Below are 72,089 nucleotides of genomic sequence, written 5' to 3' on the forward strand. Positions count from 1 at the left end.
TGCAGAGGTACTTGCAGCCTGTGAGCAATGTGCAGTATGTTCCAAGGAACACCCTCGGAGACCATTGGTGTCACCTGGACAGATCCAGAGGGGTCATGTCCCACTGACACGATGGCAGATAGACATCATTGGACCCTTATCAAAGTCAGAAGGGTATCAGTATGCAGTCACTTGTGTAGATACTGCCACCGGGCTGCTTGCTGCTTACCCCGCTTGTAACCCTGACCAGAGGGCAGTCATACAGGCTCTGGACCGCCTGAGTGCTGCATACGGGCGACCGCTGGTCCTTGAAAGTGACAATGGTACCCACTTCACTGGTTCAACGGTGAGGCAATGGGCTCAAAAGCTGGGGGTGGACTGGAAGTACCATGTTCCCTACCACCCCCAGGCTGCTGGCATCATTGAGCGTTATAATGGACTCTTAAAGCAGGGACTGCGACAGGAGGGGGGCACCGGCTCTCTTACTGGATGGACACGCCGCTTATGGACAGTACTTCGGTTTTTTTTTTTGTTTGTTTGTTTTTTTTTTTTTTTTTTTTCCTGAAGCTGGAAACGGGGAGAGACAGTCAGACTCCCGCATGCGCCCAACCAGGATCCACCCGGCACGCCCACCAGGGGCGGTGCTCTGCCCACGGCGGGGGGGGGGGGGTGCTCTGCCCCTCCGGGGCGTCGCTCTGCCGCGACCAGAACCACTCTAGCGCCTGGGACAGAGGCCAAGGAACCATCCCCAGCGCCTGGCCATCTTTGCTCCAATGGAGCCTTGGCTGCGGGAGGGGAAGAGAGAGACAGAGAGGAAGGAGGGGGTGGGGGTGGAAAAGCAAATGGGCGCTTCTCCCGTGCGCCCTGGCCGGGAATCGAACCCGGGTCCCCCGCACGCCAGGCCGACGCTCTACCGCTGAGCCAACCGGCCAGGGCCAGTACTTCGGATCTTGAATGAGCGACCTCGACGGGGAAGCCCAGCTCCAGTAGAGGCCCTCCTGCATCAGACAGCTGCCCCTATTCAGTTGCAGATACGCACCAAGGACATTTTACTCAAGCCAGGTTTCGGACAGCAGGGCAACGTGCTCTTGCCTGCTCCAACAGCCCTTCTTAAAGGACAATGGCTTCAATGGACTTGGCCCTGGACTGTACAGGCCCCCCATCTGAGATGGGTGGCCTTGTTGGCACCATGGGGAAAGGGGTTAGAGGTGGACCTCCAGTTAACTCCTTGGGCAACCAGCACCTGGCCACCTAAGGTAAAAGTGTATTATCCCTTGAGTGCTCAAGGGGACAGCATTTTGAAGGGCACCTTTGTAATTTCTTTATGGCCAATAATGAGTTCCCCTATTTTACTACACATAGAACCAGCAGATGCTGGTGTATTGGCCAATAAGGTTTGGTATGCCCGCTCAGGGCGGCCTCTGGTGCCAGCTACGGTGCTGTCTGCAGACAAAACTCTGGCCTGTATTCTGCCAGAGGGAAAGGATTTGCCTCTCTTGGTGCCACTGACAGCTCTCTCATTTCGCCCATAGTTTTTGATCTGTTAATCCTATTGCTGTAGTTGGTACTATTTCTGTTTATGCAATGTATCCTACTCCTTGCACAGTGACCATCATGAAAGATGCCTGTGGTTTAGATTGTAAAGCGAGCAAAAGGGGTGGAATGTTGGTCAAATAAGTTTGTAAACATGATATATATGTTTGCTCGCTTGTGACTTATAATGGGTGTGGGGGACAGGCTATAAGCAGGCCAGGTTGTTGTAGCCTGAGGTTTGGTTTTGGGACTAAGCTTTTCCCCACACCCTTGACTGATTGTATGATCTGGGTGGTGCACTCTCATGAGGAATCCAATTATGCCTTGGATAAGTGGCTTTGTATCGGAGACTTCCTTGTTTGTATATTGGATTAAGGGATTTTGGTTTTCTACACTATAAAGTGGGACAGACCAGGAGCTAGGACACACAGTTCCTGCTATCACAATTGCAGGGGCTCCCCTGATCCCTTGCCCTTCATGGGAAGAGCTGGTTTTCTGCTTTTCCCTTGTCTTCTTTTGTGGTTTGCCTGTCTTGGTGAGACACCAATAAATAGGATGGCCCCCATCCTCTGACTCCGCCATTTCTTTATCGTCTGCCCAAATCCAATGGGAACCTGCATGTGAACGGCCACGATGGCGGCTCCTGGCCTTACACAGGGCCAGGACTTGCTGTGTGCAGAACAGTGGGGAAAGGGCGCTAGAGTAAATTGGCAGGGACAAGTAAGGGGGAAGTGACTAGAGAAAGGATAGAATAGAAACTAGTCTCAGTTTTACCTATTTTGAAAATACAGGGTAGGAATAGCTTTAAAGATTAGAACCTTGCTTTAGAAAAATCTTAGAAAAGGAAAAGAACAAGATTAGGTAAAAGGACTTAGAAATTAACAAATCATGGGTGTGGACCTTGCTGGTTATCAGTTCTTTGAAATGAATTGCAAGTGATGGGATCATAAGTAATAGGATTATAAAATAGAATTATCACAACAGTCTAGACTGAGTGATGGGATCATAAGTAACAGGATTATAGGGGATGGGATTATTAGAGACAGGCCCTCCAGCTGCTTCTCCCCTTCCCTTCTCTAGGATGTAGGGGTCCTATGAGGCCTCCATAGATTAGGATTAATGGCTTATTGCCCTCCACTGATGTGTAGGAAGTTATAGAAGGGAAATGCAAGAAATTAGAAACCTCATATAGGTTAAAACAGCTCACTGTTAGGAAGGTAAATTTGTAAAATTTATATTTTTTAATTTGCTGCTTTTGTTGTAAGAAGTAAAGATAAACAGCTGCTGGGAGGGGGCTGAAAGTCGGCTAAATTCTTGGAAATGCTGGGCTGTGCAAGAAGGGACAGGCCCGCCGGATGCCTCTGCCTCTTCCCCCTTCCCTAAAACCCTGGTCGGCAAACTGCCACTCGCAAACAGCTTGTGGACCACATGGGGCCTTTTTGGGTGTAGCTCCCCAATGAAGTGCCATATGTGGGCGCTGCCTTGGTAGGAAATGTGCCTACTTGTATAGTTTAGGTTTAGAATTTGGCTCTCAAAACAAACTTCAGTTATTGTACTGTTAATAATTGGCTATATTGACTAATAAGTTTTCTGACCACTGGGTTAGGAGTAGTGACTTATTGTTCCCACTGATGTGTAAAAAATATTTTCCATGTTAAAAATGTATATGTCATTTCAAAGGTCTTTTGTTAATTCTTCTATTTGCTGTTTTATAGCCCTGTAATACTGAAATCTTGGTTTAAACATTAGGAATTGTTAATAATGTCTTTTTATATAATGCTTAGTTTATTATCATTTTGAAACAATATTGTTCAATGCTAAGTAATATAAGAAAAGGAGTTGTGGCCTGACCTGTGGTGGCGCAGTGGATAAAGCATCGACCTGGAAATGCTGAGGTTGCCGGTTCAAAACCCTGGGCTTGCATGGTGAAGGCACATATGGGAGTTGATGCTTCCAGCTCCTCTTCCCTTCTCTCTCTCTGTCTCTCCTCTCTCTCTCTCTCTCTCTCTCTCTGTCTCTCCCTCTCCACTCTAAAATGAATAAATAAAAAATAAATAAAAATTTAAAAAAAAAAAGGAGTCGTATCCTGGAACTCCTACAAATCTATCTTTTTCATGCTCTTTGTTTAAAATTTTTTTGAATGCTAATATACTGAATTATCCAGCAGGGAAGAGACTCTGGAATCCTAAAGGGGACACCAAAAACCTGTTTTTCTTGATTTGATCAAGGTTATAATGCTGCTTTTGTCTTTCTATAAACAAATAAGGATCCTCAAGCCCCTCAGCGAGATCTTCTGAGCATGGCTTTTAAGGTCTATAATGACCAAAATAGTAACAGAAAAGGCAAATAGGCCCAAAAGAGATCAGGAAAATACCAGCTTTTGGCATATACCCTTAAAGGCTCCAGCACCCCAAAGGGGCTTCATAGGATTCCATCAGGCCCTGCTTCAAGAGTGGAAAGAATGGTCATTAAGCGGAGGCCTGCCAGGTTTCTCAGCCCCACCAGGGGACATATCTCTGCTGTAAGAAAAAGGGACATGAGAAGGTAAGCTGTCCCCTTGCTCCATGGAGGGAGGAGGACTCAGTCTCTTCCAACCCTTTCCAGCTACCTGAGACCTGACCTTGCCCAGTCTCCTGGGACTTGCCGCCACTGAAGGATAAAAGGTGCCCAAGGTTGATGGCCTCATCTCACAACATTGTTTATGAGCCTAAGGCAGCATTTCTCAACCTGTGCGTCGCGACCCTGGTGGGGGTTGAATGACCAAAACACAGGGGTCGCCTAAAGCCATCGGAAATACATATTTATTATACAATACATTTTAAAATAAAATATGTATTTCTGATGGCTTTAGGCGACCCCTGTGTTTTGGTCGTTCGACCCCTGCCAGGGTTGCGACCCACAGGTTGAGAACCGCTGGCCTAAGGTATTTCTTCCAAGTAGCAGGTAAACTGATCTCATTTCTTGTAAACACGAGGGCCATTTACTATGCCTTGCTTGAATATTTAAGTTTTATTTATCCCTTGAAGATCTCTACTGGGGGTAATAACAGTCTGATTTTTGTTGCTTTATTTAATGTATAGTGTCTTCTTTATTCTTCTTGTCTCAATGCCCCATGCTTATTGTAGGCTGGGACCTGCTCCTTATTCCAGCTAGAAACACTAATCATTAGAACTTAGACTCTAGCTGCAAAGTGTAGAAATGTGACCACAATTCCACTGCCTTGTGGACTTTCCCTGAATATATAGGATGCATACTTTTTAGGACATTTCTCAGACTGAAATAGAAATTAGGTTACATTTGTAAATAATATAAAGCAGCAATGGTGTCAACATAGACTTAGTGAAATTACGTTAACATGTTAAGAACATTTGTGACTATAAGAATTTTACTTTGGATCCTGTCATATATATATATATATATTGTATTTTTCTGAAGTTGGAAACAAGGAGACAGTCAGACAGACTCCTACATGCGCCCAAATGGGATCCACCCAGCATGCCCACCAGAGGGCGATGCTCTGCCCATCTGGGGCATTGCGACCAGAGCCATTCTAGTGCCTGAGGCGAGGCCATGTAGCCATCCTCAGCTCCCAGGCCAACTTTTGTTCCAATGGAGCCTCAACTGTGGGAGGGGAAGAGAGAGACAGAGAGGAAGGAGAGGGGGAGAGGTGGAGAAGCAGATGGGCGCTTTTCCTGTGTGCCCTGGCCGCGAATCGAACCCAGGACTCCTGCATGCAGGGCCAATGCTCTACCACTGAGCCAACCGGCCAGGGCTATATTAGTTAGAATTTTATTTTGTTTAATAATCTAGTAGGCTTTAGTCACTTTATTGTATTAAGACGCTTGTTATGTTTGTTAACATTAGCTATTTGAATTTTATTGTTAATTGTATATTTTTCCAGTATGGCTCAAAATCGGAACATAGTAATTCAAATGAATAGATGCCACCCAAAACCAGTGGGATCTTGGGACCCTTATGCCCAAAGGTTTATTCGAAACCAATTAGAAAAAGATTTTGCAAACAGGAAAGAAATAATTTAAAAAGCCAAACTTAGAATCTATTATAGAGGGTATAATATCTGAGTATTTAGTTTATGTCCAAATGAATACTAAGCAAAATAAGGAAATTATAAAAGGAAATGTAAGCACCCCTTCCCTAAGTACTTGCAGGATCTACAGGTTACTCAGCAAACTGTTCAAAAGACTGTCTGAGAGGCGCTTCCAACATTACCAGGAAATCCAGTACATCACCCCAGGACTGACTCTCACATGGATGGGTCCACACACCCTGATCCTGACAACTCCCACTGCTGCTAAGGTAGAAAAATGGCGTGCCCTACTCCAACCACAAACCAGAAGCTGGTTGGTCTATGTTGGTCTTTATTCTATGTATGGAATGTATAAAGAAACTCACTAAGGACTCTTTTTATTTATTTTATTTTATTTATTTTTTACAGAGACAGAGAGTGAGTCAGAGAGAGGGATAGACAGGGACAGACAGAGAGGAACGGAGAGATGAGAAGCATCAATCATTAGTTTTTCATTGCACATTGCAACACCCTAGTTGTTCATTGATTGCTTTCTCATATGTGGGTTGACCATGGGCCTTCAGCAGACAGAGTAACCCCTTGCTGGAGCCAGCGACCTTGGGCCCAAGCTGGTGGAATTTTTGTTCAAACCAGATGAGCCCGCACTCAAGCTGGCGACCTCGGGGTCTCGAACCTGGGTCCTCTGCATCCCAGTCTGACGCTCTATCCACTGCGCCACCGCCTGGTCAGGCTAAGGACTCTTTTTAATCAGACTTTGGGAAAAGGGAAACTAGGGTAAAAAACAAAAGCCAGCTTAATTGTCACTAAAAGTTAAAAGTTTTAAAATTAAGAGTTCTGACTAAAGGTAAATTGTTATAAAAGCCAATTAGTTTTATACAAGTTGCAAAAGGAAATTGTACAGTCTATAGAAAATTATTCAGTAACATTTGTTTCTTTAGTGAACTGTATTGCTATTAATGCTATCTATTAAATATCTGTTACATTATAAGTTAATATCCCTACACAACAGCCTCATGCTTTTCAGTAAATTAAGTCAAAGATTTGACTTAGGACATAAAGCCAGTGGGAAATGTTGTAAGGTACCAAAAAGTTGCAAATTAATATTGATATTCTAGGAAGAAAAGGTCAGGCTTTCCTGTCCTTTCCTTGGAAAATGGAGGAAAAGGAATGTAGAAGTCTCCTGGCTTACAAGAACGATTAGGGTCATTTCCTCTTAAATTCTCTCAAAGGATTAAGGTTAACTGAGAAACTTCTTTCCTTTCAATAGGAGGCAGAATTTACATACCACCTTGCATTGATTGTAGTTCCTCCCTTCTGGAATCTTGAGAGTAAAATACCACTAGGCTAGTGAGGAAAGAGGAACCCTGAAAGATTTGTAAATATCTTTGATTGTGTTACCTTGAAAGTCTTAATGTTTCTGTGTATCCCCTAGAAAAATGTTATACTCTTGTTAATGATTGTGCCATAATGTCATGCTCTCCCCCGCCCACATGTGATCAAGGGTATATAAGTGATAGATATATGAAATTCCAACTGCCTTTTTTTTTTTTACAGAGACAGAGAGAGAGTCAGAGAGAGGGATAGACAGAGACAGACAGACAGAAACGGAGAGATGAAAAGCATCAATAATTAGTTTTTCATTGCACATTGCGACACATTAGTTGTTCATTGATTGCTTTCTCTTAAGTGCCTTGACTATGGGCCTTCAGCAGACCGAGTAATCCCTTGCTTGAGCCAACGACCTTGGGTCCAAGCTGGTGAGCTTTTGCTCAAACCAGATAAGCCCACGCTCAAGCTGGTGACCTCAGGGTCTCAAACCTGGGTCTTCCACATCCCAGTCCGACGCTCTATCCACTGCACCACCGCCTGATCAGGTCATATCAGAACTTTTGACTCAGTACCCTCTCAGGCTCTCCCAAACACTATAAAATTCGCTTCATAACCTGTAACCAGTGCCCTTCTCCCCCGGAGAAGTGCCTTTCAGGGTTCCTTTATTCCTTTCAATAAAGCCTGTTACTCTGGTCTTTTCGGATTCCCATGGATTCCAACAATAAGCAGCCCCTGAACTATTTTGGGGGCTGCAAGATTTGGGCCTGCAGATGCCCCGTGTCAGCCATATGCAGCCGGCATATTAAAATTTCCTCCTTTAATAAAACTCTTCAAAATTTATCTGGACTGGATGTCTCTACATGGACTCAATGAAGTAAGGTACGGTGCCTTTCAGAATCTGGGGTGCAGTACTTTATAACACAAGCATAAAGCCCTAAAGAGTGAGGTCTTTTTCCCAGAGACCCCACACATTGCAGCTTCACTATAACAACCTCCCCCATTACGCTCTGCTCCCCCACACACACACACACACACAACTCTATAATAAACTATTACTATATTTCTGAAATGTCGTATTGTCAGCTTTTTTCCTTTTTTATTTTATCTGGATTGAGGTCCCATTATTAAAAATTTGGTTGGGGATCTGTCTGAGTCAGGTTGGGCTGCTATAACAAGACACCAGAGACCAGGTGGCTTAAACCCCAGAAATTTATTTCTCACAGTTCTACAAGGTAAGAAGTCCAAGATCAGGGTGCCAGTTAATTCAGTGCATCATGAGAGTATATAGTGAAAGCCCTTGTCCTAGTCTGCAATGGCTGTCCTCTATCTGTCTCCACACAGGCAGAGAACAAGAAGAAAGCTCTCTCCTGTCTAATCTTATAAAGATACTAATCCTATCATGAGGACTCTATCTTCATGAACTAATTACTTCTCAAAAGCCCTACCTCCAGATGAGAATTCCAACATATGAATTTGGGGTGGGGAAGTACACACAAACATGCAGTCCATAAAAGAATCTATATCAATTTCTGACAACACCCAACTTCTACTATATTTCTTCAAAATTAACAGTGTTCAATTCCTCAGTCAGGGCACATCCAGGAGCAGCTCGATGTTCCTGTCTCTCTTTCCCTCCCTCTCTAAAAAATAAAAAAATTAAAAATTAAAAAAAAATCAACTGAACAAGATTGGACATGAATCTATTGACAGCACCACATTCAACCACTCTAGCTTTGTTTTTCAAAGCATGTAGGGAGTCCCCGCATAATCGCCACCAATCGTGCCAGAGAACGTGGGATGAATTCCACATGGTCATTCAGCTTGAGTTAAGAAACAGGCATTTATGGGGAAGCGTACAAGCAGGAGAAGAAGGCTTGGTCTTGGATCTTCCCACCATCCCAGAGACAGGGATGCTATGGCTAGGTGTTGTGTGTGTTCCAGTGGAAGGATATGTCCTCCAAAGTTGATACCTTCTTAGAATAAAATTGTAAGAAAGGAGCCTTTTCAAAATGTAAATGAAAAGAGTACTTAGAGCCAGGGTGACTGAATTTAGGTACCAGCTGCCAAACATCTGAGGAATCCCAGGAGCCCTTAGGAAGTTGCAGCCCCTTTTGCAAAGGGTGGAAAGCTAAATTTGGGCACAACTTCTCCTGACTGCAGAAGGGGAGACTCTAATTCCTCCTAGCACAATATGTTGACAACCCCAGCATTAGCTCCCAAAGTCATTTTTGGATGATTCTTCCTGAGGCACCATAGTCTTCTAATCATTCTTTAAAAAGTGTTAGTCATTACCTGCTAATGACCAGTGTGAATAATACTGTGTTACAACAATCTGCCAAGTAAACAAAATGTTTTGAATTAATAAAATGTTCAGAAATGAGTTTCAATGAAGTATCGGTATAACATTCAGACACATCAGAATATTAAGTTAGAGGAAAAAGGCATCATGGAGATAGCCAATCAGTTGAGGGAAAAGACGGAGAGATAATGAGATGAAGAAATACATGAGAATAGTATTTGAAATAAACTCATTCAACAAATATTTATTGAACACATGAGCTAAGTTCTGAGGATGAGCTGGTGAACAAGATAGATATGGTATCTCCTTTCCTACAGACAAGTAAACAGCCTATTAAATCTTAAAAATCTAAAATGATAATTTTTTTTTAAAGATTTCATTTATCAATTTTAGAGAAGAGAGAGAGAGAAAGAGAGAAGGGAGGAGGAACAAGTAGCATCAACTTGTAGTAGTTGCTTCTGGTATGTGCCTTAACCAGGCAAGCCTGGGGTTCCAAACCAGCGACCTCAATATCCCCATCCACTATGACTATACCACCGCAGGGCACGAAATAATAATTTTTAAAGATGGCTTTTTCCTTAATTACTTGCACTAACATTTTAACACTCTCCCAAATTGCAATTCTGTTTACCTAAACAAACTAAAAACAAAAAACAAAACAAAAACAAAATGCTGACTGATGGAACAAAAGCAATAAAAAATTTTAGGTAGATATATATAAAGGATTTACCAAATATTTTTTTAAAATACTCAGAAAAATGAAAATGTTTATTTTGTTCTAGACACATTTTAGAAAAAGACCATCACAAAAAAGCCTGTTTGGGGAAAATTTTTGAACTTCAAAAATAAGAATCTTAGGAACGTCTAAGACTCTTAGAGTAACAATAAACTAACGTCTACCAAGCTTTGAAAAAAATGTTACAATTTAGTAGAACTGCATTTTCAAAGATACCAGAACTAAGAAAATCTACTCCCTTTTTGTTTTGGGGGGTTTTAAAAAAATATTTTATTTATTGATTTTTAGAGAGGAGGACGGGGTATGAGGACCTGGAAGCATCAATTCATAGTTGCTTCCATATGTGCCTTGACCAGGCAAGGCCAGGGTTTCCAACCAGTGACCTCAACATTCCAGGTCGACGCTCCACTGTATCACCATAAGTCAGGCATGCAATTCTCTGATTTTTAATACAGTGGTACCTTGAAATACGAAAAGACCAACATACAAATTTTTTTTTAAGATACGAGCTGCAACTTGGTCCGTGTTTTTGTTTGAGATCTGAGCGAAATTCCGAGATACGAGTCGTGATTCGGGAAACTGCTACTAGTTGGCGCATTGGTGCACGGGTCCAGTATCGGCAGTTTGATATACGAGTTGACTGACTTACAAGCTCAGTTACAGAATGAATTAAATTTGTATCTCAAGGTACCACTGTATATATTTTTTATTTATTCATTTTATTTATTCATTTTAGAGAGGAGAGGAAGAGGGAGGGAGGGAGAGAGAGAGAGAGAGAAGGGGGAGGAGCTGGAAGAATCAACTCCTATATGTGCCTTGACCAGGCAAGCCCATGGTTTCGAACTGGCTATCTCAGCATTCCAGGTCGACGCTTTATCCACTGCACCACCACAGGTCAGGCCTTATTTATTCATTTTAGAAAGGAGAGAGAAAGAGAGAGAGAGAGAGAGAGAGAGAGAAGGAGGGAGGAGCAGGAAGCATCAACTCCCATATATGCCTTGACCAGGTAAGACCAGGGTTTCAAACTGGCAACCTCAGCATTCCAGGTTGAAGGTCTGTCCACTGAGCAACCACAGGTCAGGCTACCCCCTTTTTGAATAAGTTATTTCAAGACATATTCCAGGGTAGGAGATTAAAAGAAAAATTTCAAGATGAGGAATCAGCCTTAGCCGGATAGATCAATTGTTTAGAGAATCATTCTAAAGTACAGAGGTTGCCAGTTCGATCCCTGGTCAAGGTACACACAAGAGCAAGTCAATGTTCCTGTCTCTCTCTCTCTCTCTTTCTCTCTCTCTCTATCTCTATTTCCCCCTTCCTATCTTGCTAAAATCAATAAATAAACATTAAAAAATTTTTTAACGAATTTGCCTCTGGAAGAGACTGGCAGAAAGCACTGAAACATTTCATTTGTAGAGATGAATTTTGATACTTGGGGTAAATGCAGTTATGCCAAAAATAAAAATGAACATGAAGAGGCAATCTAATTTACAGGGTAAGAAATATAAATTGCTGGTAAAATATGAAAGATAATCACTTTACCACTAATTAGAGATATGCAAATTAAAACCACAAAGAAATATCACTTTCCAACCTATCATACTGATTAAAAACATCCTTTTTTTTTTTTTTTTGCCTGACCTGTGATGGTGCAGTGGATAAAGCAGTGACCTGGAATGCTGAAGTCACCAATTTGAAATTCTGGGCTTGCCTGGTTAAGGTACATATGAGAAGCAACTACTATGAGATGATGCTTCCTGTTCCTTCCCTTTCTTTCTCTCTCTCTCTCTCTCTCTCTCTTCTTTCTAAAATCAATCAATAAAATCTTTTAAAAAATAAAAATAAATTTTTAACAGAGGAATCAGCCTGACAGAGGAACCCACCCACTAGCCAAAGTTGGGACAATTTAAGCATCAAAAGAACAAGGACTGTAATTGATTGAAACATGCTAACTATATAAAACACATGAGTCCTTTATTTTATTTTATTTTATGTTTTTTGTGGCAGAGAGAGTCAGAGAGAGGCACAGACAGACAGGAAGGGAGAGAGATGAGAAACAATTCTTCGTTGTGGCTCCTTAGTTGTTCATTGATTGGTTTCTCAAATGTGCCTTGACCGGGGGGCTACAGCAGACCAAGTGACCCCTTGCTCGAGCCAGCGACCTTGGGTCCAAGCTGGTGAGCCTTGCTCAAACCAGATGAGCCCGCACTCAAGCTGGCAACCTCGGGGTCTTGAACCTGGGTCCTCCACATCCCAGTCTGACACTCTATCCACTGCGCCACCGCCTGGTCAGGCGAGTCCATATATTTTAAAAAGAGGATAAAACGAGCAAGCAAATAAAGAAAAACTTCTTTGCAAGTGGCTATTATGCCAGTTCTTATTCTGAAAAGGAAAGGAATATTTTCCCTTTGCAGTAGGAATTGCATCACAGAGTAAACTAACAGTCCTAGTCAATGTGGAAGAGCCCTTCTTTCCAGAAAAATGCCAGCTATAAATGTGACAATTTGCCACCCCTAAGGAAATGATTAAGTAAGCCAAGAATTATCAACAAATGCTGAAATCATTAGGTGAAAGGTTAGTGGAGAACTAGATATTCACCTGGTGCCAAAGTTATCAGCCTGCAGGTTACTAGCTAGTTCCAAGTGATTGTCACCACATAAACCCAGCAGTCAGTCTTTATATCAGCAATAATAGCATTACCAGAGCTTCATTATGTGACTTCTGGTTTGATGCAATGGTTAGCCTGAATCTAATCAAGCCTTTAGATCCAATATCCAATAACAGAAAATACAGTGGTTATTGTTAAATGATACCACAAGGAAGCAATCAGAAAAATCCAGAAATTGGGACATTCTAGGGAACAACTGTCCTGGTCTTTGCAAGTCAATGTCACAGGAAAAATAAAAAGCTGAGGTGGGTGTGAGAAGGAGATGAGGAGGGACAAGAAAGCAAGTGTCTGTTCTAGATTAAAATATACTTCAGAGACCAACAACCAAATGCAATCATCATTCTTGACTGGATCCTAATACTAAACAAACTCACTGCAAAAGACATTTTGGGGACAAGTGAGGGAGACTTGGGTGTGTTGATATTATTGTGGTTATGTAGGAAAGTGTTTTTATTTAGACATGAATATTAAAATATTCCGGAGTAAAATGTCATAATATCTCTATTTACTTTTAAAAGACTTCAAAAAATAGGTGAAACATGACAAATGCTACAGTAATTATTAAATCTAAGTGATAGATATATGTTTTTTATACTATTCTCTACTTTTTTGTACATTTATAATTTTCATAATATTTTTAAAAGTACTTTTAATACCTAGTATTTGTGAGGGTTTGAGGAAACAGATTATTCCATACATGTTTTTGGTTGAACTATAAATTGGTATAACATTCATAGCAAACAATTTGGTATATATAAATTTTTTTTTTTTCCTGAAGTTGGAAACAGGGAGGCAGTCAGACAGACTCCTGCATGCGCCCGACCAGGATCCACCGGGCATGCCCACCAGGGGGCGATGCTCTGCCCATCTGGGGCGTTGCTCTGTTGCAAACAGAGCCATTCTAGTGCCTGAGGCAGAGGCCATAGAGCCACCCTCAGCGCCCGGGGCCAACTTTGCTCCTTGGCTGCGGGAGGGGAAGAGAGAGACAGAGAGGAAGGAGAGGGGGAGGGGTGGAGAAGCAGATGGGCACTTCTCCTGTGTGCCTGGCCGGGAATTGAACCCAGGACTCCTGCATGCCAGGCCAATGCTCTACCACTGAGCCAAGCGGCCAGAGCTAAATTTTTTTTTTAAATATTTTTATTTAAAAAAATATGGAACGCTTCATGAATTTGCATGTCATCCTTGTGCAGGGGCCATGCTAATCTTCTCTGTATCATTCCAATTTTAGTATATGTGCTGCAGAAGTGAGCACGGTATATATAAATTTTTTAAAAAATATACATACCCTCCCTGGCCAGTTGGCTCAGTGGTAGAGCGTCGGCCTGGCGTGCAGGGGTCCCTGGTTCGATTCCCGGCCAGGGCACACAGGAGAAGCGCCCATTTGCTTCTCCACCCCTCCCCCTCTCCTTCCTCTCTGTCTCTCTCTTCCCCTCCCGCAGCAAGGCTCCATTGGAGCAAAGATGGCCTGGGCACTGAGGATGGCTCTGTGGCCTCTGCCTCAGGCGCTGGAATGGCTCTGGATGCAACAGAGCAACGCCCCGGATGGGCAGAGCATCGCCCCTGGTGGGCGTGCCGGGTGGATCCCGGTCGGGCGCATGCGGGAGTCTGTCTGACTGCCTCTCTGTTTACAGCTTCGGAAAAATGCAAAAAAAAAAAAAAAGGATACCAGTCTTATTGGAATAGGAGACACAATAATGGCCTCATTTAAACTAAATTATCCCTTCAAAGATCCTATCTCCAAATATAGTCACATTTTAAGGTATTGGGAATTAGGACTTGAACATGTGAAATTTAGGGGGACACAATTCAGTCTATAACATTGACAGCCATGGGGAGATATTCATGATTTTTAGGTTAAAAAAAATTAAGGAGAACAACACATACAGTATGATTCCCCCCCCCCTTTTTTTTTTTTTTTTCTTTTCATTTTTCTGAAGCTGGAAACAGGGAGAGACAGTCAGACAGACTTCCGCATGCGCCCGACCAGGATCCACCCGGTACACCCACCATGGGGCAACGCTCTGCCCACCAGGGGGCGATGCTCTGCCCATCCTGGGCGTCGCCATGTTGCGACCAGAGCCACTCTAGCGCCTGAGGCAGAGGCCACAGAGCCATCCCCAGCGCCCAGGCCATCTTTGCTCCAATGGAACCTTGGCTGCAGGAGGGGAAGAGAGAGACAGAGAGGAAAGCGTGGCGGAGGGGTGGAGAAGCAAATGGGCGCTTCTCCTGTGTGCCCTGGCCGGGGAATCGAACCTGGGTCCTCCGCACGCTAGGCCGACGCTCTACCGCTGAGCCAACCGGCCAGGGCTTGATCCCCCCCCCTTTTTAATTAATAAAAGCAAACCCTTTGGTACATGTTTACATGCAGTTTGGGGTATACTAAAAACATTCTGGAAGGATAGATACCCAACAGTTAATAAGAGTTCCCTGAGGAATAAAATGATGAAGGGAGGAGGAACAGATTTCCACTCTTCTTTTACAAGCATGGGTTACTTTTGTAATTGGAAAATTTCAGCTTAAACAAATATAGCTACAGTGTCAACACCCCTCAACCTTCCAAAAAGGAAAGTATGTTCTTCCTTGAAGAAAGTGTCCTTACTGAAATGGGGGTTGGGTCTGGCATTCAACCCCAGGTGGATTCACAAAGAGAAGAGAATAAGGAAAAAAAAAACTAAAAACACTATCTTGGCAATATTGAATATTGGGGAGGGAGAAAAACAGGACATCTAAAAGTGTCTGTCTTTGCCAGCTCAGAAGAAGGGGCTCAGAATAAAAAATGAAGAGTTAGAAAATAAAGTGATATTTCTTCCATATCGGAATTTTGAGATTCTAATGGTTATGTAAATGCTTATTTAATTCTCTTGCAATCCTGCTACAATAAGTTCCCAAGTTACAAACATATATATATACTGACTTATATATAACTCGTACTCATGAACAAGTGCCATAAGGGCTATTGATGAGCAACTGCAGTTGGACATCAGTGAAAATGATATTATAGAGTTACTCAACTCCATGGTAAAGAACTAACCAATGAAGACCATATGCAATTAGAATAGCAGGTGATAGCATTTAGTGAAGAAACCAGGGATGTAGAAACACCTGAATTAAAAATGTTTTCTACACAAGTTAGCTGATGCTTTTCATCTCATTGAAGCAGGAATGGCAAAGTTAGAGGAGCAAGATTCTAGTACAGAGAAGTTCATCAAAGTTTACCGTACAGTTACTCAAGACATGAGATTTATGATGAGAAAAGAAAGCTCTCTACAAACCTCCCTTGATGCCTACTTCAAGAAACCATCCCCAGCAACAGAATCAAACCCTGACTCTCTTAACATCAGTCCCATCCTAACAAGTCCCTCATCTTCTGCATCATGCAAGGTTGTTTACGGTGGTATTTGAAAATGTTTAAATATTTATATGCAGAGAAAATAAGGAAAAAAAACAACTAAAAACACTATCTTGGCAATATTGAACATTGGGGAGGGAGAAAAACAGGACATCTAAAAGTGTCTGTCTTTGCCAGCTCAGAAGAAGGGGCTCTGAAAATAAATACTACATTAAGACAAACACCTAAGTTGCATTTAATAGGTAAATGTATCTGTTCCAACTTATATACAAATTCAACTTAAAAACAAACCTACAGAACCTATCTCCTTTGGAACCCTGGTACCACCTGTATCTTCATTTTACAGACGAAGGAAAAGGCTTTTTAAGATTAATTTTCCTGAGGTCACATAACTAGTATGTAGCAAAACTAGAACTCAAATTTGGGTCTCCTTTGCCTTGAAGCCCATGCTAACTACAACTCTTTGCTGCCTGGAATAGGTTTTGCTTTCTTCCTACCACCTGCACACAATCCCTACTCTCAAATCTTGCTAATTTAGGCAGCAACCCCTTCTCTAGAAAGGCACTATTGAGCAGCCCCTCCCCTAAGTTTAAGTGGCCCTCTTTAGGCCTTCTAAACCTCCTGACCCTATCTGTATCATAGACCATAATGTAGTTTAATGATCTCAGTATAAGATTTTTTTTTTCAGTATAAGATTTTTATCCTCCACTAGACTGTAAACTCTTGAGGGCAGAAATAAGTTTCGCCCATACTTGACACATAGTAGGTGCTTTAGTCCTGCAACAAAAGAATATCACGTTTTTTTAGAGGAGGGGACAGACAGGGACAGACAGGCAAGAAGGGAGAAAGATGAGACGCATCAGTTCTTCGTTGTGGCACCTTAGTTGTTTATTGATTGCTTTCTCATATGTGCCTTGACTGTGGGGCTCCAGCAGAGCCAGTGACCCCTTGCTCAAGCCAGCGACCTTTATGCTCAAGCCAGCGACTGTAGTGTCATGTCTATGATCCCATGCTCAAGCTGGGTGAGCCCACACTCAAGCCTGAGACTTCGGAGTTTCAAACAGTCCTCAGCATCCCAGGCTGACACTCTATCCACTGTGCCACTGCCTAATCAGGTGACAAATATCACTTATATTTAATTGTTTCCTCACTAAACTTCACGAGGCTAAAGAATACATCTGGTTTTGTGCACCATTAAATCACTGCCACCTAACACATGCTTCGCACAGACTAGGCTTTCAATAAATATTCTGAATAAATGAATAATTCTATATGTAATCTTCTTTACGTACTGTGACTCTTGAGCCACATTCCGAGAAAGAGCAGCTTCTTGACGTCCTTTTCCTGGTAATGATCTAGTATTTCACATTATTTCTACACTTCAACATTTTGAAATTCGTCATTATTTTCCCGTCTCCATCCTCACACTCTGGTAGAACATGATCTCTACTCTCTGGAAGTGCTTGACTTTGATTTTGCCTGACGTTTATCCTATTGCAAACTGCTAGCGATTCCTTTCTGCCTCCCTCACTTAACTACCAGGATGTCATGAATGAAGGGCGCCGGGCAAGTACTGAGAGGTGAACAATTAACTTCCCATTTACAAACTTGCTTTTCCTTGGGAAAACTGCAAAGTTACACGTTCGTGGTTGTGACCCGCTCACGACCGAATCTCCTCAACGAGTGGACTAATGAGGTAGGACTATGACTAAAGGTGTGGAATAACAGAAGAGTTAAAACAGTATTTGCTAGGTAAGATCTTTTAAAAAATATGATATAGGCTCTCATTAGAGAAACAAAAAAAATACGTTTCAAATTACCTTCCAAGCAGTTTGCCTGGATTAACAGTCCCACAGACAAAGAAGCAGACCAAAAGCTCTTGCCACGGACATTCTCAGCCAGCTCCCGCGCTCCTGTGAGCGGGGCCAGCAGAGCCTCCCGCGACCCGAAGGAGGAGGGGGCGGGATCGAGGGCGTGGCCAGGCTTTCGGGGGGCGGGGCCACGAGACGAGGGGCAGGCTGGGAAGCGGCGCCATATTGGCGTGGGCCGCGCTGTATTGTCATAAATAGAGCCGGTTATGTAGTGTTTTCACTACCCGGTTGGGTACCTCGGCCGTAGTGAGTGAGAAAGTGAGCGAGCAGGCGAGCTGCAAGCGACAGAAGAAAGTGGACAGGGGGAGAAGGGAAGGGCAAGAACGGGACTCCAGAGCGAGAGACCCTCGCGGGTGAGGGAGACGCAGGAAGCGATGAAAGAAACGTCTGCGTAAGTGGTGGGGGTCGGCGGTCGGGGGATGAGGCGGTGAGAGGTGGGCTGAGGTGGTCGGCCCGGAACTCGGTTGCCGTGCTCTGGCTGGAGCTAGCCCGGGTGGTCTCCTTCCCCGCTCCGGTCGGTCGGCCGGCAGGGGTACCACCCCTACAGCCGGCGGCTCACCTGGCCACAGTCCTGCGCATTGCACGGACTCGGGGACTCCGGGAGTCCCCATCTGCCCCCAGCTGTCCCGCCTCCGAGGACGACCCCAGACGAAGAAGCGGCGGGAGAGAGACGAGTGTGTCCGTGAAGAGAAATTGTCGGTCACTCTCCTGCCCCCAGTACTGTCTGAACCGGTCTCTTCTGTCTGCATTGGCGCAGACACCATCCCCCTACCTCCCCCTCCTCTCTTCCCGACCCGCTGTCTCCAGTTCTTCAGGAGTGAATGATCTACTCCTTTCTCTTTAATAAAGGCCGTGGTCTTCTCGCCCTCCCCACCTGCCCATAACACACCTACCGGACTGTACCGCCTGCTCACACACACTTCGATAAGTCACAAATCGTTTCCGTGCTTGGCGGAAGATTTTGTTGTACCTTCTCATATTTTGGGTCATTAGGAAAAATGAGAAAATGCAGAGAATAACATAAACATTCATCTCTCCCAAAAAGCAAAATAGTGTGTGTGTGCTGACATATCTTTATTTAAAAGAAATCGTTCCAAATACATCTGAAGGATTCTCGTACCGCCTAATCTGGTCCCATTCGCCTCTCTCTTCCGAGTTCCCCACAGTCCTGACTTTGATGGTTATTGCTGCATGTTTTTTTGATGCCATTACTACATACTACCTAAATGTACATAATAACTGGCTTTGTTTTTAAGCTTTATATGACCATTATCACACTTGTCATTCTACAACTCGCTTCTTTAGTGTAGCATAGCTTCTTTGAGCTTTGTCTACGTTAATATTTTTAGCTCTAGATAATTCATATTAACTGGTGTGTTGTATTTCATTGTAGGGCTATGCCCTAATTTAGTTCTTTTCCTGCTAGTGACTATTTTGGGTTGTTTCTATTAATAGTTTTTAATGTTACATACAGTGTGGCAGTGAACATTCTTGTATGCATCTTCTTGTACATATGTACAGAAATTTCTCTTACATGTTTACCTGTAAGTGAAATTCATGAGTTGAAGTGAATGTGGGATTCTGTTGCTTGATGTTTTGCTCTTTTGGTTTTTTGGTTGTCCACCCCCCACCCCCCCCATCTAGAGGATGGAAGTTCAAAACCACAGATTTGTAATTTCCGTGCTTGTGGGGCCTTAGACAGCCAACTTTTTTAGCATACATATAAGTGGAACCAAAATGATAATTAGTGTCAAAACTGAAGTAGTTATGGAAGGGAGAATGGAATGGTGGAAAGATCATGGGTTTTGGAGTTCAAATTCTGACTCTTCTATATTTTTGGATCTTAGGTACTTACCTGTAAAGTGGCACTTATTCAATACCTTCCTCTCAGGTTTATTGTTGAGATTAATTGAATAATCATATATAATTAATTGGTTCCCACCCATTTACCGTGTACTTATAAACACACACAAACAATACCAAAACACCTCTCTAGCTCTGTTAGAGGTAAAAGAGCTAAATCTTTAAAGAAGGTACAACTTGAAATAACTAATTGAAATTTTGTTCTATGGCACAATAAATACTAGAAAGAAACTAAAATTACCAGTAATGATGTTTCCCTTTTGTTTCTTTGAGTCATTTCAGGTATGTAGACTATTTTATCTTCCATTTGATTCTCTCTAAAGAAATTTTTAACCAAAGAGCATATGATAAGCTAATGTATTGACCAGTTAAAATTCAGAAACAGTCACTATTGTATTTTTGTGTGTTATTGTTTACAGCACTAGTTTATTCATTTAAAAGACTGCTCTTTAAGTTTACATTCTTACTATAGGTGTTAATGGTCCTCCATGAAAGGATGGCTAAGATGGATGATAGGTTTAGTTAGTTGTATATGTTTGTTTTTACTTTTATTTTGTAGCATTGTTAAAAGTTTAGCATAGCAACCCATATTAGTCCCAAATTTTATTTTGAAATTATTAATATGTGTAAATCCAAAAATCTCAAATTCTGTTGTGCTAACTTCAAGACTATAATTTCCTGATGGCTAGGATGTTTTTAAGGGTAACTTATATTCTATAAAATGTTACCATTTAATGTAAAGCATTTGATAATTATTCAGTGTGAAAATGGTCCGAGTACCAGTCTAAATGAAGGAATAATTAACTAGAGTCACGAAATGTTAGGACTCTTAACTGATTTCTTTTTAAAAGCCATAATATTTCACAAGGACCCTCTAATGTGATATTTTTATTTCTTGGGAGAGGGGCATTCTTTTTATTTAGAGCTTTCTTTCAAGTGGCTGACTGCTTTTCAGAGATTGAATCTAGATGGTACTTGACTAAGTCTATGGGGTATAGTGGAGGTGGCCCTGGCCCAACTCCCATTCAGGCCTTTTGTGTTTGAGCTGAGTGGTGTTGGCACAGTTGTCCTAATGCCAACACATGCTGCTTTTGGCTTAAAAAGACATCATAATTATGAAGGCTGGAGACAGTATGAATAGCCTTTCATCAATATAAACACAAAATACCCGTTTTTCCTTTTAAAATAAAGGTCCCTGCTGTGACTGTTAGTATTAATAAGTAAACCTTTAAGGTAGCTAAATTAATGAGTGGATTGAGAAATTCAGTGTATCAGTATGATATGCTTTAACTTTTTTCTGCTGTTTTGTTTTTCTTGAACAGAAACACTGTGCTGGACAGTCAGCGTCAACAAAAGCATTATGGAATCACCTCTCCAATTAGCTTGGCATGTCCTAAAGAAATTGATCACATTTACACACAGAAACTAATTGATGCCATGAAACCATTTGGAGTGTTTGAAGATGAGGAAGAACTGAACCACAGGTATGTCACTTAAAAATGCAAAATATTTTATAGTATGCTTTTTAGTCATTAATTTTACATACATATATCAGGGTACCTCCTATGTCCCTGCCAAGGGATTTAAATAAAGGAAAAAATGAAGAGAAATCTTGGTTCTTCTGGAACTTACATTTTAGGGTGGAGGTTAGGGAAGGAGACTAACAATTAGCAAATAAGTAAAAAATAAATAAAAATACATGTTACATGTGACAAATGCTACTGAGAAAAATAAAGCTGGGAGTGGAGGTTGTCAGTGAAGTTCCTTGACATTTCAGGGAAAATTTGGAGATGAGGGAGCTATGTGGACTGTTAAGGGAAGAGCATTCTAGGTAGATGACTGGAGGTGAGAGTGTACCTGCTTTGTTTAAGGAATATATAGCAAGGTGGCCTCAGTGTTTGAAGCAAAATGAATAAACAGGAGAATATGGGCTTAAAGAAAGGTGGAAAGGAGTCTGTAGGGGACGGTCACTTAGGACAATGTAAGCCGTTATAAAAGTTTTGGCTTTTACTCAAGTGAAATAGGAAGCTATTAGGGTTTTGACCAGAAGGTTCGTATGATTTACTCATGTTTTAACAGTCTCTGGCTGCCTATGTTGAGAATAGACTGAAGGGGGATCAAGTTTTTTGACCTGGGGAAACTAGTTAGAAGGCTGTTATAATCCAGGGAGGAAATGATGGTGGCCTGAACTGAGGGGGTGGGGAGGCAGTGATGGTGATAAGTAGTAGAATTTTGGATATGTTTTAAAGTTAGGGTTGTCTGATGGCTGTGGAATGTGTGAGAGAAAAAGGAGAGAGGGGATTGAGGATGATGCCAAGATTTTTGATCTCAGCATTTGAAGGATAGAATTTCATTACCTGGGTTAGACTGAAGGAGTTGCAAGTTTGGACAGAACTAGGAATTCAGTTTTCATGTTATCTTTGAGATGCCTAAAATCTATTTCTCTCTTTTTTAAGATATATGGATTTGGATGTGCCATTGGTTGCAAGTTTGTTTTAATATCAAACTTTTTTTTTCAAGTTGCTTTTATTAAGAATATTATTTCATAAAAATTAGCCAATAATTATTTTACCCATTTTAATTATCTAAAAACCTATGATTTTCAATAATCGAATGCTAATCTCTTATCACATTGAGTTGATTTTATTCTATAGTAAAACAAAAAAAGTTGACAACTCATTTGGTCTTTGCAGCCTTATTGAAAGTAACTTTGACTTTATTAGGCTTTCTGAATTTTTAAAATAGCTCAAAGAACAAAAACTATTATCATTTATCATCTCTTTAGAACTCTTAGGGACCTAAGAATGCTAAAGAGATGTGCCATGTATCAACAGATGTTATAGTATTAACATGTATATAATATGTTTTTACCCTAACACCAACACAGAGGTACTGACTATATGTTTAATTTTTAAAATACTGTTTGTGTTTTTGTTTTCATCTAAAGCATGTTATTTTTTATTGTAGGCTGGTTGTTCTTGGTAAATTGAACAATTTAGTAAAAGAATGGATTTCCGATGTTAGTGAGAGTAAGGTAAGACTTTTAAACTACAGTGAATTCATAGTTTCATTACTTCCTAGTCTTTTAGTCATGGTATTAAGATACAGGATTTGAGAATACTGTTTCCCCACATGTAAGATGCCTGCATATATAAGACGCACCTTAATTTTGGGTCCTGAAATTTGAAAAATAAATGTATTACATCAAGTTATTGAACTCAACTTTTATTTATCATAAAATTCATTTAATTCCTCATCACTGTCAAAACTTCCATCCATTAGCTTGTCCTCATCTGTGTCAGATGACGAATCACTGTCTTCAGCAATAAGTGTAAAAAAGTGGGAAATGCAAGTAAAAAAAATATCTACAACCACTGTATAGGACGCACCCAGTTTTTAGATCCCAAATATTTTGGAAAGGAGTGCATCTTATACATGGGGAAATATGATAATTTGAAATACATTTAAACTGGCTCTATGATATACTTGGTAATGAATTGGTCTAGACAGTTGAGTATCTTAAAAAAATAATAATAAAGGAGGATTTACCCCAGAGATAGCCAATGTCTAGGTAAAATTCCACATAAATGTTTTGCGTGACCACAACTTAAATATCAAGGGATTGTACTTAAAAAGCCAGATATCAGCCTGACCAGGTGGTGGTGCAGTGGATAGAGCGTCGACTGAGATGCGGAGGACCCAGGTTCGAGACCCCAATGTTGCCAGCTTGAGCACGGGCTCATCTGGTTTGAGCAGAGCTCACCAGCCTGGACCCAAGGTTGCTGGCTTGAGCAAGGGGTTACTCAGTCTGCTGTAGCCTCCTGGCCAAGGCACATATGAGAAATCAATCAATGAACAACAAAGGTGTCACAACAAAAAACTAATGATTGATGCTTCTCATCTCTCTCCGTTCCTGTCTGTCTCTATCTATTCCTCTCTCTGACTCTATCTCTGTCTCTGTGTAAAAAAAAAAACACCAGATATCAGACTTCTTGGGAAATACCAGATCTAGCAATACTGGGCCCGCCTTCGTGGAAGGTGGAAGAGGCTAGAATGGAATTGGGCTCCTGCCCTCCAGGGATGGCTCACAGCTTCTACCACCCCTGCCCGCTCTGAAGCAGCAGCTGTCATTTATCAGTCAGTTTCTGTGTTTCTTATGGGTACTTCCCTTATTTGCATACCTGCCTTGCCCCTGAGACATTGGAGTTTGCAAATCCTAATTTATAATTATACAAATTTTTCTTCTAAAACCAATAGCATTTTTCTTGCTCTCTTGAAGTATTTTTAATATAATTGAATTTTTGTTTGAGAATTATCACTATGAATATTATTTTACTGGCTGTACAAAAATAAGGTAGGGCATGTTCAACTGAATGATACTATTAGCTCTTTGATTAAAGTGGCTCAAACTGTTGCGTTTAAGATTTTTGCTTGTTTTTTAATAGTTTTCCCATTTTACCCTTAACAGCAGTCAGCTGAAAGTTAATGTGTCTCTCTGCAAAGTCCCTTTCTACTCTTTAATCTGCATGGGTTCAGAAATTACCTAAACATCTGTTAGACTTCTTTCCTTTACAACTTTTATTATTTCTTTCTGTACCTATGATACATATTTAAAATTGGTTCTTTTAAACAAAACTATGACTAAGGTTATGAGGAACTCTGCTAAATCTATAGTCATTGAGTTTAAATAAATGGTCTTTATGCTGTTTATGTTTTGCTGCCAAATGGCTGTTGGCTCATTTCTGAGCTCTCAGCAGGGTTATCAAAGTGTTCAGATAAGTTGAATTCTGAGCAGGTTAAATGGTAGTCATGAGTAATAAAAAAAATTTGTTCCTGACCAGGTGGTGATGCAGTGGATAGAGCGTTGGACTGGGACGTGGAGGACCCAGATTCCAAACCCCAAGGTCACCAGCTTGAGTGTGGGCTCATCTGGTTTGAGCAAGGCTCACCAGTTTGAGCCCAAGGTCGCTGGCTTGAGCAAGGAGTTACTCGGTCTGCTGTAGCCCCCCTCCCCCTTCCCAGTCAAGGCACATATGAGAAAGCAATCAGTGAATAACTAATGTGCCGCAACAAAGAATTGATGCTTCTCATCTCTCTCCCTTCTTGTCTGTCTGTCCCTATCTGTCCCTCTCTCTGTCTCTCTCTGTTTCTGTCACACAAAAAATTTATTTCTCTGCTACTAGGTAATTAGCTCCTTAAGAAAAAGAACTGTCTCATTTACCTGCACAGGCCCAGGGCAGGGCTCAGGCATTATAAATAAATGTTTGGGGAACCTGTTGTCCCCCTCTAATCAGTCCATAATTGCAATGGGTATGCAAACCAAATGTTCAACTTGTGAGAATTACATTAAAATTAGAGTAACAAGCTTCATAATTTGTGTATGGTCTTTTTTATTTAATTAATGAATTTATTAATTTGTATTTTTCTCAAGTGAGATGTAAGGAGGCAGAGAGACCCCGGCATGCACCCGACTGGGATCCACTGGGCAAGCCCACTAACGGGCGATGCTCTGCCCATCTGGGGCGTTGTTCTATTGCAACCAGAGCCATTCCAGCGCCTGAGGCGGAGGCCACAGAGCCATCCTCAGCACCCGGGCCAACTTTGCTCCAGTGGAGCCTTGGCTGCAGGAGGGGAAGAGAGAGACAGACAGGAAGAAGAGGGGGAAGGGAGGAGAAGCAGATAGGCACTTCTCCTGTGTGCCCTGGCCAGGAATCTAACCCGGGACTTCCACATGCCAGGCCAACACTCTACCACTGAGCCAACTGGCAAGGCTGTTGTGTTTGGTCTTTATGTCAACCATTGCAGCTGTGCTGAGTCTTTGCTTCCAGCCCTATTCAAAGATGCATTCAAGATAAGTCATGTGTTATTATTTGCAAAAAGAGCTAGATTAGTTTGTTGAGAACTGCACCTTAATTTTCTACTACATGGTTTCTTTGCATTTAAAAGAAAAATCTAGTAGAATTCTGTTCCAAGGTCAAAGGTTTTTTTATGTGTTTTTTTTTAATTAATGGGATTGCTTTTTATTTTACTTTAATCATATTAGTGCTTTAATCTGCAAAAACTGGTAGCTGGTTTTCACTTAAAATTTTTTTTAATTTAAATTTGTTTTAACATTTTCCATTGTGTGGATAAGGTGATTATAATTCCCTTTCATTTATGCATGTTTTAGTTTGGGAAACCTGAAGGATTTGAATTAGATCAAAGATTATTTGAATATTCTTTCCACATTTGGGATAAACAGTCTGTAACTCCAGATCAAAGCTTTTTTTTTTTTTTACAAATCTAAAATTTTAGTTACTAGGTTTATGGCAAAAATATTTTATTCTGAGATACAGTATGTTACTTTCTCAAAATCATACAAGAATCATGTTTTATGGCCTTGGCCGGTGGTTCAGTAGATAGAGCATTGGCCTTGCATATGGACATCCTGGGTTCAATTCCTGGTCAGGGCACACAGGAGAGGCGGCCATCTGCTTCTCCCCTAACCCCCTCCCTTCTCTGTCTCTTCCCCTCCCACAGCCGGTGGCTGGATTGGTTCCAGTGTTGGCCCTGGGTGCTGAGGATAGCTCTGTTGATTTGAGCATTGGCCCCAGACGGGGTGCAGAGTTGATCCCAGTCAGGGCTCATGCAGGAGACTGCCTCACTATCTCCTCTCCTCTCACCTTAAAAAAAAAAATCATGTTTTTCAAAGTAGGAAGGTATGAAGGAGTAAGGTAAATTAAAAAGTCCTGGCTTCTCTGTTCTATTGGTTCACATTAATCATCAGTAAATTTACTGACTCCTTTATAGCTATAAAATTATTTGTAATACTCTTGAAACATTAATATCCATTAAGCAGAGGAAGTAGCAAACAATATCCTATTATACAGATAATTTTATCCAAGTTAATCAGATATTCTTTGGAACTTGCACTAGGCACTGTGGGGAAATAAGTCAGAGACAAAGTTCTCAACCTTCCAAGGAATTTAAATATAGTTGAAGAGATGGGACGTCCATGCAGAAAAAAAGAAAGGTCATTAAATACAGTGTAAAAGGGGTTAAAGATAATAGAAGAACAGTGGGAGGTAATAAAGAGCTCATTATGGAGGGAAAGATAATAGAGAAGTCTTCATGAAAGAGGTGAAACTTGAAGTGAACTTTGAAAACTACTGCTCACAAAAATTAGGGGATATTTCAAAAACAAATATGAAACAATAAAATATCCCCTAATTTTTGTGAGCAGTGTAGATGGTGTTAAGAGACCCAAGAAAGATGGGCAAGCATTCAAGGCAGGGGAAAATGGCAAATGCAGTGAGAAAGAGACCAGATTATTGACAGGTTGACAGTTGGAGCTTCAGAAGGGAAGATTCAGGAGACAAGGCAAGAAAGTGAAAATTCTTAGGATCCAAGGATCCTTACCTCAGTAGTCAGGGAAGAATGCATTGGCAAGTTTTTAAGTAGAACAGTTCTAATAGAATAGTTTAAGAACATTAGAGAATTTTGTACAAAATGGAGTAAGGAAAAATAAAAACTAAGGGCAAGAGGATAGCTTTGTGATACCACTAAATAGCCTAGAATTAGGGGTGGTAGTTGAATAGAAAGGAGACGACATGAGGGATATAAACTAAGAACTGTAAGCCAGCCTGACCAGGTGGTGGTGCAGTGGATAGAACGTCAGACTGGGATGCCGAGGACCCAGGTTCGAGACCCCAAGGTCGCTGGCTCGAGCAAGGGATTACTCAGTCTGCCAAAGGCCTGCGGTCAAGGCACATATGAAAAAGCAATCAATGAACAGCTAAGGCAGGGGTCCCCAAACTACGGCCCGCAGGCCACATGCGGCCCCCTGAGGCCATTTATCCAGCTCCCGCCTCACTTCTGGAAGGGGCACCTCTTTCATTGGTGGTCAGTGAGAGGAGCATAGTTCCCATTGAAATACTGGTCAGTTTTTTTATTTAAATTTACTTGTTCTTTATTTTAAATATTATATTTGTTTCCGTTTTGTTTTTTTACTTTAAAATAAGATATGTGCAGTGTTGCATAGGGATTTGTTCATAGTTTTTTTTATACTCCGGCCCTCCAGCGGTCTGAGGGACAGTGAACTGGCCCTCTGTGTAAAAAGTTTGGGGACCCCTGAGCTAAGGTGTCGCAATGCACAATGAAAAACTAATGATTGATGCTTCTCATCTCTCCATTCCTGTCTGTCTGTCCCTGTCTATCCCTCTCTCTGACTCTCTCTCTCTGTAAAAAAACAACAACAACAAAAATCTGTAAACCAAGAAGATAATGACTATAGGTAAAGAAACTGAGGAATAGAAAGAGAAATCAGCCTGACCAAGTCATAGCGCAGTGGAGAGAATGTCGGACTGGGATGCAGAGGACCCAGTTTCGAAACCCCGAGGTCGCCAGCTTGAGCGTGGGCTCATCTGGTTTGAGCAAGGCTCACCAGCTTGGACCCAAGGCCGCTGGCTTGAGCAAGGGGTCTCTCGGTCTGCTGTAGCCCCATGGTCAGGGCACATATGAGAAAGCAATCAATGAACAACTAAGGTGTCGCTACGAAAAACTGATGATTGATACTTCTCATCTCTCTCCGTTCCTGTCTGTTCCTATCTGTCTCTCTATATCTTTGTCACAAAAAAAAGAAAGAAAGAAAGAAATAGAGAAATCAGCAAGGATACCTGGTTTATCATAGAATCTTTTGCTAGTTTCAGGCATGGATATTGAAGTGTATCATAATGTCCAAGTGAAAATATCTGATGGGCAAATAGAATTGGCTCTAGAGGGAAGTGAAAAGAAGCATTATAATTCTAGTATAATCAAAGAGATGTTAATTAAAGCTATTAGATTAGCTTTCATAAGGAAATCATGTCAAGATGACCCCCTTGCTTGCAGAAATGTGGCTGAGCCAGAATCAAAAAATTAATCTGTCACAAAAACCAAAGGAGAGATGGAATTAGTCAAGAGGATGATAATGTAGAGAGCTGAAAGTGCATTAGTTTGGAAATGTTCCTTGTGATTGAGCATGATGGAACCAAAGACAGGCAATTGGAAGGGACAAGTAGGATCAAGTGATAAAAAGTGTTTTTCTTCAGATAGAGATGTGTGTATGTGAAATGGGCATGCATTTGTTTTGTCTTACCTCTGGGGATACCCTCCTTACTGCAGGGGCCAACCATAAGACTCCTAACTGCCCACTGGTTCCACAGTAATGGTGATTTATAAAGTAGGAAAGTAACTTTACTTTATAAAATTTATAAAGCAGAGTTACAGCAAGTTAAAGCATATAATATAATTACTTACCACGTACTTTATGTTGGATTTTCGCTCAGTTTGGCAGAATAAATCTTTATAAAACAATTTACTATAGTTAAATCTATCTATTTATACTTTGGTTGCTCCGCTACCGCCCACCATGAAAGCTGGAACGCCCACTAGTGGGTGGTAGGGACCAGGTTGACTACCACTGATTTAGAACATAAAAACACAACTAAGCCACAGAAAAAGACTGAAATATACTCTACTGTACATTGTACTGTAGTAACAGAAAAAGTGACAAAGAATGAGTGTTTGCCCACATAGTTCGTACGTATGACACTAACAGCATAAGCCAAAACACTCATGTCAATTTTTAAGTTTATGGGAGTGAACATCATAAACTCGAAATGTATGTTGAGAATGTCATAACCCAAGGACCTCCTGTATATATCTGTAGCATTTAGGTAATATTTATGCTAAATAACTTGAACAGTTGAATGCCTTTTGTTTAACTTTATTTTAGAATCTCCCACCTTCTGTTGTGGCTACTGTTGGTGGTAAAATTTTCACATTTGGCTCCTACAGGCTTGGAGTACACACCAAAGGTAACTATTTTTCTATATTCTACTAGTAAGGACTTTCAATAACAAATGTTTATTTGTTCATAATTTAAAAATACAGAAGAGCCTGACCTGTGGTGGTGCAGTGGATAAAGCGTCGACCTGGAAATGCTGAGGTCGCCAGTTCAAAACCCTGTGCTTGCCTGGTCAAGGCACATATGGGAGTTGATGCTTCCAGCTCCTGCCCCCTTCTCTCTCTGTCTCTCTCTCCTCTCTGTCTCTCTCTCTCTCCCTCTCTCTCTCTTCTCTAAAAATGAATAAATAAAAAATAAAAAAAATTATAAATACAGAAGAAAAATATTCCCATTATCTTACTGTTCAGAGCTAATTACTAACATTTTCCTATAGTCATTACATACTTTGTTACATAGATATGTTTGTGTGTACTTAACAAAAGTATACACAGTGTACTCTTCTTGATAAATACTTTAATCTGCAGGAGCTGACATTGATGCGCTTTGTGTAGCTCCAAGACATGTGGAGAGAGCTGATTTTTTTCAGTCTTTTTTTGAAAAATTGAAACATCAAGATGGCATTAGAAATTTAAGAGTAAGTATCCTCTGGTTGACTATTTGAACTTCTTAACAAATAGTTGTAAAAGCTAGAGCTTATGATTGTTGAATTATTTAAGAAGTTGCTATATCTAATTAAAATAATGAATAATAATTAAGAACATGGACTTTATAGTTTACAGATCTGGATTTGAATCTAGAAATCTACCACATATTAGCTCTTAGATTTTGGTTAAGTTACCTATTCTCTCTGAGCCTTAGTTTTCTAGCTTGTAAAATGGAGGCAGAATAATAAATAACATTTTTATAAGGTTTTTCTGAGGATTGATGAAATAATTTACATAAATATAAAGTTCAATTAGTAGTAACTCTTTATCATAGACACTTTTTGTATCTTACATAACACAGTCACAAAGTAGAAGTGCTTACCTACAATGTGATACCAAGAACATTTTCACTTTTTCTGTTAAAATATAAATTGGGTAGGAGCAAAGATATTCACATTATTAGCAGTTAGGAAGGATGTAGAAAGGATTATACCTTATATATAATTGTTTTTGTTTGTAGGCTGTAGAGGATGCCTTTGTACCTGTTATAAAATTTGAATTTGATGGAATTGAAGTAAGTGTTATATTTTTCTGACTTTTCAGTTAAACTATTTAACACATAGGATTTTTTTTAGTTGTTTTTTTTAACAATTAAGAACATATTTTAACCCTTTGAGTAGTGAGTTTTTTTCATGCTCGCTGACCCCCCCCCCCAAATGCAATTTTTTTCAAAAAATGAAATTAGCCCTGGCTGGTTGGCTCAGTGGTAGAGCGTCGGCCTGGCGTGCAGAAGTCCCGGGTTTGATTCCCGGCCAGGGCACATAGGAGAAGTGCCCATCTGCTTCTCCACCCCTCCCCCTCTCCTTCCTTTCTTGTCTCTCTCTTCCCCTCCCGCAGCAAGGCTCCATTGGAGCAAAGATGGCCCGGGGGGCGCTGGGGATGGCTCCTTGGCCTCTGCCCCAGGCACTAGAGTGGCTCTGGTCGCAACAGAGCGATACCCCGGAGGGGCAGAGCATCACCCCCTGGTGGGCATGCCGGGTGGATCCCGGTCGGGCGTATGCGGGAGTCTGTCTGACTGTCTCTCCCCGTTTCCAGCTTCAGAAAAATACAAAAAAAAAAAAAAAAGAAAGAAAGAAAGAAATTAGTTCCAGTTACAGTTTTATTAACTTAAAATCGTTTGTTTGATAACCCATTTATAAAATAAGAACATATATTTGCCTTTTTTTAATGTTGCCTTACACAGTTTTAAAATAAATCGATTGTTCTCTGAATAGTCAGGAGGCACAAGGACATACATGAACGTTCGTACTACTCAAAGGGTTAAAGAACCAAATAGTCTTTCGTCCCTCTACTTCTTTCATATTTGTTGACTTCTCAACATGGTACATGAACTAATTTTTATTCCTACCCTATTCTTTTAATTCCCATAATTGCCTGACATTATTATATTATTATCATTTTGGTGGAAGCAGTATTTATTATTTACTTTATTATGATCTTATAAATAATGTTCAGAACTGAGCACAAAGTATCTAGATTACCATTCTTTGCTGTGTAGCATTTTGTTTTCTTGGGAGTTGCTTTGCAATTTGTTTGCTTGAGCCACAAATTGAGATTACTTCAAACCCACCCTGCTCTATTTGTCTAAATCTCTTTTAAATAGAGATATATGTTTCTCAGGTATTCTGTCATAATCCTGAAAAAATACCTGAGTCGTCTTATCTATTTCAGTCCTCATTGATTACCCTCCATGGCTGGCATACAGCTGTCATCCTGACATCTTTTTTTTTTTTTTTTTTTTTTTTTTGCTATTACTCTGGGATTTCCTTTTGCCTCTTCATAGAGTTTTCTTTCTTGACTTTCATATTAGTGGCATTCATCCACTAGTTTTCTGAGAAAGATTACATTTTTAAACTATTACATGTTTAAAAATGTCTTTATTCTCTTCTCAGAGAAGAAGAGTAGGTAGTTTGGTTAAGTTTAGTGTTCTAGATGGAAATAATGGTTCTCAATTTTGAAGGCCTTGCTTGCCTCATTGTCTTTTAGCTTCCATGCTGTGTTGAGAAGTGTAATGCCATTTGATTCCTTTTCTTCTGTATGTGATCTGGTTTGTCTCTTTGGACACTTATATGATTTTTTCCCCCTAGTCTTCACAGTTGTGAAATTCATGATAATATACGTTAGTCTATATCTTTTCATCAGATATGCTAGGTATTCAGTAATCCTCTTTAAATTTAGAAACTTCTGTCCTTCACTTCTTAGAAGTTGTATAGGATTTCACTGAATTTCCTGCCCTTGTTTCCTCTTTTCCTTTCTGGAGTTCCTAATATTCATATGTTGAATCTCCAGGACTGCCCTCCACCCTTTTAATCTTTTCCCTTCCACTACAGGCTCCATCTTTATATTTTCATTCTGCTTTTTGTGGTTTTCTCATCTTTCAAATTTTCTGTTGTTTTCCATTTCTTCTCTCATATTTTTAATTTCTAAGAATACCTTTTTATTCTCTAAATAGTCATTTTTATTTATGTGTGTATTTATTTAGAGCCTCCTGCCCTTATTTCTTGGTTACATTTTTTATCTTTGCCTTCTCAGATCTGCTGAGTCTGTTCCACTTCCCCATCTACTTTCCAGCTTTCATAATTTTTGCTGTTGTCTTTTATTTTTCTTCTTCCCAATGACATATCTTTCAAAACAAAATAAGGCTAAACGAAAACAAAAAATTTTGCTGGTAATTTTAGAGGGGTCAAGAAGGGAGTAAATGTAAATGTGTATTGGATCTGCCATCTTTGTTTAGAAATTCATAAAGTTTTTTTGTTTTTAGAGAGAGACAGAGGGACAGACAGGGAGAGAGATGAGAAGTGTCAACTCATAGTTGTGTCACTTTAGTTCATTGATTTCTTTCTCGTATGTGCCTGGGTGGGGCGCTCCAGTTGAGCCACTGACCCCTTGTTCAAGCCAGTGACCTTGGGCTTCAAGCCAGCGACTATGGGGTCATGCCTATGATCCCACGCTCAAGCTGGTGACCCTGCACTCAAGTTGGTTGAGCCAGCACTCAAGCTGGCAACCTCAGGATTTTGAACCTGGGTTTTCAGCATTCCAAGTCGGACGCTTCATCCACTGTGCTACCACCTGGTCAGGCTTACTCATAAGGTATTAATTTTTTACTGCTTGGCACATATGTAAAAATTAAAATGCTTTCCCTTAATTTTTTTTAAACATATTTTCTGTTAAGAACTTTATTTTTATTTTTATTTTTTTACAGAGACAGAGAGAGAGAGTCAGAGAGAGGGACAGATAGGGACAGACAGGAATGAAGAGAGATGAGAAGCATCAATCATTAGTTTCTCGTTGCGACACCTTAGTTGTTCATTGATTGCTTTCTCATATGTGCCTTGACCATGGGGCTTCAGCAGACCGAGTAACCCCTTGCTCAAGCCAGCAATCTTGGGTCCAAGCTGGTGAGCTTTGCTCAAACTAGATGAGCCCGCGCTCAAGCTGGTGACCTTGGGGTCTTGAACCTGGGTCCTCCGCATCCCAATCCGACGCTCTATCCACTGCGCCACCGCTTGGTCAGGCGCTTTCCCTTAATTTGAAGGTTTTATTGCCCTTACAGAACTTTTCAGTGATTATCCTGTAAGAGATTGCTTACATAGGCCTTTTGAAGTTTTGGTAGAACTTCCAAAACTAATAATTACAACCTTTTTACTTTTTTGAGGTGGGTAGAGGGGAAGAATGAATGAGAAGGAGGAAAATAATATTTTTCTCTTTTTTTGCATCTTTCCAAAGATTGATCTAGTCTTTGCAAGACTGGCAATACAAACCATATCAGATAATTTAGATCTAAGAGATGACTCTCGACTGAGAAGCCTTGATATAAGGTGTATTCGCAGCCTAAATGGTAAGCTTCTTAAAAGAAATCTCAACTGCCCTCTCTGAAAAAAAAACCAAAAAACAAAAAACAAATGGAGATCTTTTTGCAGAACTGATAATGGGCTTTTTAAGGGATTGGACTAACTCAGTTTAAAACCAATGATGTAATTTTCTTTATACAGGTAATCTAACTACATTTAAGCATCTTTGAAAGAAGTTTGTTTCAGTGTATGTTTGTAGTAATGGTTCTGAAATGTATTGGTCTTAAGACGCCTTTACACTCTAAAAATGTATTGAGGACCCCAAAGATCTTCTGTTTATGTGCATTATACTTAATATTGACCATCAAATATCATCAATATTTTCCATATCAGAAATAAAAACAGAAAACTTTAAAGTTTTTATTGGTTCATTTTAAAATAACAATAGTAAACTCATTATAAGTGAATACAAATACATTTTTGCATTAGCAATGGCTTTTATTAATGTTTACAAATCTTTTTAATATTTTATAGAAGACAGCTAGGTTTTCTTATTATTTTTTAGCGAGAGAGACAGGGACAGACAGGAAGGGAAAGAGATGAGAAGCATCAATTCTTCGTTGCTGCATCTTAGTTGTTCATTGATTGCTTTCTCATATGTTCCTTGATGACTAGAGCAGAGCGAGTGACCCCTTGCTGAAACCAGCGACCCCACATTCAAGCTGGTGAGCTGGCGCCCAAGCCAGCTACTTCGGGACTTCAAACTTGGGTCCTCAGCATCCCAGGCCAATGCTCTGTTCACTGTGCCTCCACCGTTTTGATTGAAGTGTAGGAAGAGAATCTAACCTCTTAAAGACATGTTATTGGAATAGGGAGAAGTCTTTTAATAGCCACTTCAGATAATTGTGTATATTCTATGATATTATACCCAAACTTGACCAGTGATAACTTTTTTCCCTTTCCCACAGCTTTATTGAGGTCTGATCACGTACCATAGGATTCATCCTAAGAGATTACAATTTAGTAATCTTTAGTATATTCAGAGTTGTACAAAGCAGTTCAATTCTGTAACATTTTTATCAACTCCAAAAGAACCGTCAATTTATTTGCAGTCATTCCCCTTTCCAAACCCAGTCCCAAGCAACCACTAATATACTTTCTATAGATTTGCCTTTTCTGGACATTTCGTATAAATGAGATTATACAATATGTGGTCTTTTGTGTCTGGCTTTTTTTCTCTTAGCATAATGTTTGTAAAGTTTATCTTCATTTGTAGCATATAGCAGTAGCTTATTCCTTTTTATTGCTGAGTAAAAGTGATCTTTTTTTAAGGGTTAGTTAAAATATTGAATCTAAAACCATATAACTTAGCTTTTTGTACTCTGTTTCATTAAAAAATCCATTGGTCTGTCTTGTTCTTTGACTGGATCTTTACCCATGCATGATTTTGTACTGTCATTCCTTGATCATTTAGAAAATACTGGTTCACAGAGTTATTTGGCTCATCTCAATATTAATTTACATTTCATTATAAAATATCAAAGAAAATCACATTCATTAATATTATCATCAAGCTCCTCAGAAAAGTCTTTATTGCAGAGCTGTCAAATCTCACAGTAGCACGTGCTAGTTGTCCAAAATTTTAATTTCTACTTAGAAGCTCAAATTTTAATATTGGCAATAAATTTTGTCATTTGTTTTCCTAGATGGGAGGCTCACTTTGTTCTGTTTACAGGAAATAATCTGCTAAATACCCAAGTATTACTAACCATAGTTTGTCAATCATTATTTCAAGTAAAATGGATTCCTTGAAAAAACAGGTTGTTCAGCTTACCTCAGACATGTTCCACACAGGTTCCTTTTCTACTAACTATCATATATTATACAAATGCCTGGCAGTAAATATATATTGTGTGCTTACTACAGTGTTGCCACAGCTTTGATTCACTGCTAAGGTATCAGCAGTTTTACCACTCTTGCACCATCAGTGCAAATGTTAACACAGTAAAACAGGCAAATAAGCCTTAGTGTAATAATAAAAATAGACTTGACCTAACAGATTCCCAGGAATCCGCAGGCTATACTTTGAGAACCACTGGTTTACAGTATCTTTTGTTTAACTGAATTGTGTTTTGTTGTACTTGCAGAGCACAATAGTAAATCACAATGTGGATAAGGTTTGCATTAAAATAATAACAGTTTTATAACTTGGGGGCATTTGATTAGCAGTAAAGTCAAATGTGGAAGAAAGCTAAAAAGAGAGTCCGACCCATCTTTTATTTTAGTAGTGGGTTGATTTACCTGTATGCTTTTGAATTATTCAAAAGCAAAGTGATTTTTCATACATAAGTGCTAAATTTCAAAGACAGAGAAAATAAACCCTCACATTTTATTTTATTTTATTTATTTATTTAGAGACAGAGAGAGGGATAGATAGGGACAGACAGACAAACGCAGAGAGGTGAGAAGCATCAATCATCAGTTTTTCATTGTGACACCTTAGTTGTTCATTGATTGCTATCTCATATGTGCTTTGACCGCGGGCCTTAAGCAGACTGAGTAACCCCTTGCTCAAGCCAGCACGACCTTGGGCTCAAGCTGGTGAGCTTTGCTCAAACCAGATGAGCTGGGCTCAAGCTGGTGACCTCAGGGTCTCGAACCTGGGTTTTCCACATCCCAGTTCGATGCTCTATCCTCTGCGCCACTGCCTGGTCAGGCCCCTCACATTTTTTTAGCATTTGAGGGTCTGGAAGTTAGAAGGGCATTTGAATTTATTAGGTTTTGTTGCATAATGAAAAATGAATGCTTTATCTTTTTCAGGATGTCGAGTTACTGATGAAATTTTGCATTTAGTGCCAAATAAAGAAACTTTTAGACTCACCCTAAGAGCAGTCAAGTTATGGGCAAAACGTAAGTATCCCAACTCTTTTATTTTATGTTTGCATTATAAAATTATAATTTTCAGTTGCTAATGGTAGAAGCATACATGAAAATTTCTGAGCCTATGATATTGGAGAATTGAGGTCCAGTAAGTTTGGAGAAGCTGTTTCTTTTTCAGGTGCAGTGGTTATGGTGCTATTGCTATAATGTGTGACTACCTCCTTCTGCCTTGGGTGAAAACTGAAAAGCCCCTGACTTTCCATCTAAAGTTTTAGCCACGCAGGCAGAATGAGTTAGGACTTGGAATGAAACCCTCACTGGTCTTTAAGCTCTCTATGGGCAGGACCATCTTCCTTAACTTTGTCTCCCTATCTCCAACCAAGTGCATAGTAGGTATTCAATAAATGTCTTAAATGAGGAGCCTATAATGATAGTTTTAACTTGTTTTTATATTATAACACTTCTAATAAAACCTGGAACTGTACTAGTTTATAAGTGTAGGATATGGTTGATCAAAGGACCAATCCTGAGCTGGCACCACACATTTTATATTATTTGTAACTACATTTAATTAGTGCTATACTTCTGGCAGTGAGTTTTACATAGTCTAAAACATTGTTCTCCAAACTTTCTGTGGTGATGGAAATATTTCCTCTCTATGCTATTCAGTACAGTAACCATGTGGCTACCAAGCCTTTGAAACGTGCAAGTAAGAAACTGAATTTTAAAATTAAACAGTATCTAAAAGAAGTGAAGAGATATGTTCACACAAAAACTTATGCAGAAATGCTCATAGCATTATTCATAATAGTCAAAAAGTATGAACAACCATATGTTCATAAACTGATAAACAGAAAGTGGTATAACCATAACATGGAGTATTATTTGGCAATTTAAAAAATGAAATATTGATATATGTTACAACATATATTAACATTGCAACCATTATGTTGAGTCAAAAAGGACCACGTATTGTACAATTCCATTTATGTGATATGTCCAGAATAGGCAAATCTATAGAGACAAAAAGTAGATTATAGGTTGCCTAGATCTGGGAGAATTGGCTGGGACACTAGAGGGGTGTGACTGTTAAAGGTTTCTTTTGGGGGTGATAAAAAATGTTGCAGAATTGATTATAGTGATGGTTATACAACTCTGAAGAATATGTTAAAAGCCATTAAATTTTATACTTTTAAATGGATGATTTTTAGCCATATTGTAACTTGTGGCCACCATCATTTTAGATAGTGCACATTTAAAAAGACTTAAGCAAGTAGAATTTGTCCTTTGGCTTAGTTATCTTGTATAGTCAGGATAAAGTAATTGGCAGTGAAAGGATACTGCAATTTGTCTTTCTTACAGATTAAATTAAATACCATGTTTTATTAATTCTTGATACATGTTTTTCAAATTTAACATCTGAAATTGATATTTTGTATTTTTATCTTGCTTGCTTAATGAGATATAAAATCATGCTACATTATATAAATTAAGGGATCTTAGGTTTGATGAAATATGGTAATGCTTTTTTAGATTGTTATAAGAAACAATCGTGAGAAATGAGTAATATCAGTGGTGTGCTATCCTAGTGGAAAAGTATCCAAATTATACAAAATACTGAAATTAGTCCCCAAGTTTACACTTGATTTTAAAATGTCCATCAATATGATTACTAATGAAATGTTTATTCTTCTCTATTTGTAGACCCACCAGATATTTTGCCTCCTTCTTTTTATTTCTTTCTCAACTGTAAATATTGAAATGTGGGAGATTCCAGTATTATATCAGTGGACCCCAGTGGGCAGTCAGAACTAAGGCAGAGAACAGGGGGTGACAGTATTGGAGAGCAAAATAGTGGGAGTGGGGGTAAGGTGAGCAGCTTATGGTTTACTAATAAGACCATGGGCCTCGCATTGAAGGTCTGCTTGTTGATTTTAGTGCTTCTATAGGGGAAGAGAGTTCTAAGTAACAAACAGTCTTAGGAAGGAAGGAATTCTGTTCTTTATGGTTGAATGACATGTATAGTAGGTCCTAAGAATAATTAACAAATATATTAATTTTATAGGACGTGGTATTTATTCCAACATGCTTGGATTCCTTGGTGGTGTCTCTTGGGCAATGCTGGTTGCAAGAACTTGCCAATTATATCCAAATGCAGCAGCTTCTACTTTAGTTCATAAGTTCTTTTTAGTTTTTTCCAAGTGGTAAGTATTCATATGCATACTTTTCACTATTTACTAACCTCTCTATATATATAAATTTGTTTGGAAATTTAAGAGCTATGCACAGACATCTGCTGTCTTACATTTTGTGTGTGTGTGTGTGTGTGTGTGTGTGTGTGTGTGTGTGTGTGACAGAGAAAGGGACAGATAGGGACAGACAGACAGGAAGGGGGAGAGATGAGACACATCAATTCTTTGTTGCGGCTCCTTAGTCTCCTTAGTTGTTCAATGATTGCTTTCTCATATGTGCCTTGATTTGAGGGCTACAGCAGACCGAGTGACCCCTTGCTCGAGCCAGCAACCTTGGGTCCAAGCTGGTAAGCCTTGCTCAAACAAGATGAGCTCGCGCTCAAGCCAGCAACCTTGGGTCCAAGCTGATAAGCCTTGCTCAAACAAGATGAGCTCGTGCTCAAGCCAGCAACCTTGGGGTCTTGAACCTGGGTCCTTCTGCATCCCAGCACGACATATCCACTGCACCACCACCTAGTCAGGCTTACATTTCTTTTTTAAGCTAAAAGTTTAAAAACATCAAATTTGAGACAATGGTGGGATACCACATGATGCTTTCCAGGGGTTTGTGAACATGCACCTTTAGCTTGAGGGTGGTCACAATACTAGCTTTGTAGAGGTTGTTTAAAATTTCGTATGTAAAATAGAGATGATGATCAGAGCTACTGCATAGATTTGTTAGGAGTATTTTTAGTAAATATTAGCTGTTACTGTTATTATCAGAGCTAAATCCATGAAAGTAAATGAGAAGAAAGGGGAAAATTCAGATTTAAATTAGATACAGGCAATGAGGAGAGCAGTATTGGTCCTTTTTAGACAACACTGCTTTAAAATAAGCAGCTTTTTCCTTTGTGTACTTTCTTACCTTTCCCATATTTTATTTTATTTTTTTATTTATTTTTTACAGAGACAGTGAGTCAGAGAGAGGGATAGACAGGGACAGACAGACAGGGATGGAGAAAGATGAGAAGCATCAATCATTAGTTCTTCATTGCGCGTTGCAACACCTTAGTTGTTCATTGATTGCTTTCTCATATGTGCCTTGACTGCGGGCCTTCAGCAGACCGAGTAACCCCTTACTTGAGCCAGCGATCTTGGGTCCAAGCTGGTGAGCTTTGCTCAAACCAGATGAGTCTGCACTCAAGCTGGTGACCTCAGGGTCTCGAACCTGGGTCCTTCCACATCCCAGTCCGACGCTCTATCCACTGCGCCACCTCCTGGTCAGGCTCCCATATTTTAATACCAAATATCCAAAACATTTGCTGTATAAAAGTTGGAACAAAATCTAATCATTTTAACATTTCATCTAGTTGCTGAATGAGGTCCTATGTGAGTTAATTTTCTTATTCATGTTAGGGAATGGCCAAATCCTGTGCTGCTGAAGCAACCAGAAGAAAGCAGTTTGAATTTGCCTGTTTGGGATCCTCGGGTATGTGACTAATTATAGAATTTTATTAAATCTTTTATGAAAAGAATGATTCTTTGAATTGTAATCTAATGATAATTCCTCTGTGCCTGCTTATCTTCCTTCTGTATAACTATAGTTCTTTTCCTTCCTCTGCTGTGTTTTTTGGAGCAGATAATGTGTCTCTCCAATGATAATCCAAATGTTATATCATTAAAAATCATCCATATGATACTAGGTAAGTGGGTGTATCAACCAAAATATCATAATCTGTTGTTTAAAATTGTCTTATAATAGTTTCTAATAATAAGGAACTGAAGTTTATAAAGATTTGCTTTGTAGTCAATTTAAAGCAGATCCATGGTTCCAAGATAGCGTAACTCTTACTCACCTTGCATTTTAATTTGCCTTTAGAATGGGTACTCATTTCTCTGAGTATACTAGGGAAAGTCACCCACTGAGTAGGTGCCAAAAGAGGATTGAGAACCATGGGACCAGATAGTGTATTTTGCAGCTATGATACTGTATTTCTTTGTTCTAATATACCATTGTTTATGTGATGTACCATTAATTTAACAGCTTTTCAGGAGAAAAATAAACTTCTACAGTTTCCTTTGACAGTCACATCTGACTTCAGAAATGTAGTGAAGGAGGGAAACTGTACTCTTTAGAATCGAGGAACTATAGTATTAAATTTATATTTCATATTCTTCAGACTTTTGGGGAAATGCAGTGAGGACAACTGAAATAGGAGAATAGATCAATTATTCTGCTTCTAATTTCACAGGTAAATCCATCAGATAGGTACCATCTCATGCCCATAATCACCCCTGCCTACCCACAACAGAATTCTACGTATAATGTGTCCACATCAACTCGAACAGTAATGGTAGAAGAATTTAAACAAGGTAAACCTGTTGGCTATATTGCCCTTTACATATTTCCACAAGTTTTTGGTTGACAACAATTTTATTCTGCAGTTGTGCCTGCTGTTTCTTAAAATTCTTTCAAATATATATTTATTCTTTCAGTTAACTGATTTTCCAAAATATATGATAATAGTAACGCCAAATGGAGCCAGCCCAATCTGGTTGAAATTGATTTTTGTGGTCTGAGAAAGAACATAATAAATTTAACTTTTTTTTTTTTTTTTTAACTCAGGAATTTGGTGGGATTAGAGGTTTGGGAGTAGGGCAAAACAGTAACACAGGAGCTGTTAATATGATGGTCAGTGTTCAAAATCAGTCAGTTTTTCAGTCTCTTTTTTTTCTCTTTAAACTTAGGTCTCACAGTCACAGGTGAAATTCTTCAAGGGAAATCAGACTGGTCCAAACTACTTGAGCCACCAAATTTTTTTCAAAAGTATAGGTATATGAAATTTTCCATTTTGTGTGTTTGTGTAAAAAAGAATGTTAAACTTAAGAGTTAATGTGTGATAGGTGACAATTGTCACATATTTCAGATAAGGTAGAGAATAAGTTAACAGATATCCTAAGTGTTGAGAGTTTCTATATTGTAGTAGTATATAACCCAGTGTTATTAGAGTTTTGGGTTTTGTTTTTAGTGTTTTAATTGCAGGGTCTGGAATTAATTTTGTAAAAATCAGAGCATGTTTTGATTTTCATAAGCTGTATGCCTGCCTTAGCTCTTTTGTTCATTGAGAGAGAGAAGGAAAAAGTAATGATGGAAAAGCAGACACTAACAATATTTATGGCTTTTTTTCCTGATTATTGCTGAAAATTCTTCATAGGCATTATATAGTACTGACTGCCAGTGCATCAACAGAAGAAAACCATCTAGAGTGGTAAGACTCATATGTCATGTTCTCTACCTACTATAGTGTGATAACATATTTATCGTATGCTTCACTATTTATAAAATACTACCTCTGTTTTCAGAATTATTAAATCTTACTGATGATTGTTAGATATGACCATAGAGCATCATGTTTAAGAAATTTCATCAAATTAATGTTTCAGAATCAAGTGACACAAGATAATGATATATGTACAGATCTTTGTCTTTTGTTGCTTCTCAAAGTCAGTTAAAGCAAAATTGTAAGGCAGCTTAAATGATTCTGATAGCTTCTTACTGAGTTTTCTGTCATCATGTTTTCCCCATCAAAACTAGAAGTAAGGGCCTGACCTGTGGTGGCGCAGTGGGATAAAGCGTCAACCTGGAAGTGCTGAGGTCGCCGGTTCGAAACCCTGGGCTTGCCTGGTCAAGGCACATATGGGAGTTGATGCTTCTAGCTCCTCCCCCCCTTCTCTCTCTCTGTCTCTCCTCTCTCTCTGTCTCTCCCTCTCGTCTCTAAAATGAATAAAAAAATAATAATAAAAAAAACTAGAAGTAAGAGACATTTTATATACACACATTATTTTAATTTAGGAGATGGTGGCATGAAAAGTTACAAAATTTTAAACTTCCGTCAACAGAGAGGAGGTATTGTGGTCAAGGAGCAGTGTATGCCTTGTAGGGTATCTAAATACATCTCCTCTGCCTTTACTCTAGTGTTTGGACACCCACAGCTCCATCAGGCAGAAGCTGTTAGGCCATCAGAGAGGATGGTGCTTTCCTCAGGTCTTACAACTGAAAAAGGAGAACAGAACAGTACTCTCTTATTTTTGCTTCAAGAGTTTAATGCTTACAGTATTTCACTGATAATAAAAAGGACCCTGAAAAGAACCTTTCACTAAAACAGAGGCTCAGGGATCAGGAAATTACGGTTTGGGCCAAATCCAATCTGCTACCTGTTTTTATAAATAGTTTTATTGGAACATAGCCAAACCCACTGATTATGTATTATTGTCCGTGGCTACTTTCCTGCAGAGTTGAACAGTTGCAACAGAAACAGAATGGTCCACCAAGCCTAAAACATTTATTATCTGGCCTTTTACAGAGAAAGTTTGCCAGTCTCTCATTTAGATTATCCTGAGAAATAATTCAATGTTTTGTGTATTTGCTGTTGAAGCACACACAGTTATAGTGTGTAAGCTTTGCCAGTGTTTAATGTAAAAATGTTCTTGTAGTTATTCTTTCTAATTTATAAAATCATTAAGTTAATAGAATAGCTGACAGTCACATTTCTTAAATGAAGAAAAGTGGCAGAAATCTGATGAGACTTGATATTTTAGTGATATCTAATTTAATTTCAATAAATTTTTAAATGCAATATTTAGTATCAATTTTGTGAACATCAGAGCTTGTGTATTTTATAAATTAAATGTCACTTATTAGCTTTTTGGGTAACATTGGTTACACATATCTTAGCCTTAGAGTTTAGACATAAAATTTGAAAGTGGAAAAAGATTTAGAAACAGATTAATCATGCTCAAATCATGACTATTTTATGGTCTTTACAGACAGTTATTTTAGATCAGGAATGCATTAAATAGATCAGTTTTTCTTTTAAAAGAAGGGGGAAAATTCATTAAGTAACTTTTTTTGAAAATTCATTATTTTAAAGAGTCACTAATGTTGAACTGAACTTTTTAAATGAATATGTATAACTGAGATGCTGCTTGGTTTACTTGGATATAGTTTCCAAATTTAATATGGAAAAATCTCTATTTTATTTTAGGGTTGGATTAGTAGAATCTAAAATCCGTGTACTTGTTGGAAACTTGGAACGGAATGAATTTATCACTCTTGCGCATGTAAATCCCCAGTCATTCCCAGGAAATAAGGAACATTATAAAGAGTAAGTTAATTATTTTTTAATATTATATTTCTTAAATAATGTTAATGGATGCATTAAAATTAGTTATGAGACTGTTTAACAAGCATTGATGGAGGATGTTAAGTTATATATATAAGGAGTCATGCATTAAACAAAGTACTTGTTATGTTGGTAGCCCACAGACCCTAGCAAAAACTCCATCACAATATTTGGAGCATCTTTTAGTATATATTCAGTAAGTCATTTTCAAAGGCCTTTAATCCTTTTTATGACAACATAGTATAACTTACTGATGTTCTTGGTGTCGGTTTTAAGAATTTGACCAAACCATTAAAATTTGTATTTATGCTTTCATAACAACCAAGTTTTAATTACCAAATAGCATCTGTAAAATTGTAAAAAAATTAATGGAAATTCTTAAATTTTATTTTATAGCAATAATTACATATCTATGTGGTTCCTCGGAATAATTTTTCGGAGAGTAGAAAATGCAGAAAGTGTTAACATAGATTTGACATATGATATACAGTCATTTACTGATACAGGTAAGTCTTTGTCATCATAGAGCTATGGTTCTCAACTTTTGCAGTATTGTCTGCCTATGATCTGGCTGGCTATATTTTTAAAGTTCTACCATTGATTAAGTGAACATGGCACATCCATATTGTGAAAAATCTTTGCTATTAAAGGCATGATGAAACAGTTTCCTACATATATTAATTAGAAAAATTGCAGAACAGTGTGTATAATATGCTACTATTTATATAAGTAAAGAACATGTGTCTGCATGCTAATGAATAGAATGTTTCTGGAAGGATATACAGTTTTGTTTTTTTAAAAAAGCTGACAGAACAGGTTGCTTCTAGGTCAAGGAACCAGGTGTGTTCAGGGTTCAGGGGTGAGGACATTTTACTGAGTACTTGAACTATTTGAGTTCTCTACCATGTGAATATATTACCTGTTTTAAAACAGAAGACTAAAGAAACTGTATAGGTGATTTTTAATGTGCACAAACCAGGGTTTGTAATCAGTCATAAAATGACTTGATTTTTACATTGTTCTTTTTTACATGAAATAAATATCAGTCAATATGGGCTTGCTAAAGGTTTCAGAATCAGTGGAAAGGGTATCTTTCACATTTAGCTCCATAATAACACCTCTCTGGAATATCTCAATATTATCTTATAAATTTGGAGCTGTCTTAATCTGGATTTGACTCAGAATCTGAGATTTTTAAATTCTTTTGAACTTGCCCTCATGTTTATCATGAAAGTACAGATTCCTGTGCTACTGAATCACACTCTGGGAGTAGAGCCAGAGAATCTGCAAATTGAACAAGCATTCCTGGTAATTCTTTTATCAGCAATCTGGAATGAAAACATATATGTTTTTCATTCTAATTTGGGCTCAGTTTTCAAAACAGTAGGTATGGAAACTAGTATATATAATACTTATAAAATGTTCTACAGGAAGAGCTGAGACTCTAAGAGATTAAATAATTTACCACATTTCATAGTAGTTACTGTACAAAAGAAGCTTTCCATCCCATTTTAAGTAGACATACAATCTAATTGGTTATTCACAATTAACATACACTATATAATTTATGTGGTAGTTAATAAAACTGTTTATAAGATATGAAAAGCACTAGGCTGGGATTCTAGAGCTGTGTGTAGTCTGATCCTGGCAAAAACATTCAAAGCTTTTGAGCTTCATTTTCCTACCTGTACAATAGAATGTACTTCTAGATGGTTTCTGACATTTGACATTCTATGATTGGGGTAGTAAAAGAAACTTGATGAAGGGGGAGGGCTTGAATTGCATCTTGGATATTTGGTATAAGGATTAGCCTAGACTTGGGCAAATATGAGATTTCCTTTTAGAGAAATAGCAGAAAACAAGATTTGGATAAACCTTTTTTACATACATTTATATTAATGAGATTTGATTATGGGAAGTCTTAGAAATAGGACATGAGAAAACTAGTCAGTTTTTGAATAGGTCTGGTGAAAATGTTTTAAAATATTTGTTCTTTAAGAGGGGGTGTGTGTTTGTGTAGTGATGGGGAGTATGCATTTCAGAAAAAGAAAACAGAGCCCTTGGTTCAGAAAGAAGTTTTCATTTAACATACTGACATTGTTACAGTGTACAGACAGGCAAATAATATAAACATGCTAAAGGAGGGAATGAAAATTGAAGCAACTCATGTTAAAAAGAAACAACTTCATCACTATCTTCCAGCAGAGATTCTGCAAAAGAAGAAAAAGGTGAGTTTGTAATCTTAATCTCCAATATGGTTCCTAAACCTACTGAGAAGAAAGAGGGGCAGTACAGACAATTCAGTCTAAGATCTCACCTTCATTAATCACAAAAGATAACTTGTTTTATAGGTACTTCACTGTTGAAAAGTCATTATTCCCATTTGCTTTTTGAAATCCTAAAAGCTTTTCTTCTTTTCAGCAAAGTCTTTCTGATGTCAATCGAAGTTCAAGTGGACCTCAATCCAAAAGATCATCTCTGGATAGCAGTTGTTTGGATAGCTCCAGAGACACTGATAATGGAACACCTTTTAATTCCCCAATGTCTATAAACAAACCTTCCAAACCTGATATTTCTTCTTCAGGAGAAAAAGAAAGGTCTGTATTTCAAAATTGTCCTTTCAGTCTTCAGTTTGAGGATATTGTGAACTTTTCTATACCTTTGCTAAATACCTTTTTTAATTGTTAAATTATATTATTTTACCAGTTACTAGTCAGTTTGTTTAGAAATACTGGGCCCTGGCCAGTTGGCTCAGTGGTAGAGTGTTAGCCTGGCATGCGAATGTCCCAGGTTCAATTCCCAGTCGGGGCACACAGGAGAAGCACCCATCTGCTTCTCCACCCCCTCCCTCTCACTTCTCTCTCTCTCTCTCTCTCTTTCTTTTTCCTTCCTTTCTTCTCCTCCTGTAGCCATGGCTCAATTGGAACAGGTTGGCCCCAGGCACTGAGATGGCTCCATGGCCTCCTCCTCAGGTGCTGAGAAGTGCTCGGTTGCTGAGCAACAGAGCAATGCCCCAGATGGGCAGAGCATTGCCCCCTAGTGGGCTTGCCGAGTGGATCCCAGTTGGGGTGCATGCAGGAGTCTCTCTGCCTCCCCTCCTCTCACTGAATTTTCTTAAAAAAATTTTTAAATACTGGACAGTTTTTGGACACTATAGGTTTATGAATATGTGGGACTAGATTAGTACACAGAAATGTACATTTTTAAAATTTTTTCTCTTAATTCTCACTGGATCCTCTGCCATTTTTCTCCCCTTTCTAGTTCTTTAATGAAATATTAAAGTAGAAGTACTTGAAAGAAGTGATCCTAGATATTAAAACTATTTTAAATAAGCAAAATTTTATTCACTTAATGATAACACTTTTAACAGGAATAACATTGAGCCTGCTGCTGTAATTGCAGAAAAGCCACCAAGTGTTCCACCAGCTCAGGGACTATCTATTCCAGTCATTGGTGCAAGTAGGTATCTATACTTTTGTTAGTAATGATTCTACCACATTTATATTTAATTACTAAAATCATCTCCTTTTTCCTTTTCAGAAGTTGACTCTGTAGTAAAAGCTGTATCACCCTCCGCTGTGTGCACCATTCCTACTGTAGTAGGACGAAACGTGATTCCTAGGATCACAACACCGCACAGCCCTGTCCAGGGACAACTACATCTAAACGGAATGTCAAATTTAACTAAGAATGTGGTACCCAAAAGATCCCATTCCCCATCTATAGATGGGTCTTCAAAGAGGTTGAAAGATATAGAAAAGGTAAAGTTACAACTTTAGGGGTGATTCAGTAGTTGATTTTTTAAGTTACTTTAAAATGGTACTGAAAAAACTCACAATTCTCCATAGCTATCTCAATGTTCTATTAAGATTTTACTGTTTAAAAAGAATATCCTAACCCTAAAAGAATAATTCTAGTTGTTCATCCTAAATTGAAATTACTAATGTGTCTGAGAACTTGAATGATTAATAAAAGTTTCTCCTTGACTTACACAGAAGTCATTATTGGTAATTAAACAATGTGATCTCCTCTGCCTCCAGTAGAGGGTGGTAAAACTATTCTGTTATAAATGGAATTGCTTTAACCAAAAGATCACACAAATAAATTCTCTTCTGTAATTAACCTGTTTATAAGTAGTTTTGATGATAGTTTCTCAGTTTATATAGACTTCATGTTTTTTGTAGGTAATAATGGCAATAATTTTAATGTTTATATTTTAGTTTATTCGACTTGAATCAAAGTTTAAGGAATCTCGTGCTGCAGAAAACAGAAAAAGAAAACCAGTGGTAAATATATTAATAGTGTGCTTCAAAATACTTAACTTTCAGTGAGTCGTGTGTCTGGAAAAGTACTATATTTGAAAATGGGTCAGATCTGTCTTGTCAAGATGGTATATTTTATTTCATGTAGAAATAAGCATTTGCATATAGGAGAGTTTACTCTTGTACGTAATTCTGTTTTTAGGATGCCATTGGGGGAGAATGTATGCCTATTCCAACTATTGATACTTCACGCAAAAAGGTAACAGTCTTATTCAAAGGTAATATACATAGGTTAAAATGCATAGTTAGTGTATAAGAACAAAAGGCTTATTAAGGGCCTAGCACTGGGTAAAGGAAGAGAGTAATAAGATTTTGTCCCTATCCTCAAAGACCAGCAGTATAGTTGAGAGCAAACAAAGTATATGATCCTAAATATATGTACTGTACTGCAAAAGTCTAGGAAAGACAGAATCATTTAAGACTTCATGATTTATTGAGATGTTTAACCTTTGTTCTATATTTATTTTTAAAGAAGCAGTTTAGTGCCCAGCAGAGTAATTTCTTACCAGTGCTTGATAGTATATATCTTTTGTTGTGCACCACTGCTTACTATCAAAATTTAGGTTTAATAGTTAGGAACTATATTTATTAATATTTTGAAGGAGGCTGACCAGTGGTAGTGCAGCGATTAGAGCGTCATCCTGGGACTCGGAAGTCCTAGGTTCAAAACCCCAAGGTCGCCTGTTTGAGTGCAGGCTCATCCAGCTTGAGCACAGGCTCACCAGCTTGATTGTGAGATCATCGATATAGATGCTGGCTTGAGCCCAAAGGTCTCTGGCTTGAGCAAGGGATCACTGGTTCGTCTTGAGCCCCCCAGTCAAGGCACATGAGAAAGCAATTAGTGAACAAATAAAGTGATGCAACTATGAATTAATGAGAAGCATCAGCTTTCACTCCCTTCCCGTTTTTTCCCCTCTCTCTTGCTAAACAATAAATATTTTGAAGGAACCAAGTGTCCTTATTCCCTACTAAGCACCTTAAAACATGAGCCAAAGAGCCCCTAAATCTCAGTTTAAAATTTTACTTTTCAAAGAATGACCATTGAAACTAATAATATAGCATTATTAAGCATAGTAAACTAACTGGTAAATAGGTCCGCCAAACTCAGCCTTGTGTAAATCAGCGAAGCCCCTTCTCTGAGAGTTTATAATGAACAAAGAACAAAATGGCTTATTTTCACACATACTCCCCCCATTAAAGAATAAAATGCTTCTCATCACAATCAACTGTCACCGTGGCAGGTTCCCCAGCATGTATTGGACATTCTAAAGCAAAATAGAAAGTGTCCTCATATTTTCTATTAGTTGTAGAATTTGTGAAGGTTCTTTTAACTTAAGAGTGGGTTATAAAAAGTATGGGTGTATAATTAAAATATGGGTGTAATAATGGAAAAAAGCTTTGAAATGGACATTAAAGTATGAAATCATAAAATGACTTGTCTGGGTCGTACTTTAAAATATTTCATGTATAAAGGTAGGGACATAAAACAAACAAATGTAGCAAAATGTTAATATCTGAGCCTTGGTTGTAACATCTAAGTCTTCATTGTCCTATTTTCTACTTTTATATACAATATGTTAGAAGTTTTTCACATTATTTTGAATGGATGTGGATATCATAGATATTTGTTTAGCCTAGGAAATGTGAGAAAATTAACTCTTGCAGTCACATTTTCACAAGAAGCTAACATTTTGTTTCCATCACACACCATCTGTATTTTAGGTATCTTTGTCTCCCAATTTCTTAGACTTTGCTTTTATTATATAATAATCTTTAGTATTCTCAAAAGCCCTCATATAGATGTCCCGGAATTTAACTATCATTGAAGTTACCTTGCCTGGCTACTAAGTCAGTTTTTCTGAAAACTTAGGTATCTCAGTGTTCTTCATGACTGTATTACAGAAACTAATTGAGGAATGTAACCGCACAGAAAATTTTTCTTTGTAGCACACATTCATTTTACACCTCACACCCCAAAAGTTTCCTGTTTAGTGACCAAGCTCTTCCTATTTCTCTTTACTGTTGACTCTGACTTTGAAGAGGACTGTGTTCTGTATGTATTTCTCAGTCTAGAATTAGTGATTGATTTAACAAAGTCCTCTTTCCTATACATCACACTAGTACTTTCACCCTTTGTTATCCCTCTTTTCACCTCTGACTGTAAGGAAAAGAGAAGCCCCCAGGGTAAGAAATGCCTATGAACATTGGGAGAAAAATTCAACACATATTTGATTGTTTAGGAGCTTAAGGGATTTGGGGAAAAAAACTCAATTTTATGACTGATTTATTAGTTGGGCCTTAGCTTTTCCTTCTTTGTTTCTGTTTCTTTCTAATAGAGACTGCCGAGTAAAGAACTACCAGATTCATCATCTCCGATTCCAGCAAATAATATTCGTGTCATCAAAAATTCCATCCGACTGACCCTTAATCGGTAAAAGCAGTGCCTCCTTATTTAGGTGAATATGCAATCATTAGTAACACAGATGCAGCCACTTTTTTAAAAGTAGAAGTGGCTGTCATACATAAAATAAGGTGAAAGTTACAGTCCCCACCTAACAACCTTGAAGTGGTTTTTGAACTCTCACACTTTGACCTACAGATGCTATAGCATTCTCTCATTGATTGCTACGCACACTTCTCTGAGGATCACCTGCTGTCAGATTGTCATCTGCAATATGATGGCTTTGTGTTGGAGGTTTTACTGCCTTAACTTCTGATGCTTGTCTATTATGGGAACCAGTTCTTAGCTCTTTGGACATGGATAAAACAAGTCCCAAATGCCCCCCTCCCTTTTTTCCTTTTTTTGTTTTTTGTTGTAATCATTGTATAGAATTGAAAAAGTTGAAAACAAAACAAAAAAAATTGTCTTGTAATTTTCCAAATGTTAACACTTTTCCTTTAGCATTGAAACCACTTTGTAAAACCTGAGATAACTGAAAGTGAGGTATCTATTCTGCTTTCCTCGTTTGTATAGATGTACTTATTGTCTCTTCTGTTGATTTAAATTATTTTTTTCTAGATTGGCACATGGAATATTTAAATTTTTATTTTTTTGTGTGCCTTTCTGTCCAAATGTTGCATAGTTACCAGGGAGAATTAATCTAGTGATTACATAAGAGTTGGGCACCATAAGTTCTCTATATTTTGCCTCCCGTGGAGGTCTTCAAAATGCATCTTTATTAAGGATCAAAATAGAACCCAGATACTAAAAGTCAGTGTATGAATGGTGAAATTGTTACATAGCCTGTGTCATACCATTTTTGTTAGCTGGCTGGTATTTTTTACTGAGAAGCAACTCGTTCCAGCCATCAACAATAAGATACCTTTAAGTATGGCAAACTTGTATTTTTGAGGTGTAAAATTAAATTGGCATGATAATTCCTGACCATTACCCCACAAGTTCAAACATTTTCTTCATGGACTAGGCATGCAGAAATAAGCAGTGGATTTTAGTGAAACCTAAAGGCATTTTTGACTGACATTGTTACCAACCATTAATTGGCTCAGGATCTTTGTAATTTTTATTTAACTAGGTGAGTTGTCTTTTTTTACACTGCTTTTTTTCAATGCATTTCGTAATATTTTTTAAGTTTCATGAATGCATGCTCAGTTTATTAAAATCCATAACCATGTAATTCTTGTAATATGTTGATTCAGTGTTTTGTAAATGAAGTTGTATGTATTTTCAGAGTATTTTTGTATGTACTGTAAGATACCATCTTTTCAAAGAGAAAACTTTAAAACATGTACTGTCTCTCTTTAGTCTAATTTTTTAAATATGGATTATGCTTCAATTATTCTTAAAATGAAAACCTACAAATTACAGCCAAGAATGCAGATATATATTACCTTCTTTACCTTTCACTCAGCATTTAGTAGATCCAGTAGGAAAAACACAAAATGGTGCATTTGAATAGTGCTGGGAAAATACTTGGTTGTGTATTTTATAGGACTTAAGGGACACCTTTTAGCCATCAGTGTAATAGCAGTCCATTTTCTCTTCTGAGCCCTTTGCCATTGGTTGAAATACTTGAATTCTTACTGTCAGAGAGCAGTATCCTTCTCCTACCACCCCTGTTTTATGACTGCTGGGTCTCTGAAATGAACACGGCTTAACTTGCACAAAGGAAAATTTATAAGTAAAGAGCAAGGAAAAAATAATGGTGGTTCTATTATTGTTTTTTGCTTGTTTGTTTTTTGTTTTTTTCTGGAAGTGAGAAGTGGTGGGGAGGCAGACAGACTCCCGCATGAGCCCAACAAGGATCCACCTGGCATGCCCACCAGGGGGCGATGCTCTGCCCATCTGGGGTGTTGCTTCGCTGCAACCAGAGCCATTCTAGCGCCTGAGGCAGAGGCCATGGAGCCATCCTCAGAGCCTGGGCCAACTTTGCTCCAATGGAGCCTTGGCTGTGGGAAGGGAAGAGAGAGAGAGAGAGAAAGAGAGAGAAAAGGAGATGGGGAAGGGTGGGGAAGCAGATGGGTGCTTCTCCTATGTTCCCTGGCTGGGAATCGAACCCAGGACTTCCACATGCTAGGCCAGCGCTCTACTGCTGAGCCAACTAGCCAGGGCTTATTATTCAAAATATTATTATTTTGTTATATAACAAAAAAGAATGAAATCTCACAACCAAGTTATAGCTTCCTTGGCAAAGCTGTTCTCTTAGCTGAACCTTTTCCTTTATTGAAGTATTTTGAGATTTGTTCTACAGATATTTTATTTGAGCAAAAGGAATGATTATAAAAGGATTAAGTACTCACTTGACTTCAAACTTTGAAAAATCCTTTAGTAAGGGATTTAATTAAATTTTATATGATGTTATTTTTTGTATTTATTATCTACCTACAATCCCCTTCTATTATCAGTCTTCAGAGTCTTCAAGAATCCCCTATATATCCATGTTTACCTGTGTTATATAAACAGATTTTTTGGATTGACTGGTAGAGTTTTTCTTTCATGAAAAAGCAGTAGACCTAACCCTTGTACTATAGTATAGTCATTTCTCTTGTTTTAAGGGTCCATTTAACATGGGGTTAAGACAGGTTGGATCTCTCAAAGATAGCATTCTTCAGCCTATTTGTTAACTGGGGAGTTGATGAGATGCTTTTAAGATGATGTGTTTGGTCAGACATGAAGTACTTTTTTATCCTGAATGTTCAATACGTTGTGTTACCATTGTAGGAGACCTCCATTATACTGATTCCAAGTAAGTAAAGGGAAAGTATGATTTGGGGGTGGGGGTTAATGTTAAAATCAAGTAGATAATTTGATTTCAAGTGTGAAACTGTACCTAGAAATACACTTTTTAAAATCAATCTGTTCATTATGTAGACACATGTGCATTTTAACAAGGGTATTAACTTTTTTTTTTTTAAGCAAGAATATGAGGCGAGGGACAGGGACAGACAGGAAGGGAGAGAGATGAAAAGCATCAGTTCTTCGTCGCAGCTCCTAAGCTGTTCATTGATTGCTGTCTCATACATGCCTTGACCAAGGAGCTCCAGCCAAGCCAGTGACCCCTTGCTCAAGCCAGCAACCTTGGGCTCAAGCCAGTGACCATGGAGTCATCTCTATGAGCCTGCACTCAAGCCAGCGACCTCAGGGTTCCAAATCTGGATCCTCAGCATCCCATGTCAATGCTCTATCCACTGCACCACTGCCTGGTCAGGCAAGGGTATTAAATTTTAATCTGTTCATATTTCAGTGATTGGCCCTGAAAAATAATATACATCAAAGGAAAACAGTTATCTGCTAGATTAACCATAGGGATAATTTGAGAAACGAGTTCATGGTTTAAAACCATATAAAATTGGGGAAGGAGAATGAATATTAAAAGATTGTGTAGGTGCTTACAATAAAAATAAGTTTGTCTTAAGGCAGCAGTTCAGTAATAATATTTAAATGCTTTCTACAGAAGCACTGAAGTTGAGATGGGCTAATCCTACTTTCCACTGTCCCACAGCTTTGAAATCAGAATTCCTAATTTGGCGTCATGGACCCTAGGGTGTCAAGAATCCTAGGGTATTCTTAGCAAATATTCATAAGAAGTTTTGTTTATATGCATTTTTCTGGGGGGAAATTTATAGCTTTTATCACCTTCTCAAAGTGGTTCATGACCCTAAAAGGAGTGGACCCAAAAACTGGCAGTTAGAAACTACAGTTGTTCAGAATTGAATAATCCCGGACACCTAGGAAATTTTTTCCATAAGATTTTTCTGTGGTATAGATCTGAAAATGTACTGGGGCTCTTAACTAGTAAAGTGGGCAGATGGAGGATGCCAGAACACCAAATTTCCAAGTTTCTTTACATATTTCAGATGAAACTTCTTCAATATTTAGAAAGTTGCCTCCTATTGGATTTTTGAATGTCCTTATGTTAATATGGATTCATCAACAGCATCAAACTTAGGTTTAACAAATTTCAACCTAAGATTGTTTAGAGCGGTGTTTCCCAACGTGGGGCAATTCGATAGTTAAGGGGGGCAATTTGAAAATGGACTCGACACGACTTTAACTCTTTCGCCCCGGGCCATTTAAATGCAATGCTAGATATCGGTGCCAAATTTAACAAAAAAATGCAATTCTTAAATAATTGCGGTAAATAATTATTAAGTATAGTTTCATTTGATGAGACCAAAATATCAACTGGGTGATTGGCGTCGTCAAGTAAACTTCATCCTGGGTTCACCGCAGAGTGTGCCGTCTGCCGCGGGGAACCCTGGACGTTTTAAAAACTCGCTAAACAACACAGTTATTCTCACCTAATTGGCCCATCGCAACTTCTGTAGTGTTTCACATCATTCAGTTGGTATTAATTTAAATAAGTGTCAGTCAAAACTGTTGTAAAAGCTCGTTGATTTAATAAATATACACATATATATTGTATAGATATAATTGGTATTTTATTTTATTTTTATCAATATTAAACTCTTGAGGCTAGTTATCAAATTTCTTTATTCGTCACTAAAACTGGAGAAAATCACACTATAGGAGAGAATTTAATAAAACCGTCAATATCAGCATTTCTTAAAACGGTTCTTGAAAAAGATGACAAAGATGTAAAAGCTATGCCACTCAGTAACAATACTGTTAGCAGAAGAATAGACTAAATGAGTGAGGATATTGAAAAACAACTTATTGAAAAGCTGAAAACAAGAAAATTCTCCTTGCAAATGGATGAATCAACTTTGAGAGACAGTGAGACAGTATTGATAACTTACGTAAGATATATTGATAAAGGACATTTTGCTGAAGAAATGTTGTTCTGTAAAAGATTAGAAAGCACCACTACCTCCAAAGATATATATAATAAGCTAAAAAACTACTTAGATGTCAATGATATACCAATGAAAAATATAACATCTTGTGCTGCAGATGGTGCTCCCAATATGATGGGCAAGAAAAATGGCTGCTTAAAATTGATGAAAGATGCGAATCCAGAAATGATTCTTGTGCATTGTGTTATTCATAGGGAAAACTTGGTAGCTAAAAACATCTCACCTGTTCTGAATGAAGTATTACATACAGTAAGAAAGTGTGTTAATGCTATTAAAGCTAGTGCCAAATGTGAGCGTCTTTTCAAGCTATTTTGTGAAGAACAAAATGAAGACCATGTGAGACTTACTTCATACTGAAGTAAGATGGCTATCTAAAGGAAACTGTTTGAAAAGATTTATGGAACTGTTTGATACTCTTAGTGATTTTTTAAGCGACAAACCTGAAATGAAGTATCTGTTAACAATAGATGGTAAAGCATTTGTGAGTTATTTAGCCGATATCTTTGAAAAACTAAATATATTAAATAAGCAACTTCAAGGAACAAATAAAACTCTTGTCGATGCAAAAGCAAAGATATTTGGTTTCATTACCAATATTGAGTTATGTCAGAAACATATTAACAACAAAAACTTGAAACAGTTTCATTGGCTCCAAAAATGTGAAGTAACTGACACCGCTTTACTTGTTATTGTCAATCATTTGAATATTCTATCAGCTGATTTAAAAGAAAGATTTTCTGATTTAAAACAAATTGATTTCCCAACATGGATGATGCAGCCAATGTTAGTGGATTTGTCTGATACATCAAATATGCAGTATCAAGAAGAACTCGCAGAATTGCAAAATGATGAGTCAGTTAAAGCTTTATTTAATATCAAAGGAGCGATGGCATGGCTTTGTGAGGAAACAAATCAAATACCCAAATTCAACTAAATGTACAAGAAAACTATTGCTACCGTTTCCATCTTCATTTTTAGCTGAATGTGGATTTAGTGCTGTAAATGATTTACTGGTAAAAAAAAAGAAATCGGCTGGATATAACACAACGTGGAGACTTGAGACTAAAGCTAACCAAATTGGAACCTAATATAAAATCTCTGTGCAGCCTGGTCAAGGCACATATGGGAGTTGATGCTTCCAGCTCCTCCTCCCTTCTCTCTCTGTCTCTCCTCTCTCTGTCTCTCCCTCTCCTCTCTAAAAAAAAAAAAAAAAAAAAAAAAAATCTCTGTGCAGCAAGCATCAAGCGCAAGGATCACACTAAATTAAAATAATAAATTAATATAGAAAAATCTGTATTAAAATTATTTGGAATTTAAATTTCTGTTTTTCATTATATGTTTTGAAATTTTACTTACTGTGTTTTGTTAACAATTTCATAGTGATTTCTTCCTAGAACCTATCATTTATGTTTATTAAGTGAACAAATCAATTTTTTAATGTTAAAAATTATGTATGTTACATAGGGGGGGACATAAAAATTTTAGAAAGGTTAAGGGGGCATGGCACAAAAAAGGTTGGGAAACACTGGTTAGAGTAACTTAGAATAACCATTAGAAATGGTAAAAGGTACAATTAATCATTAAAGATCCTAATCCTTTGATTTCAGTAGCATTAAAATTCTCATGCTCCTCCATTTTTGTGGTTCAGACCACAACATACTGAACAAAATAGAACTTTAGTTTAAAAAATATTTTTTATAAATAAAATTGTATGTATGTGTTTATAAAAATAACTTAAATTTTCCAAAGCTTAGAATTTAGGTCATGATAGTAGTGATGAATGGTGCAGAGGATGGAAGAAAACCAGTCTCAGTGATGGTAACTACATACTTCCTTAGGATTTTTTCAGAAGAATTGTACAAAATCAGATCCTTCCCAAATTCCCTATTTTTTCTGAAATAATTTTTCTGATATAATTTTATATTTGAAGGTTGTTGAATATAAGACTATCATCAGACTTGCTATAAATTTTAAGCTATGGCTACATTTTAGAAAGACCCACATAATTATAAAGGGCTTATGGTATGTTTGAGGTAAGTGGTGCTACATCATTCTATTGTTCTGTAAAATGAATGCAGCTGCTTTTCCTTTTCAGGAGCTGTTTGTGTGGTTCATAGTAATTTTTCCTGCCTTTTATTTGGATTGTCTTTATTAGTTGTACACGTGAGCCTCATTATTTGTCTGGAATAAGTTATCAAATAAACTCGCTTTGATAAATAGGTGTTGATGATTGATATTATATATTTGAGAGTAACTTAAATGTACCAGACATCTACTTATTTTTCAAACTGATGACCAATTTGATTATACTCAATTTGCCTCACAAGAATTGTATTAACTTATTAAACATTAGTAAGCAGTAGCATCTGCCTCATATATTGAGGACAAAATTCTATCAGCCATGTGTTCAACATCAGGTGGCAGAGTCCTCTACTAAATGGCTGAACAGAGGTACATTAAGCAATCATGCCTTTGGTACTGTCTAAAGAAGTACACATTACAGAGTTTATTGTTGCTAATGAAAAGTGACTTATTTTTAGTCAGTTTACATATCTTGAATACTAGTTCTGAATTCACATATAAAAACTTGTGGCTTGCCTGACCAGGTGGTGACGCAGTGGATAGAGCATCGGAGTGGGATGTAGAGGACCCAGGTTCGAGACCCTGAGGTTGCCAACTTGAGCATGGGCTCACCTGGCTTGAGCAAGGGATCGCTCGGTCTGCTGTAGCCCCCCCCCCATCAATGCACATATGAGAAATCAATCAATGAACAACTAAGGAGCCGCAACAAAGAATTAATGTTTCTCATCTCTCTCCTTCCCTGTCTGTCTGTCCCTCTCTCTCACTCTTTGTCTCTGACACGCACACAAGAACTAGTGGCTAGCCACTCATAGCACCAGTGGGCACACATTTGACATTTATTACACTAAATAGCAAGACTGCTTGTATTGATGAAGCAAGGAATAACAAGGGCCTCCAGTACTCATTTATGAAGCGTGGTGTTCCTGATTAGATGTCCAGTAACTATCCCTGGAGTGTGACTTTCTGCTTAGGGCAACTCACTGCTCCTAGGATATAACACAATTGTCTCACTATGATGAAACTTTTTTTTTTTTCCAGAGACTAAGAGTCAGAGAAAGGGCTAGACAGGGACAGACAGACAGGAACAGAGAGAGATGAGAAGCATCAATCATCAGTTTTTCGTTGCGACACCTTAATTGTCCATTGATTGCTTTCTTGTATGTGCCTTGACCGAGGGCCTTCAGCAGACCGAGTAACCCTTTGCTCAAGCCAGCGACCTTTGGTCCAAGCTGGTGAGCTTTTTGCTCAAGCCAAATGAACCCGCACTCAAGCTGGCGACCTCGGGGTTTTGAACCTGGGTCTTCTGTTTCCCAGTCCGACACTCTATCCACTGTGCCACCGCCTGGTCAGGCATGATGAAACATTTTAAAGTAAGTTAACATCCTACAGGTTCTTTGTGGATACAAATGCATGAAAGCATCAAGGGCAAAATAGAATTTATTTTAAAGCACATGCTAAAACAATCTCAAACCATATGATCCAGCCAAACTTACATATTAGTCCTTAAAAAGACATACTTCAACCCCTTAACAATCTGATTATTGATACTTTGGGCCTAATGGCTGAACAAAGCCTTCCATGATAACGTGGCCAGAGGGAATCGGCCTACCTTCCCTAACCATGTTACTTGTACTTTTCAACATTTTAATTATTCTAACTTGTGTGATGTTCAGTTTACCTATTTGTTTGCCCCAATGAGGTTGTAGGTTTGAGAGGGGTAACCTTTATCCAAGAATGTTTACTTGGTGGGTGCCCAGAAAATGAAGGAGTTCTGTCCAGTTGGCAGTTTTTTTATTTTATTTGAATAGGATTATCTAGAAGAGAGGCCTGATAAAGGAAATAAGATGCAGAGGCAAACAAAACTTAGTGAAAATCATTAAGACATGTTTTTCAAATTCTTTTAGCTTTAACACTGAGTAAAAAGTATATTTACATTGTAAGGTAGCACATATATACATACATGAATGTGTTTGTATACATAACATTTGCATATACACAAAATTAAAACAAGTTTCACAAAACAGTGCTTTTCTTACTATGTGTTTTATTTTTTTTACTTGCTAGTTGTGATTTCACAACCTCTCCTAAGTCGTGGCCTACAGTTTGAAATATTGTAGTTGAAATACATGTTGAACACATGGCACTAGAAGTTCTTTCCCCAAAAGTTCATCTCAAACTTGAATCGTCATTCTTTATTCAGTCAGTTCTAGAATGCAAGCTGGAACAGGCAATAATACTAGACAGTATGATCATGTGGAAGTAGTAGTAGTATCCATAGATAGTCCTTTCTCCCAAGGAAAAGTTACCCAGGAAACAACATCTTTGTATCAATTGGTAATTTTGAAAACTAAAAGCCAAAAATCACCTAAGAGCAAAAATGTTGGGATATTTGGAGAGTGGACTGAGTTTAACTGAGAATGACAGACATATTAACCAAGAGTCGTGTGAAACGTATAAATTACTTAGAAAATTCTATTTTACACAGCTCTCATGTAATACCCCAGCATGATCCAGCAACTAAAGGATAGTAGGCCCAATAGTAAAACTATTACTCTTTCCTGAGAAATTCTAGGCCATAGTTATAAAAGTTTTTAACATTGACTAAGCATTTAGGGTGTGCCCTTTTTTTTTTTTTCTTTTCCTGAAGTTGGAAACCGGGAGGCAGTCAGACAGACTCCTGCATGCGCCCGACCAGGATCCACCCGGCATGCCCACCAGGGGGCATTGCTCTGCCGCAACCAGAGCCATTCTAGTGCCTGAGGCAGAGGCCACAGAGCCATCCTCAGTGCCCTGGCCAACTTTGCTCCAATGGAGCCTTGGCTGCGGGAGGGGAAGAGAGACACAGAGAGGAAGGAGAGGGGGAGGGGTAGAGAAGCAGATGGGCACTTCTCCTGTGTGTCCTGGCCGGGAATCAAACCCGGGACTCCTGCACTCCAGGCTGACGCTCTACCACTGAGCCAACCGACCAGGGCCAGGATGTGCCTTTTGAAACATTTGGCACTTACTTAATTATTACAATGATCTAAGGGGTAGCAGTTGTTATTTTACAAATGAGGAAATTGAGGCTTAGATTTTGTGACCAGCTCAAAATTGCATAACTATTAGTTGGCAGACTCAGGAAGTATGATCCAAAACCTAGTGCTTAGCTGTACTTCCCACTTAGCAAAGATGCTTAACAGAAGTGTGGATCAAATCCCTGCCACCCTGCATTCTTCCTTGGCATCTGGAACTTTTGAGGTAAACCTGGTCAGCAGCAACAATGGTCATTTGTTTTGGCTGCAGGGGGCACTGTAGGTTCCTGCAGAGAGCCCAAGGCTAAGAGTCAGGAAAGCCCACGCTTAGCCCAGCACTGCCACTTACATCTGGGTAACTTCAGACAGTGAGCCTCCGCTGTGCATTGTTTTCCTCCATCTGAAATATTGATACTTGCCCCTGAAACTTAACAGAGAAAGTGTGACATGAAAGTATTCCAAAAGATGAGCCAAGCTCTACAGATAGGATGGAGACAGTTAACCTCCCAGAATAACAGCTATGTAACATTCCTTTGCCATCAGTCTTGATTGGAGCAGAAAGAAAGGGATTCAAGAGCAATATTGTCAAGAAAAGTAAAATGAAAATGAAGGTTTACCTGATAAGCTTGATCATAAAGGAAATAAACATTTCTGTCAGAGTTTGAGAATAACCAAGTAAATGTTTTAAAATGACATTAATTTTAGGAAAATCAAAAGACTAAATAAAAAAGGAACTATAACTACAGTATGTCACATGTCTCAGCTGTGACTATCCATATAGTTGTAATATAAGTAGAGAATATTGAACTAGCCCCAAATAGTAACTAGACAGAGAAGGTGGGAATGGGGAGAGGAAATCCTCATCTTCAGTGGCAGTAGTGGAAAAAAAAATCTAAAACTGTAAAAGCAAATAGAAAACTATGAGTAACTAATAAGAAAAAAAGTCATAAAACAAAAATAATTGCCCCTAGGGAGAAGAAATCGGGAATGGAAGGAGAAAGGAAAGAGACGTTTTTTTGTTTTGTTTTGTTTTTTTGTGTGTGTGAGAAGAGGGGAGATAGTGAGGCAGACACATGCCCAGTATCCACCCAGCAATCCCATCTGGAGCTGTACCAAGCTATTTTTAGCACCTGAGGCTGATATGCACCAATGGAGCTATCCTCAGCACCACCCAGGGCCACACTCAAACCAGTTGAACCACTGGCTGCAGGAGAGGAAGAAGGAGAGAAGGAAGAGAAAAAGGGGGAAGAAGCAGATAGTCACTTCTCCTGTGTGGCCTGACCAAGAATCAAACCTGGGATATTCATAGGCCCAGTCAATGCTCTATTCACTGAGCCACCAGCCAGAGCCAACTTTTTTTTTTAAGGAGAATTGTAGGACATTGACTTTTAAACTAATGTAGCCACTACCTAAGCAGTATGCAGTTAGAGTATTGTAGACTGTATAACAGAATGCCCTCAGGTACATCTCTTACCCCTTGTAGGCTATGATTCCAGCTCTTACTACAAGAAACTGAAAAGTACTTAATTTCATTGTGCCTCACTTTTTTCTGCTAAAAAATGGTGATCATAATAACAGAACCTAACCTCAAGGAGCTGCTGAGTGGATTAAAAGAGAGAATCCAAACTCCTGACACACAGTGGAGTTCAATAAATAATTTTGAGGCATTATGAAGTTTAAACAAAAGAGCACATGCACTATGCATGGTGCTTGACCCATAATGGGCATCCCCTTCTCCTAAAAACATAACAGAAAAATTAGAGAAGAAGGTCAGCATTTGTCTGTCCAGCCGGAGAGAAGTAATAGATCGCTACTTCCCACAGAAGGATGTGAAGATTATGTTTCTTGCCCTGCCATCAAGCTCTCTCCAGACATAATTCTCACAACACTTGTATTATTTGAAAAAAGTGTGTAAAGTTCATTTAATTCTTACAGGATTTCACTGGCTTGTTCTTCAGTCTACTTAAAGGTTACTGAGATGAGAAAGCCTATCAATGTTGTGCCTGCCAGCCCAGGACTCCCAGAGCACCTAGAGCAGATGTACCACCACTGTGCAGTAGACACATCCTCTGACTTCAGACCAGCCTACTTCTGTAAAACTCCACACATGGAGGAACAGCCCCAGGAATCATCTGAAGCCACACCCATTCCCAGAGGCACCTGTACCTCATTACTCCCACCTTTCCTGGGAGTGAGACCAGACTGTCTAACCCAGATCCCGGGTCACTTCCTGCCAGGGCTTCACAGCAATTCAAAGAACTTCTAAGTGCAGGTTCTTTCCAAATAGATTGGTTTCTTGAAACTCACAAGAAGTCAAACACCAGAAAAGAGGGGATTTCTGAAAGCCACCCACTAGGATGGCAACTGCTACTTGATAGTTTCAAATATTAAGAAAAGAAAAAAAAGTCGGCGTTGATTAGGCAGTATCTAATCTCCCTGAACACAGGAAATAAAGGCGATTGAGCCTGATTTGCAGGAGGCCCTGAGGTTGCACAAAGCAGCCACTCCTCCAGCAAGGCCCACTCACTGCCTGCAGAGACGCCTGTTTTGCCTGCCTCCAGCTGAGCACACCAGAGGGAAAGCACCATTAAATTCCCTGTGAGCTCTAAGCCAGTCTGCTGCACCCAGGTCACCAGGTGAAGGGGATGGGGAAGGGGGGAAGGGAGGGAGGAGGGAAAGAGGGAAGGAAGGATGAGCTCAGTTTGACTAAGCTAAGTAAATGGGGCCAGTGCAAAAGAGTAGCTATGAGGCCATTCCTTTTATAAATGTTTATCAAGCCTCTAACATTCACCAGGCGTTGAGGCAGGTACCCAGGACACAAGCAAAAATTAAACTTGGCTTTACAAGGCTGCTGGGAAGTTCGCTGACAACTTGGTTGTGTCTGCCTTCATCAGGGGAGGTGTTAGGGAAGAAGAACCTCAGGGTTGAATGTTGTAGAGCAATAAGGAATTTTCCAAATAGTTGGGGTAGGTGAGATGTTGTTGTAAGGGCGTGTGCAAGGAGTATGGATGTATTTTGGGGGCAGGTATAAGAAGAGGCTGGAAATGTAGGCAGATCCCCAGCACCTGTGGATGGGAGAGGAAGAGGCAGATGCTGAGGAAAAATGGGGCTCCTGCTGTGGCCCACCTGGGAAATGGGGAGAGAGGACACGAGGCAGCAGAGAAGGGTTTCTGAAGGAGAATGGATGGGGTCTGCTGACAAACTGGGTTCTGGCAAAGAGTAGAAGATAGTTCCCTTGGGTTGAGGGGCCAGATCGTGTTGTCATTAATTCTGAAAATACAGGGGGAGGGTTGGGGTTAAAGGATCAGAATTCAGATTTGGCGGTGTTGAATTGGGGCTACCTCCAGTTCACATGGAGATGTGCTGCTGACAGTGGGAAATAGGGTCTTTGGCTCAGGAGAGAGGCTTTGGCTGGAAGTCCTGATTTCACAATGTGGCAAGGTTGTCTTTTTAGATATATGTTGGGTGGAACTAGGCTCACGAGAGGGGTTCTACTAGAGAACTGGGAGGGGGCGGCTTGTCTGATTGGTCAGCTTGAGGAAGGAACTGAGCATGTGTAGATGGTCTCACCCTCCTCTTCATCATCCTGCTGTGGGCTGAGCCGCTTCCCAGAAGAGCTGTAGGTTGGTCTTTAGAGTGGACCACTTGGGGCAGACCCCAAGTCGTGGTCCCCAGACAGCTTTGTCAGCAATAAAGCGAATGTTTTGACCTCCAGGTGTCTCCTACAAACACACAAGGGAGAAAGTGTTCCTTATTGAAACCACTGCCAAACTTCGAACAATGTTAACATAAGCTTTGTTGTAATTTTCCCTCCTCTGCATTCCAAGCAGGTGGTCAGGCCTGTAAGTAGTTCCTTTCCTGAAATGATTTTACAATGTGAAATATGCAGTCGCTGGCTGTCTGTGCGTGATGTTCTGGGGCCGAGGCTTTCAGAGCTGCGAGAGGAGAGAGAAGATACTCGGCTTTAGGACTGAGAAGAGGGAAAAGGTCAGCAGGTCCCTGAGGACTGCGCTCTGGATGCTGCTCCGTGTCAACTCGCTGGGGAGGCGACATGTCCTCAAAGAGGGCAGTTGATCAGGATAGTTGGGAAGGTTGGACACCAGGCACAGGAGCACTAACTTTGCCAGAGATGCCTTTGCTCCAAGCAGCAAGGCCATTACACCTGAAGGGATCATGTGTTCAGACCAAGGTTTTGCCTAGAGGGGCCTGCAAGGAGGAGCCAACATTGGCATGTTCCTGATGGAAGGGGGGACATTCAACAATTCCTCAGATTAATTTCCTGCCAGCTCAGTAGAATGGGGCTTCCTTGTTAGACTGAAGTTCATTTTAATGAAGTCAAGAAATGGGTTATTTTCTTCACTTCAGATTTGGAAGGCTAAGTTTCATAATTCCAACAATAGTTAGCAAAACAGTTGAGGTGCAGGGAGTACCGAGCATGGGAATTCAGAGAAGCTGAGGGGTGTGAGCAAAGCCTGGACGATCTCAGATTTAAGGATAAGTGAAAAAAGAAGGGGCTGAAAAAAGTGAAGTCAGCAAGGCAAGAGACACTAAAGAGGAGAGTTAACAGTATTAAATACTGCAGAGGTCAACTAAGATCAGAATTGAAAGGTAGCCCTGTGATCTGGCATTTAGGATGACCTTAGCAGATCAGTGGAGGCGGAAGTGAATGCAAGGAATAAAGGTCACATTCTCAAGAAGAGTAACAGGGGAAGGAGGAAGAGATCGGAGGTCATAGATCAAGGTGGAGGGAAGGTTTATTTTTAACTTAGGAGATTTCTGAACATGCCTCAATGTTGAGGGGAAGAACCCAATGGAACAATGGTAGATGCTTTATAGCACTAGATCCAGAGGACAAGAACATTTGCACTTGTTGAGAAACGAGCCCAGGCAGGAAGTGGGAATATGGGGAGGAGGGGAGAAGTGGTGGAAGGCAGCTTTGAAGATGGCCTCAGTGATCTCTGTCTCTTGCTATTCCCTCGTGTAATCCCTCCTCGTAAGTGGGGGCTGGACTTACTGACCCACTTCTAACAAATAAAATACTGTAGGAGTGATGGTATGCCACTTCTGATATTTGGTTGTACAAAGAGTGAAGCTTCCATCTCTTTTTTCTTTTTTCCTCCATTGATTGAGAGAGAGAGGAAGAGAGAGAGAAGAGAAGCATCAACTCTTTGTTCCATTTAGTTGTGCACTCATTAATTGTTTCTCATATGTACCCTGACCAGGGATCAAACTCGTGACCTTGGTAAACCAGGATAACTATCCACTAAACTACACGGCCAGGTCCTGAGGCTTCTATCTCAGGCACTCCTGTCTTTGCTATCCCTTGGCTCACTCCCCCCGCTGGAAACCAGCTGCCATGTTGTAAGGCAGCCCTATGTAAAGGCCCACGTGAGTGACCTCGGAAGCATCTTTCGACTTCAGTCAAGCCTTGAAATCACTGCTGCCCCAGCCAATGGCTTGATTGCAATGTTATGACAGACCTTGAAGAAGAGGCACCCGACTAAATCACAGCCAGAGTCCACAAACTGTATAATAAATGTTTGTTAATCTAATCCACTAAAATTTGAATGCAGCAATAGATAAGTACTAAGAAGTAGATATCTTTGCATGGGTGGTAGACAAACATTTGAGGAAGCATATGCCCAAAAGCCTTTCATTTTCTGTGCTTGCCCTTGAACAAGTTGATAAAAGGAACAAAGGTTTGGCATGGCCACATGGGAAGATGGGTAATTTAGTTGGCTAAGGGGATGGATAAAAGAACGGACCAGTAAGTACTCTTAAAGGCCCAACTGAGACTGGTGACAACAAAGTCAAAGCTACTGCGTTATGCCATTAGGGAATTGTTGTCCACTACCTGGACATCCTGAAATAGAGGAGAAAGAGGTTGTTGAAATGACCAGGATTGGGAGATTATAAAATAAAGTAGAAAGCCAAAGAGGCAAATCAGTTGAGGATAGTGGCAACAGATAGGCTATGCAGGGGTCCCCAAACTACGGCCCGCGGGCTGCATGCAGTCCCCTGAGGCCATTTATCCGGCCCGTGCTGCATTTCCAAAAGGGGCACCTCTTTTTTTTTTTTTTTGTATTTTTCTGAAGCTGGAAACGAGGAGGCAGACAGACTCCCGCATGCGCCCCACCGGGATCCACCCGGCACGCCCACCAGGGGGCGATGCTCTGCCCATCTGGGGTGCTGCTCTGTTGCATGCAGAGCCATTCTAGCACCTGAGGCAGAGGCCATGGAGCCATCCCCAGCGCCCGGGCCAACTTTGCTCCAATGGAGCCTTGGCTGTGGGAGAGGAAAAGAGAGACATAGAGAAAGGAGAGGGGGAGGGGTGGAGAAGCAGATGGGTGCTTCTCCTGTGTGCCCTGGCTGGGAATCGAACCTGGGACTCCTGCACGCCAGGCTGACATTCTTCCCCTGAGCCAACCGGCCAGGGCCAGGGGCACCTCTTTCATTGGTGGTCAGTGAGAGGAGCACAGGATGCATCCACATCCTGTGCTCCTGGAGTACTGTATGTGGCGGCGTTGCTCACATACAGTACTACTTCCAGTGACACGGGACACACGCAGGATGCACGCGTCATGACTCCGGAAGTGCGTCATATCACTTGTTACAGCTAGCAGTGACAAATATGGAACCGGACATTGACCATCTCATTAGCCAAAAGCAGGCCCATAGTTCCCATTGAAATACTGGTCAGTTTGTTGATTTAAATTTACTTGTTTTTTATTTTAAATATTGTATTTGTTCCTGTTTTGGTTTTTTACTTTAAAATAAGATATGTGCACTGTGCATAGGGATTTGTTCATAGTATTTTTTTATAGTCCAGCCCTCCAATGGTCTGAGGGACAGTGAACTGGCCCCCTGTGTAAAAAGTTTGGGGACCCCTGGGCTACAGGAAGGGAACAAGAGGTGGTTAAAAGGTCATGATTGGATGGGCAGAGCATGGCAGTCTCAATTAAACTGGTAAGCTGATGTAATGAGTTTAAGAGTGAGAGGAACAAAAAGGCCCCAGGCCTATGTCGAGAGGGGAGCAGTTCTGGGTAACCAGACGACTCATAGTGTGCCCAAGGGTACAGTTTCCTAACATGAAGTGCCTTCTGCCAACTCCTCCAATCTGACTCAAGTTAGCCTGAGCGCTCTCTGTCTCATCACCAAGAACATCATGGCTCAGCCACGAAGGACTCCAATGGTTCTGCACTTGTCACATCTGCCTGGGTTGCCCTCCTTTCTACCTCCTTCTTTACCTAACACTTTTCTTTCAATGCTCAGGCTCCAGCTGATGTTCTGCTTCCTAACTGAGGTCCTTACAAATATGCCCAGTCTGAATTAATGTCTCCTTACCCCCAGCCCAGTATGGCACCTGTTGCAGCCTTGTCACTGGCCATACGTTATCATTAGGTTGATAGGATTGAATTTTATGTTTTCTTCATTGGAAGGTGAATCCTCAGAGGATAGAAAGTGTGAGCCAGAATCTTTAGGTTCCTGATGTTCCCAGCAGAGTGGTGGACTGGCAGTCAGTGCTCTGTACTGAACTGGATAAAGTAGTTAAATAATGAGCTGAAGATAAAAAAAGGCAGTGGGAAAGAGCTATGATTCACTGAGCATTTTATCCACTGCATATGTGCCGACACATCATACAAGGTGGATCTTGCATCCCATTGAAAACTAGGTTCAAAGGTTCAGACACTTGGCCATGACTTTTGTCTTGGGTCTCAAGACTAAATTCTACAAATATGCTAATTACTCCCAGATTTCATCAGCTCCCCTGACTGTTCCCATGCTGAACTCAACTTGGGCCTGCCTCTGCACCTATGTGGCATCTCTGATAGACCTCTCAAACATCACTTAGCCAAGCTCCTGAATCCTCCTCCAAATGTTTTTCTCCCACAGTTGTCTTCATCCTAGTAAATGGCGAGTCCACGCTACAGTTAGAACTAAAAAAGTTTGACTCCTCTAGTTCATACATACACACCCGGTTATCCTACCCACTTCCTGTTAGCTCCACCATCAAAGAGTGTCTACATTCAACCACCTGCTCCCCTGCTCCCAGCACCTTCTGAGAGCCACCAGCTTCTCTCACCTGGATTATCACAAGCTCCTCACCACCTCCCTCCTTCCACACCTGCCCCATCCAGCCTACTCTCAGAGCATCAGAGAGGGTCTTGTCAAATGTAAATCTGATCATTTCACTCTTCTGATTAAATCCTCCTAGTAGTGCCCCACCTCAGAGTAAAACACAAACTCTGACAATGACCTACCAGGCCCTGCATGATTCAGTCTCCTGTCGGTCACTGCTCTTTTTAAAATTTTTTATTTATTGATCTTAGAGAGAGGAATGGGGAGAGAGGGAGAGAAAAAGGGAGGGAAGGAAGGAGGGAGGGAGGGAGGGAGGGAGGGAGGGAGGGAGGGAAATATTGAATTGTTGTTCCACTTATTTATTTATGCATTCATTCTTGTATGAGCCCTGACTGGGGTCAAACCCGCAACCTTGGTGCATCAGGAAAACACTGACCAACTGAACTATCCAGGCAGGGCCTCTGCTCTGATTTTTAAAAGAGCCTTTTCAAATAAAATTCACATGCTATACAGTTCACCTAGGGTGTACAGTTGTGTGGCTTTTAGCATATTCAGAGTTGTGCCGCCATCATCTCTACAAATTTGAGAACATTTTATCATTTCAGAAAGAGAGCCGGCACACCCTAGCCATCACTCCCCAATCTTCCCCGTCCCAGCCCTAGGCAACCTGCTCTCCTTAGATTTGCCTGCTGTAGATATTTCCTATAATCCTCTCCTAAAAACCCCTTCTTCACCCCTTCTCCATCTTCCTCCCTGCCCCAGTCTCACCCCACACCTTGGCCTTCTGGTGCCCCCCAACATTCCCAGTACACTCCCTTCCCAGAGCCTTCCACCTGAAACCCACTCACCCACAGCCATACCTTCCCTTCTTCCCATCTCTGCAAATGCCACCTTCTCAGGGAAGCCCTCCCTGAGCTCCACACAAAGCAGCCCTTCCACCATTCCCTTACCCCCACACGCTACTTCCTTTTTTCCATGTCTTTAATTATTTTATATAAATGTTTCATAATAGACTATATATTATACTTATATATTACATACGACATTATATAATATCATTGTCAGTGTCCCCTGCCACCCATGGAGTATAGGCTCCAGAGACTGCTGTGTTATCACTTTTGTACCCTTAGTGCCTTGGACAGCACCTGAAAGATACTCTATAAATATTGTTAAACAGATGGCAAAAATAGCATTTGAACTGGAGCCTCTCAGACTCCAAAACCTATGCCCTTAATCATCTACTCTGCCGATCTTCGAGAACAGGAAGGACTTGAACATGTGGTAAAAGGCAGAAAGGTCTAGTGCCCATGCTCAGTGTGGTAGATGCTGAGGTGCGCTGCCTAGCTCTCTGTCCGGATGGGGTGCCCATTACCTAGCTCTGAGGAGCGTGGGCACCCAGGGGCTCACAGATGTATCAGCAGGGCTGGCCCCTTCCAGAGCAGTCTGTATCCAGTGGTCCAGTGAGGGGCAGAAAGCCTGCCCAGGTTCCAATTTAAAGGGCCGTTGTAGCTCCAGAGCTCCTTGTGACATCAGCTGAAGTGTTTGTTGGGACAGCACTCAAAGGCATCTTTTCCCTTGTCTATTCTCCCTTCTCGCCCCCTTTAGGGTTGATCTTGAGAGCACACCCCAATAAACCTGTGTACACACATCTCTATGGCAGAGCCTCCTGAGCTCCCTGGTGCTCGGGATAAATTATCCAGTGGCTTTCCGGAAAGGTCAAGGGATTTTTGGGTACTGGACTCACAATAAGCTGGGCTTCTGAAGCCCAAGCCAACAGAACAATGAACCAACCTAACCTGTGTTGGAATGAGCTTCTTAACACAACGGGAAGGAAGAGAAAGTGGTGTGGGTGGCGTTGATCACCTCCACAGCTCTGGAGAATCCTTCATGTAAAAGCAGCTCCATTTCTTGGCCAAGCAGACCTGAGCTCGGGCTCCCAATCTGTACTGTGACCTCAGCCTGCTGAGCCAGATGTACAGTGACTCATGAGTCATTGGCTCAATCAAAATTTCCTCTTAGCTATGAGCCCTACCCTCACCCCAGGGAGAGTGGTTATCACCACCTCCCCTCTCTGGAGCCTGGCGGCTGAGTAGGAGGGAAGAGGGAAGAGGAAAGCGAGTCAGTCAAGAAATGACAACCCCAAGGGGGCAGCAATACCCCTGCCTGAAGTCTAGAGAGGAACAGGCAACAATTATGTTTCCCTGTCACCCTTTTCGTTGAACAGGAAAATAAAAGGTTGTAGCCTGCCCAGTGTGGGGGAGCACCTTGAGGGCAGGTCTCAGGCATAGGTAACAGTAAAGGCCAATGCTCAGAGGAGGCTGTGTGCCAAGCTCTGTCCTGAGCACCCCGACATACATTGTCTAGTTAATGAGATAGGTGCTGTTATTCTCACCCCCATTTTGCAGCTGAGACAGAGGCACAGAAAACTTGAGAAAGGGTATAAAACTTAAAAAGACCACACAGGTTATAAGTGGTTTTGGCTGCCATATTACAGTGTGGGTATGAGTGCTTCAGGGCTGAAGTCAGTGCCTGGGGCTTACTGGGAGACACTGACCACATACCAGACCCGTCAGGAGAAAACGGAGCCTGCCACAGAGACCTGGTGACTGCAAACACGGGTGAAGAAGAACTGCAGGGCCTTCTCTGAAAGCCCCCGTTCTGCCTGCCTGGTGTCCCAGGGCTGCGTGCATCTCCCCCTGGCTTGATTCATGATGTCTGCTTCTGCTTTGATGTGTTCATTCTTTCCAGATTTTTTACTTTCTTTCCATTTGCTCACAAGGGAAAGCCTGCTGGGGCGGAAACATCACGCATGAGTTAAAGGAGAACAATGGGTGTGAGGTGCTGAGGCAGCCCTGAGTGTGGTGGCTGATTGTGGTTCCGGAGCTTCCTCCAGGCGAGATCTGATCTGACAGGACGCCCAGCAGGGCCAGGGGAGACATTCATCACTTCCTCCCTCAACAAAAGGTGCAAATAAAAGAAACTTTTTCTCTCATGGACCAGTTGGCCACTGGTTGATTAGAATAAGACCGCTATAGATTCTGGTAATTTACTTGTCCTCTCAGGGTATGATTGTGTCCTTGTACCTACCAGCCCCAGCCCCTCCCAACACGACCCAGGAACTTAGCTGTGCTGTCCCATGGGCATCTCTGGTAG

The 72,089-nt window shown here is 39.9% G+C and overlaps 1 protein-coding gene and 1 non-coding gene across 3 annotated transcripts; one reads left to right on the forward strand and one right to left on the reverse strand.

Moving 5' to 3' along the window:
* Window positions 1-13,734: 13,734 nt before the first annotated feature.
* LOC136332637 (U6 spliceosomal RNA) lies at window positions 13,735-13,841 on the reverse strand. The gene has a single exon (XR_010730803.1). It is a non-coding gene; the product is annotated as a U6 spliceosomal RNA (small nuclear RNA).
* A 4,127-nt stretch (window positions 13,842-17,968) lies between these two features.
* On the forward strand, window positions 17,969-52,236 carry PAPOLG (poly(A) polymerase gamma). 2 transcript variants are annotated; one of them, XM_066267192.1, is made up of 22 exons: window positions 17,969-18,200; window positions 20,995-21,156; window positions 22,640-22,706; window positions 29,427-29,508; window positions 29,963-30,072; window positions 30,603-30,656; window positions 33,869-33,980; window positions 36,754-36,843; window positions 38,879-39,017; window positions 40,401-40,473; window positions 41,237-41,357; window positions 41,733-41,817; window positions 42,200-42,253; window positions 44,030-44,149; window positions 44,564-44,673; window positions 46,274-46,395; window positions 46,589-46,764; window positions 47,538-47,626; window positions 47,708-47,928; window positions 48,388-48,453; window positions 48,632-48,707; window positions 50,826-52,236. In XM_066267192.1, exons 1-22 carry the CDS (start codon window positions 18,184-18,186, stop codon window positions 50,837-50,839), a joined length of 2,160 nt encoding a protein of 719 aa, XP_066123289.1. In that variant the 5' UTR covers window positions 17,969-18,183; the 3' UTR covers window positions 50,840-52,236. The 2 variants fall into 2 exon arrangements, with proteins under 2 accessions (XP_066123289.1, XP_066123288.1); XM_066267191.1 differs by having other exon boundaries at window positions 48,632-48,688.
* The last annotated feature ends 19,853 nt before the right edge of the window (window positions 52,237-72,089 follow it).

This window comes from Saccopteryx bilineata, chromosome 3 (assembly GCF_036850765.1).
Source record: "Saccopteryx bilineata isolate mSacBil1 chromosome 3, mSacBil1_pri_phased_curated, whole genome shotgun sequence".
NCBI classification, from domain to species: Eukaryota; Metazoa; Chordata; class Mammalia; order Chiroptera; family Emballonuridae; genus Saccopteryx; species Saccopteryx bilineata.

Excerpts from the sequence above, each read along its gene's own strand:
- PAPOLG (XM_066267191.1), top strand. Across the intron at positions 29,509-29,962 it reads GCTTGGAGTACACACCAAAG|GAGCTGACATTGATGCGCTT; the intron begins GTAACTATTTTT and ends TTTAATCTGCAG. Across the intron at positions 42,254-44,029 it reads GAAGAAAACCATCTAGAGTG|GGTTGGATTAGTAGAATCTA; the intron begins GTAAGACTCATA and ends ATTTTATTTTAG.